Source organism: Melospiza melodia, chromosome 2 (genome assembly GCF_035770615.1).
Source record: "Melospiza melodia melodia isolate bMelMel2 chromosome 2, bMelMel2.pri, whole genome shotgun sequence".
Classification (NCBI taxonomy): domain Eukaryota; kingdom Metazoa; phylum Chordata; class Aves; order Passeriformes; family Passerellidae; genus Melospiza; species Melospiza melodia.
In genome coordinates, this window is record NC_086195.1 from 92,092,749 (window position 1) to 92,164,837 (window position 72,089).

The 72,089-nt window shown below is 41.6% G+C and overlaps 1 protein-coding gene across 1 annotated transcript; it reads right to left on the minus strand.

Moving 5' to 3' along the window:
- Positions 1–25,856: 25,856 nt before the first annotated feature.
- TNFSF11 (TNF superfamily member 11) lies at positions 25,857–48,600 on the minus strand. Its single transcript, XM_063150495.1, has 5 exons — positions 48,382–48,600; positions 40,045–40,212; positions 33,542–33,587; positions 33,361–33,459; positions 25,857–28,192 (listed from the first exon to the last, which is right to left on the minus strand). Exons 1-5 carry the CDS (start codon positions 48,598–48,600, stop codon positions 27,771–27,773), a joined length of 954 nt encoding a protein of 317 aa, XP_063006565.1. The 3' UTR covers positions 25,857–27,770.
- Positions 48,601–72,089: the final 23,489 nt, after the last annotated feature.

The window sequence follows — 72,089 nt, forward strand, 5'->3', positions numbered from 1 at the left end:
GGGAAGGAAGATGCCAAAACAGCAGCTGCCCTCTGGTGTGTGTGCTTGAAGCAGCTGTACGAGCAGGGGGATTCAGGGATTCTGCAATACTCTCATTTTCTCTTCCTAAAAACAGGCTGTTGGGAACACAACTACGGAAATTCCCACATATGAGCTTTTGTTGGTATGTATGGAGATTACAGTGTATCCACAGACGGATTTATACACATTAGGAAGGCTTGTAGCAGCTCCTGCAGCTGTAATTATTTCCCATCTGTGGCTGTGAGACCCCAGAGAGGAGCAGGCCGCTGGGGCAGGCCGCCCTGCTGAAGTGGCAGCTCTGCTTCGACGCTGTGCTGTGCACAAAGCTGGCCCGTGGTTCATGTGAGGCAGACGCCTTATGCAGAGGATTTATCAGGAACCTTGCTTCCTAAGCTCTGTTGATTTATTTTGCATGAGAAGTGTGGGTGTTGGGAGGAATTCTTTGGTCCTTCCTTGCCACTGCCTGCAGAAACAGAGGGCTGCTGTGCATCCATCTTAATTACAGTGTTTGCCTTGCAGAGGTTTGCCTTTCCAAAGCTGTCTTCCCATGACAAAGGTGACAGTCTTCACTGTTCTTCTGATCAGGAGTCAAGTCACTCCATTACAAAGCCCAGAGGCCAGATATGTTACTAACGCAGTTTCCCAAGTCCCTACAGGTTCACTGAAACAGTGCAGATCCAATCCTGAAAAACAGCTCGTTGTTGCATGCCTCAATTAAATTAACTAGGAAAATCTTAATGATAACATACAAAAAAGCATTTTCTATCTTTGCTTTCTTTTTGTCGCTTAAATGTCCAGCATTTTCTTCCTGTGAGTTCAGTGGGCTTCAAATGGCCCTAGAACTGGGCTGTTGAAGCCATAGTCAGACCGTTTCCTTATATCTGCCTATTTTAGATATTGCTGCTTCTTTTCTCCCCTTAGAACAATCCTTAAAACCAGGTAGACATTGCTTCCCTGTTTCAGGTGGCACACTATTTGTAGTTAACAATTTACATGTGCAAGTAGGTAGGTCTAGTCCAGATCCTCAGAAAAATACAGGTGATTGGAGCAAATTATGTTCCTACACACCTTCAAAAAACTATCATCCCTGAAAAACAGTATTTGTGAAGGAATTTGACATCACAGATATGTCGCTCTGAAGTCCCTTAAGTCAATGACGTTCAGTAAAACAAAGGCATTAACTTCAGTGGGAATGAGTAGAGACAGAAAATGTCTGTTTGAAAACTGAACCCCAAATGTACAGTTAGTGTTCGCTTGCCCAGAGAATGTTATTTTCTAACTTTGCCTGAAAAATATGCTGAGATGGAAAATAATAACTGAATTTCTCTTCATTGAATCAATAATTTTCATTTGAGTATTTCTTTTCCCTAGCATCAATCCCAAACACTACTTAAAAGCAATCTACTCCTTGCTCTGGTTTCAGAAAAAGCTGGTTTACTACTGTTTATATAGCACTGAAATGAAGTTTATATCCCAATGCTATTAGTGTTTCTTTTATATCACACATATACATAGTACAAACTTCCTGGTGAACTACTATTTCTAAAAATTTCATTACTGAAATTTCAGTCTCAAGCATTACTTCTCCTCACAATCTCCAAGTCCATTCCACTTGGGTAGCATTAATCTGCTACGCAGATGGAGACAAGACATTCTGATTATTTGCTAAGATAGCTAGTTCTTCCTCAATTTCTGCTGACAAGGTCGGTTTTGAGCTATTCTGACCCAAAAAAGCTGACCAGAGTGTATTAGGAACTCAAAGACACAGCCCTCAGGATTAGCTACTGCATCTATGCAAAATGTTAAGTCTTTTTATTTTTGTTCTTGTAGGCCTGGGAATGTGGTAGATGGTAAAACTGCAGCTCCTATATTTTATACTTGATATAAAAAAGCAGTGAGGTCTTACATTGTATAGGATCAGCTTTCTCCTGCCGGTTGAATGTTCAAAACTCACAGAGCCCAGTGAGTTCTTTGCCTGGGGAAAACGTGCCTTTTACCAAATTTTAAGATAGTCTCTATAATTAGTGGTTGCATTTTGTTGTGCACAAATGACCTTACCCACCCAAGTGGGAACACCAAACTCTTATTTGCGAGCTCAAATTGGCTGAATGTGTGTCCTCAAACAAGTCTACTCTGAGTCTGCTGCCTACATAATATTAAGTATGGCAGGCTCTGAAACTACAGTCAACAAATGAATGTGAAACTCTGCAGAACTATTTTTGGTGTAACATAGGTGAGGCTAGGAAAAGGCCAGAATGAAATCTTAGACTTTTCTAAATAGGGTCCAGTTCAGATCCCCAAACATGAGCAAATTCTCCCAAGAGACTGGAGCACTCAGAAGAATTTGCAGTGTCAATGAACTGCACTAAATAAGAATATTAATATTTGATCTCACAATCTCGTCACTGTTGCAGTATATCAGGATCTAGAACTCCATTGCTGGAGGGCCTTGAGGCTCTGCAGGAAGAAGGTCTATAAATCCCTGTGAAGCAGCTACACTACACCAGACAGAACAGAATACTGATAAATTTGTTCACAATTCCAAAAATATACTTGCATCACACTTACTCTGAACTGGCACTTATTGCCTCGATTTTCGTACTGCTCCTGTTTCTGTGTTTGTAAGCTGCCTACCAGAACAGCCCAGACACTCTGAGCCTCATCATTCCTTAACAGTTGGCTAGTCCTGTTCCAAAACTTCTGTCTCCTTTTCAATTATCCAAATAACACTAAAGGAATGAAGAGTGGCAAAGGCACTAATTAGTGCAGACAGTGATCCAAATCTTCAGGAAAGGCTATGAGAAGCCATCATGGCAAGTATTGTGGGATCCACCATGCCTTGATTCCTTCTATGCTTCCTGCAATATTCCAGAGGGAAGCAAAGTGCAGTAGGAACAATTAGTCTTATTCGCCTACTTAAATGTGGAGGGGTTCTACACCCTTGAGAGTAAATACCCCAATTCCATTCTTGTATTCACCCTATAGTGCTATCTTCTCTACATAAGTAGAATTTGTATTAACATCAATTATTGTTATTACTATAACTAATAACACATTTCTGAAATTGAAGCTATTTTTACACGACACAGAAAGCTTAAAACAGGTGGAATTATTTTCTTTAAAAAGTCACAAAATACAAACTGAATTACTTTTAAGTTTTTTTTGAGCTAAAAAACAGAATCAAGTTTCACCCTAGGGCAAATTTCTATAGATGAGTTATAAATCTCTAAATAATGAGGTTTTTAATGAAAACAAGGCTAACTCAGTGTGAACTGTAACACAGCAAATTGTGTCACTATAACTGTAACTTAATGGAAAACTACAGAATATTGAAAATTTTTTTCTGATTATTGCTTAATTTATCAAAACCATACCATTTACAGCACACTCTAAATGAAGCAAAAGCTTATTCAAGGATGTGGCAGAGATAATTAGAAAAGCACCAAGGAGACACGTAATGAGTAGGTAGAGGAATAAGTCACGTGAGAGAAGAAAGTATTAATATTATTGTGATGTAAATCTGTGATACCAATGATTATATCAGCTGTACCTGTGGGAGATGGTGGGAAGAACTGAGGACAGCGGGCTAAATGGAGGAAGGGATACAGAACCTGAGTGGAGAAGGCATTGTGGCTGGTGAGTCAGAAACATCATCTCTAATGTTTTCTTCCTGAGGCATGGCATAACTGCTGTGTGTGTAGCATTTCTGACTGGAAGCCTGAGCTGCAATTAAGCAAATGAACAGCTAAACCCGAAGGCTCCTGAAATAAGGAAAAGGTTGACAAATTAGCTCTGAAGTAAATAGCACTCATCATTTGTGCACCATTTTAGATTTTCAAGGCATTGTACAAACACTGACTAATGAAGGGCCTTTTTTTGTTGTTGTTGTTCTCCCTGGAGTTCACACGAATTAAGGAATCTTCAAATCAACAGGCTAAAAATGCAGTGCATTAACCAAGGACAACAGAAGAGGAAGCCAAGCAATAGCTGGTTACTAGGTAGACTCATGGAAGATAAAATCCTAAACCAGCCATGAATGGTGCAGAGCAGACCTGGTGCATTAACACCATGCATTCATAGCTGGTGCTCCTGAGCAGAGTTCTCCCTCCCAGCCAGGCACAGCGTGTCTGAAACATCACAGAGTTCACCAAGAGGGTCACAGACCAGGGAATTGCATCCAACAGCAGCTCACACCCACTGCAGGGAGAGCCCATAACCACCACACTGACAGCATTGCTCTTTCCTCTCTGAAAACTCGACCATCATCCAGAAAGGAATGGGAGATTCATAAAATGGAAAAAGGTTTAAAGCCTAATATCCACAGAGTTCACTTGCTGAAGGAATAACCATGTTCCTGAGCATTAATTTTATGTTACATACTCTTACAATAAAAATACATTAACTATTTTGGGAATGAGGGAAGAAGCACTTGCAGTGAATGCCCTTATTATAAGGCAATTTTGCAAAGGATCCCTCTGGTCTCACAATTCTTTTGGTTTCAGTTCAAAACGATTCAGTTTTCATCTTTCTCCTGTTTTGCTCCAAACATGAAACTTCTCGTAGTACCCTGGATTGTGGGAGAAGAATGTACAACTCCTTTCTCTGTGAAGACACCAGACACATTATTTTACCACCAACCAACAGAAGGTGAATGCCACTTTCCCTTTCCTCTGAACAAAAGCTTATTTGATGGCTCACCATCCTGTGAGCTCAATAAACAAAGATGTAGCAGTGGTTTCTCTGCTTTAAACACAAACCAGTCTCCCCAGTGTGAGTTAAGTGTGCTAGTAACAAATATACCAAACCTGACTGCTTGTCAGGGAGTTTAAGCCTAGAAAGTCTTTGTGGATCCCACAGGAACTTCAGACTAATCCCACACTCAGCTCAAAATGTAGCAGCTCTGAAAATGGACACAGGCACGACTGCCAAAGCCAGGAAAAAGTGCAAGCCCTGGAGTCTTCACTTCTGAGGAGGGTTTAGGCACATTGCCCATACCTCAGTCTGACCTGTGTGGCACCTGAAGTGCCCGAGTGTCTCTCTGGATCCAGGCACAGGTGTTAGAGATAACATGAGCAACAGATCAACAGAAGCCCTACATGTCCTGGACTGTCAGACACCGAGTCCTTAGCAACAAATAGCTTCTGAGCAGTGAAGGCTGGGTCACAAAAAGAGATGCTGAGAGTGTACAAGTCATTTTGTGACTGTGCAGTGGCTGCTCATGCAAAAGATACATTTTCAAGTGCCTGCAGTACCACAGAAGCCTTGCAGCTGGTTCTGAGTCATTCTGAGCACCAGAAAAGGTGATGATCATTATAGGAAATGATCTCCAGTTACTTCAAAATATTATTCTGGAATGGAAATTTCTGTGAGTTATTTGCTCTAGGAGGTATTTTGTGGTTATTAGGCTCATTTCTGTTGTTTCTGCAGAAAAGCACTGCCTATTCCTGCCCACGACTCTGCAATGATAGGCAAAGCTGCATCCCATGAAGACTTTCCAAAGCATCATTTAAAGAAAGCCAATAAACAAAACAACAATAATAGCTCTCTCAGATGCTGAACATAGAGCCTTATGCTGGCACATGCTGGGATTCTGCCTCCTTACATCACTGCAGGGAATATTCACCAAAACTCTCACAAATCAGAGACTTGATCACCAAAGAGAATCAGAACAAATTATTACAACCTGAGCCAGAGAATTCACTCAGCAGCCTCACCACCATTCTGATGACTGCTCTCAGTTCTCCTCTCTGTCTCCAGGCTTCCAGGACAATGGTCTGGTCTGTTCCTTCCTGGATAAATTTATCCTAGCTGTTCAGCTAAGAGGTGATACAAGATCACAAAAGTGCTTATGGAGATGAGGATTGCTTCCAGATCTAGGAGCAGAAACACACACAGGCCAAGCAGCTGGGACAGCCTGCTGGTTGAAAATGCACTGAAGATACAAAACACCAATCTAGTAAATTTTCAGAGAAAATTTTCCTGACACTGACTTCCATTCTATTGCAGTCTGATATCTGAAAGGAAATGGTAGAATTTTCTTGACTTAGGCAATTAAGTCTCACCTGCTGAATAAAGCTTTTAGAAACAGACTGCTGTGAATAGCTTTTCCTGGGCAAGAAGACAGCCTCACAATAAGGGCTTGGTCTCTCATGTGTCTCTGGTTCCTGAGAGATTACAGTTAACCAAGTATTTAAGGTAAAAAAAAGTAGCTTAAATCATAGCCTAAACCTATGAGAAAGGAGAATGACAATAAACAGTGCAGACCATATTAAAGAATTACAGTAAAAGGGAAAAAAATTGCCTCAGGAGGATTAGAGTGTTAAATAGTAGTTAAATAGCAGAGAGAGAGACAAGTGTAATGCCTCTTCTTCTTTCTTCTTCTTTTACTTTATCTTTGTAATCCAGATTTAGCAGCAATTTTTGGATGCCTGATGCCCTGGTGTGTGAAAATTGGATGCATTTTCATGAGAATAATTTCCTCAACAGGGATGGGGTCAGGTGAGGGAGTTTTGTAACTTCTTACTGCCAGACAGTCACTAGGACATTGGTGGAGGTCTCAGCACAGGTCTCACACCTTGCTCTCCCCTTGCCTGGGAGGCAGTGCTTGCAGGAGGGAATGGTTGTGCCATCCAGCTGGAGCTGGGCAGTCCTGTGAGTACCACTGTTTATTTGGAGAGGGTAGATATGACATAAAACAATCCTTTTAATATCTGGTATCAGAGGAGAAAGTCACTCTCAAAAGAAAGAAACAGAGAAGACTTGTCTGAAAATGAAGCACGGATTGGACAGAGGGTACCTCCCCTATGGCGTGGTAACCCAAAAAAAAGATGGATTTCATTGGGAAGCAGTTTATAACCATAGCTGATTTACAAGGTGAGTCACTGAAGCACATACTCTAAAAGAAGGCAGTGCCCAGTAAAAACTGACTACATGTGGCAAACCACACACCAGCCCTGCCTCAAATTCATGTGTGCTGACCACGTTCCTGTGTCCAGCCTATGTACCAAACCTAACCCAGAGTGAGACAACCCTCCTTTCAGGCTTGGCAATGCCTGTGACAAGATGTAAGCTTAGATTCAGCTAATATATCAAACTATTAGCACTGTGTGCCTTTGACACTTGAGTGAAGAAAAGAGACCAGCTGAGAATCTGTGTTTAAATATAATTTAGCCTGTCAAGGAACAGTGCTTCTCGGTGGGGGGTGTTTAAACAGGAATCAAGGCCCTTGTCATGGAACAGCAAGGTCAAAGTCTCACCACCACTGTCCCAGCCCTGCTGCCAGCTCCAGGCTCTGGGGTGATGAGAGGAAGCTCCAAGAGGACACGGCAGCAGCTGGGAGAGCTGAGGAAGCCATGCTGCAGGGGTGGGAGCAGGCAGATGCCAGCTCCTGGGGCTTCCATTTCCTGAGGAAAATATCCCTTCTTGTTTTTCCTCTGCTGCTGCCCACCACCAGTGAGCCAGTCTGCCCGTGCACGTATCTAGCTCCAAAATCAGCCACCTCCACACACCTTCCCCATACTGAGCTCCCAGGTCTGCCTTGGGAAGCTGCCTCTGGGTGGGGAAATTCACCCCCTTGCAGGCACCGGGGTGGGAGCAGTGCCAGAGCCACCTTGACACATCCTGCTGTGTACACAGCCAGCTCATAGCTGCCTAGCTACACCAACCCTTGAAACAATCATTCCAAGAAAAACACCTCCTTAAATAGCGGTGAACTGGGTGATTTTAAAATGCCTCCACGCTGCTGCACGGATCTGCTATCTGTGCTGAAGTTTTCAGCACTGACATTCATTTCCCATCAGCCCTGAATTCTGCATTACTTTGGAAATTTGCCCGTTTGTACCTTCCAAGATCTATCTGACACAATCAAATGCTCACTGTTCTCAGTTCTGCAGAGCCCGGATAGATGAACAGTAAGCTGCATCTACCTCTTGTAGCATCATCAAAATTGCTAGCTAAATTATGAGTTCCAATGTCTTATTATTGCAGTGAAGATACAAGGAGCAAAAAATAAAAGAAAAAAGGGGAAAAAAGGGTTTGGGTTTTATTTCCAGTACCCATATGATTCTTGAAACAGTCATTGAAACAAAAAATACCCATCCCTACTACCCCCAAAAAAGGTACCTATTTTTCCTGAATGGCAAATGATCTTCTCAACACAAGAACAAATTAGCTAATACATAATTTCTATTATAACTCTAAGTGGAAGTAAATTCTCAAAACCAATGGTCATTACTATGAGCACAAATTTTGCCACCCATGATTGTAACTGAGCATCCAGATGTAACCCAAATGTCAACTCTTTTGTCATTATCTATGTATTTAATTGAAAGTACAAATTAAAAAGCATCAACAGCTCTTTGTGAAAGCCAGGCACCCCGTCAATGGTTGTAAGCATTGTGGGACAGACCAGGAACATCTGGTTAGAAAAACCTGGTTAAAACAAACAGGCAAAACAAAACAGATGCCCAAAACCAAACACATGCAAAACAAGGACTCTTGGAACTAAAGCCTGAATAATCAGACTTGTATCTTCTGTTTGCGGATGTGGCTTCTAGTACCCAGAGTTTGGTGTTTTGGGGTTCATTGAGCTGCCAGAGTGAGCTCACAGTTCACTGTGGATGAGAGCTAAAACCCTGAGACTTGAATATCTCTTCTTTTTTAAAGGCTTTTTAGCTGGGTAGTTGCATCCAATGCCTTTCTTGATGGATAGGACCCTTCCTGAGGAATCACACTTCCTCACGCTGATGAGGGAATCAGAAGCAAGCTTTACTCAGGCAATCTCCTTGTCTCACAAGCCCTCCAGTCAAAATAGAGGTGTAGTTTAAGATAACCTGCCTCTGCTTCCTGCCTGTCATCTTCTACTTCCCACACAGACTGACAGACTCCTGACCTTGGAAAGCAAGGCACATCCAATGAGGCAATAACAAGAGCACAAGCCATCCCTCTGTTCACACACTGCTTCAGAGGAGGCTGGTTTTAAGCAGCCAAGTGTCTTTAGTTCTGCACATCTGAGCCCAGCACACTTTTTAAAAATCCACATACACGTAGCATTGAGCAAGTGTGGAGTCAGGAGCAAGTGCAAGCAGGAAATAGCATGGAGTGCAGAAGAGGACACAGATGATGAAGAAATATATTTTGGACCGGGAGCTTGCTTCCCATTGAAGTTCCATGGAGGTCTGAGAGACCAGAAAATGTTTGTGCAGCTGTAGCTATGACCCACTTCTACCTGTCAAGCCTCGAGATTTATGTCTGAGCAGTATTTGTTCAGCTGACTCCTGGACTGGTGCTCTGCAGTGCGGAGAGCAGCATCAAGGCAGATTTTCTCTGTCTGTATCTCCACTGAGCAGCTATATCCACTGCAGGAGGTACCAGGTCTAAGGGAGGATCTGGCAAGGGATGGAGTTTTTTTTTCCTATTGGGCCATCACTGGTTGGTACCCTCTGGTTTCATACAGCAGCCACAAGTAACATGGATTGGATTGGATTGGATTGGATTGGATTGGATTGGATTGGATTGGATTGGATTGGATTGGATTGGATTGAGCTGAATTGGGGAAGTGTGGTGACAAAAGCCATCACAGTCATCAGTCAGGTATTCTGACACCTGAAGTTTGTTACCTTGAAAATGGCTGGATGTCAACCCTAGGTGAAGTGACTCCCATGCTGAGATTGCAAAGAGCTTTGATTTAATAAAATAAGGCATTATCATAGGTATAAGTAATACTAGTTTTGTTATTACAGCTTGTTTGGCACACCTTCTAGTTTGAAAGGCCTGGAGAAACCTGACAGCTGATATAGGGATTAATGTTGTCATTTGCTATGATTACCAGCAAACCTTTCATTAAATTCATTGCTGCAAGGTAAACTGTATTTCCGCATTTGCTCTTGTTCTATTGCTGCAGCAAGCTGTTAAGGTAGGACTTGGGATTTAGCAGTTTCAACAAAAAGGTGGGCAACTGATTCACTGCAATTTGGCTGTCATGCTATTTGGCATTAGTTGGGTTTTTTCAGTGAATACAGATAATGATTACTGCCCAGGCAGAGATGTACAGGCTAACTTTCAGGGACCTTCAAGGCACCACTCTGGTTCTGATCCAACTCTTGTCAATAATTCTTTCTCCTTTGAAATGACTGAAGCACATTCTTCATTCACCAGGCATTAAATGAAACGTATGAGTTCAAAACATCTACGGTGAAAATGCTAGATGGAAATAAAAGGGCAACTGCTTTGTAGTTATAGTTCTACACAGCATCAATATGCCCGTTCCCATTAAAATATTGCACATTAAAGGTTATAGGAAAGGCCATGCTGCAGCAAGAGTTTGATTTGTGCTGCTTTTCTCTGTAGAGTACATAAGTCCTGTCTTAATTTTGTCAGATGATATGCCAGCCTAGAAGAAGGTATGCAATTAAGAATGGAAAAAGCACAAATAAACAGTGCCATCTTTTGGGCACCGCTTAAACTCCACATATGTTAAATTCCAGATACAAGTAAGGTATGAATGTTATACAGGAATGTGTGTACATATGTATCCATGTGACAGGTGAATTCAGGGTATCAGCTTTACTGTCTCTTGAGATGTAGTGATAGGGACTCAAAGCCTGGAATTCTCCATCCAGGTTCCTGCAGCTGATCACTTCTCTGCTGTGGCATCCCAGGCTCCAGCAGCATGAGGGGCAGAACAATACCTGTTTCTGAGACTGCCTGTGCCATCTCCATGCTGGATGCAAAGCCTTTCAAGACAGATGGATGGCTGAATATTTCTTGTGTGTTTTTGTGTTTTGAAACACACAAGAAGTGAAAGTAAGTTAGAAATACAGGGGTTTCATTTCTGTAAGGGAGAAAAGCTTCATATTTTACCAACATGACATCCAAATGGATTACATGCAATATCAGACTGCAAATTTCTGAGACAGGTTTTCTAATGGAATCTGCATAAATAACCTTCCCCTGATGGATACTCCAATATTACCAGTTAGATTGTGCCTGGGCCAGTCTGACCCTCGCTGCTGGGCCAAAGGCAGCAACTGCAGTGTATCACCCCAGAGATACCTTGGCTTGCTGGTGGTTGCAGCTGGGCACTGAACAAGTCCAGGCTTGTTAGGACCCCGTTTACCTCAGGAGGAATAGCTTCAAGCGATGATGAAGAGAAAAAGGAGAGGATTCTGCTGGAGGGTTTAATGTCCAGAGGTTTATTCCATGGTTACAGAGGTCTGAACGTGAGGAACTGCTCCAACAGAACCATGACCGCATGGTCTGATTCACCTTTTTAAGCTCAGGGACAGGGGGAGGGGAAGGGACAGGTGAGCCACCAACCAGGTGAGAGGGGCAGGGTCTCAGGGGAAGATGACACCCAGAAAGGCCAATGACCTCTGGGCATAAGGGCATCCTTTGAACTTGACCAACCACAGGACAACCTTCCTGGAATGTTAAGTCTGAGTGACAGGACTCACTCAGCATGGGGGCAAGGGGAAAGGGAGAGAGGTATAGGCACACTTGGGGAAATGACCTGGAAGGCCAAAATGGGACATTACAGCACACCACAACAGATACAGACTTTCCCACTGTTATCCACACTTCCACCACTGCTGGGATTAATTATTTCAACACGTAGCTGTGAGGAGAAGGAGGGCCTAAAATGAGCTCCAGCCCCATCAGAACAAGCCTTCCAAACCACACAGACTACCACCTCTGTCTCTCAGGCACTGCCTTAACATTTTCTGAATGCCTCAACAAATTTCATAGAATTTAGGTGTAATTATATGCCCATTTGGCTGAGTTGGGTGCTCAAAACTCCTCTGAGAATCTGATCCAACCTTGAAAGAAGACTGGTTGTTTGATAACTTCTTTCTAAAAAGATACCTGTAGAAAGAGTTATACAAGGTTGGGGGCTAATTACAGGGTGACAGAAAAGTGCTGCCCTTACCAGTGATATTTGTGCATTACAGTCATCACAATTACGACTGTATCATGGCTGGTTGAAAGCAAGCAATCAACTCCCTGGATCCTAACAAGGGATTAGGCAGTCCTTGAAACATGCAGGGGCACTCTGGCCAAGAAGGGACTGTATAAGGAGATGGGACACCAGTCAATCTGCTTCCAGGTAAATAAATAATAATTTTTTGTACCTGAATTGGGCAGTGTGATCATTGATCATGGATGGCTGTGTTTAGTCATGATTAGCATAACCTCTCAAGGCTTATTATCCAGTAATTCTGCATGACTTCAGTACATTATGAGATCAGAAGGTCAAGCCCTGGCAGCTCCTTCCCTGACCTCCTGGGAGACATGGCACTAAATCCTTGAGTGTTGTGCAGTTTCTGCAGTCCTGCCCCGGGATCCACCAGGGTAAGCAAGGACAATAAGGCAGAATATTCAGAGATAGAAGAAGCACTGACACTTGAAGCCTTTGCTGTTGCAGTCAGGAGCTGAAGAGTACAGACAGGCACACAAAGCCTGGGCTCAGGCTGGAGAGTGAAACAAAACAATGTCCTTTCTTTTGCACAGATTTTTAGTGATGTTTAGACTCTTAAAGCTTCAAAAATTAGTGGGGTACATTGTCTTTGAGGTTCAGCTGTACAACCCCAAGGTTTCTCTGACAGACACATTCCTGTGCATCTCCTGTCTCTGTGCTCTCTCCTTTCCTTTTCCTGCACAGCTGTGTGGTGGGAAGGCAGTTTACTCTGTTACATTCCCAGATAAAGGTAACATTCCTTAACGTATCTCTACAGAAGACCTACAGAGAAAGTGATATTTTGGGGAAAGGAGAATTAGACTATAAAGCACCATGAATTGGACAGGGATCCAAAACAAACCCATTCTATTTGGAGATCTCCAGATTCCCACTGCAATTCTTTACCTTAGCCATGTTCTGGGTGATGATTCTCTTTTCATTTCTCCAGCTAACATTGTTCTGCTCTACATTTTTCTTCTTAGGATCATCAGATGCTGAATTTTTTTAATATTTTTTTCCCAAGGATACAGAAAGTTTGAGGTCTGATGTGCTCTCTTTATTTCTGCAAATCAGTATGTTCCATTCTCTTACTCAGAGGAGCTTGGCAGCAGTGGCAACAGCCCAGTTGTGCATGGCACACATCATCACATTGCAGAGAGATCAGCACACAGATCTGCCTACTCTGCTTACCAAGCATATCATTTACTGCTTTGCAAACAGTAAAAGGCCTGATTAAATTCAGGGTTTGTGTGTTTGCCAACCTGACTTGAGTTCGTAGTCAATGGAATCAAAATTTCATTAGAACGGGTGTACGCTCAAGAGCAAATCATTATCTTTCTCATCTGCAGACTCTTCAGTGGCTTGCATGTATTGTTTCTGTGTGCAAAGTCTTTTATTGGAATTGCTTCTCAATAATAAATGTTGTATCCAGTTGCTTTCTGGTGACAAGAATGCATTGTTTGGCACTGTTTGGCATGGATGCAACATTTGCAAGTTGTTATTTTCTACATTACCGTAATGTTGAAGGCCCAGGGTCAGCCAAGGGGATGCTATCTTAGGCATCTGCTACAGATTCGAAGTTACAATAGAAATGTCAAGAATCAAAGCAGAGGTGATGCCTTCTTTAAACAACTGGATAAACTCTCTTGTCTCAAGCTCTGGCTCTCAAGGTGGGGTTTACTCACTCCAGCATCTGCTGTGGGGCTCAGGCAAGCCAGGAGATTTCTAGGATGCGTTGAGAGCAGTTTTACCAGGCAGAACATCTAGGGAGGTGTTCAGACAGGGCAGCTGCTGGACAATGAATGACTAATCAAGGATTAGTCATTCATTAGGATTAGAGACCACCCTTGGCTGTTGGGACCATGAGTTGGTAGAGCCTATGACCCTTGGGGAAGTGCGGAAGACAAAAAGTGCAAAAATTTATTATGAATGGTAGGAGAGTGGGCAGCAACTTTTTTTTCAGGGCAGCAGTAGGCAGGATCTTGTGGGAGGTTGTTCAGAGATCCCAGGAGAGCTGGCTGTGAAAAACCACTTTGGAGCACAATAATAATCCAGCCCAATGGGCAGAGCAGAGCACATGGCATTGACACAGCAGGAGGGGCCAGCCTGGTTGAACAGGAAAATGCCTAGCTCAAATGTCAAAAGGGGATACGGGAAAGGAGGGAGCAAACAGGCTGTCAGGAAAGAAGATAAAGACATTGTGAGAACATGACAGAGGGAAGTATGGTTGAAACCAGTGTGAAAGACAAAAACAAGCAAAAGAGCTTGAATAGTCATGACTCTCTGGACTTACACATCCTCAAGAGATTCACCCCACACAGAATTCTTACTTCCCAGTTTATTATGTCAGTCTTGCACCAGCAACACAGAGATGAGTGGAATTATTTCAGTGGGAAAATAACATTGTCCTCACAAGAAAAAAAAGGGCAATTTTGCATGAGAAAATTTTCAATTTTGTTCAAAATATTTTGATTTTCTGTGAAGCACATTGAGCAGACAGCAGCGCAGCTGCTGACTTGGAAAGCTCTTTCAGCTGTATTTCATGGTGGCAAAAAATCAAATCAACCAAAGCCTGCCAAGGGGAAGGCTAAAGGCCACTTCATCTCCTTCGGTTTCCAGTCAGCTCCTCTTCCTCATTTATGTGCCCAGCAAGCAAAGCTAAGTTCTTCATCCTTCTGCCTTGCTGGATCCTGCTCAGCGCATCTCCAACCACAGGGCAGGAGGTAAGGGTAGGCAGCCCAGCTACAGCTGCTAGAGCTATGGGGACATGTCCTTGCTTCCCCTACCCCCAGGCAACATGGAAACTGCCAGCTGATTTCACCTGACACCCACTAATAAGAGCCTTCAGATGAGCAGCCAGAAACCTTCCCCATGAGGTTGCTTTGATTCTTGATATCTCTTTTGTAATTTCCACCTCTACTTCGTATGTTTTGTTGATTTTTGTTGTTGGGGTTTTTTTTAATCCGAAGGCTTTCCTTCTGAGGAACCATCTGTTTCCAGGCCAGGATGACCACAAGTTGCTTCTGCTGAGTCCTGCAGGCCATATTGGTACAGAGCAGAGTTCCAGGGATGTGTGTGAGGCCAAGCCCGCAGGTGGGCTCCAGGCCATCCTGCAGAGAGCTCTGCCCAGGACAGAGCAGGGCTGCAGCAGCAAACAGCAGAGCCACAGGCAGACAGCACACAAAGCACAGGAGCCTGCGCTCAAACTTTCACCCTGCCCCCCTTTATTGAGTAGCACAGCCATACCCTTTGGCACAGACCAGGACCTTGCCTCACACCACATGTCTAGTGACCAGGGGGAACTCACAGCCTCTTCTGAGCCCTCCTTACTCCTTTTGACACTGGAAGAGGTGATGTTTCCCTCTGGGCTCTCATCTTCTGGGAGCACAGCAGTAGCCTGTTTCCACCTACTCTTGACAACTTGTGCAGCTGCTCCTGGAAGGCATCTGTGGGGTGACCCCAGAAACCTGGGGTTTGCCACTGATACTGAAAGCCATACCCACCAAGAACAAACAGGTCTGCCTGGGCCACTGTGGTGGTGTAAAGATTTAAAGTGCGATTTCAAAATGTCTCAGAAACCTAATCCTCACATGACTAGCACTTCAAAGGCTAAGGACCATTGTGCCCTACTAGTGGCAGTCCATCTTATCTAGGCAGTTAATGGTAGTGTTTCTCCGACATCATAATGCTTAAATATTTATTAGGGATGTGTTTTATCAGCCAGCACAAGAATTTTCTTGGAGCCATTCATGCTGCTGATGTTCCAGGGAAACAAAATTAACAGTTAGTTTTGAAGAGAGAATTTTTATTTGTGAATGTATATCTAAAAACAACTGAGAACATAAGAATACACACACACACATATATATATATGTATGTATGTATGTATGTATGTATGTATGTATGTATGTATTTCATCATAACCCTACTGCCTAATTTGCATTGGCAAATTTTGAGAATTTCAGCTCCTAGGTGAAAGTAGCATTTTGGAGAAATAACCCACAGATAACGAAGTAGAGTGGAGTGTGAATGTCTGCCCCTTTACTAGGAGAAAATAAATGAATAAGAGCTTGACACAATTGAACTGATTTCCAGGACTAGAAGGCAGGCGATGAATTCTAGCATGTGCTGAGGTTATACCAGATAACAGCATCATTTACCAGATAACCCATTTCCTGCTTCAGATTTTTTTATGATGTGTTTCAAATGAAGAGGAAATTCTCGGTAGTGCAGCTGCCTTGCTGTGTTATACCACTCCAGGCTGCCAGTGGCTGATTTCTGGTGCAGTTTAAGCGCTGTGGATGCTGGCTCAGAGCGCGATAAGCAGCACAGATCCTGGTTAATGCAGATACTTCCTTTGGCTCTGCAACTGAGGCTAAATCAGAAACTGCAAATATCTCAGTATCTACCCCTTGCTTGCTAAAAAGCAATGAGATGTGTCACTAAAAGGTACCTAAATCTGGTCCCTTTATGGTACTTCTCATTTGGGGATCTTTGGTGGTTTGGGGCGAAGAGAAGGCTGATAGGAAATAGAAGTCTGGTTTGATCTTAGAGTATTTAGATTTTAGACACAAAACAAGAAAGGAAGAGAGGTCTTTCCAGGGTCAGTCACTGGAGAAGTGGGGCTAACATCTCCTTAAACACAAGACATGGAAGGACCCTGACAGGATTCAAGTTCTTAGTCATCTTAATCAGTGTACTAACGCTGGGGAAGAAGAGAGGAAGATGAATAAGCCTCACCTCCCTTAGAGGGAGGTGTGCTGTTCTGTATGTGCTGCAGAGAGAGAAAGCTTTCCAGTGTGTACAAATAAGGGTCAAAAAAACTCCATTTGTCTCATTGACTGACCCACTGGGATAAGTTATTTCAGCTCCATGCAAAACATTGTTAGCTTTGATCAGAGTTATTAGATTAACCAAGGAGCTCACCAGACTAGAGGTTACACAGGCACCAGAAAGCTGTCTCTGGGCATTGGTGGAGGTAGGTAGGATTCATAGCAGATGCAAACCAAAAAAGAAGTCATTGTGGCAAAGATTTTCAGTGCCAAATGGATGTAGGGCTTCTGAAGGGTGGTAAACAGGTTGCTGTGGGACCCCCGGGCAAGCTAACAAAGAGGGAGAGGAACAGGGTACAGCGGTGAGGAGGGCCTTGAGCTGAGCAGAGGTGGGTGGCAGAGATGCCACAAGGAGCAGGATGTGAGCAAGCAGTCAACACAAGGAGAGAAAATTAAGGCAGCAAAAGTCCCTGGCGTGCATTCTCAAGCCTGCTGGCTGCAGGGTTTCCCCTGAGCAGAGGAGAGATGTGTTGTCATGCAAGCCAGCAAGTATTAGACTCAAGTGGAGTCTTCCCCCACCAGACTGGGGCTGGACAAAGGTCCTACTTGGGGAAAATGTGGCTCTGTTTTATCTCTTCTCAACAGCCATCCCAGCATTGCTCATTCTTCCCTACAGTCCTTATAGTATGTACACTTCTCATTCCGCACAGCAAGCAGGAAAATTCAGATGATTGGGTTTTTCTAGGACAGTGAAAGAATTTCAGGGCTCAGCTCTCCAGAAAATTAGTAGCTAAACCCTTGAATTCAGCGTCAAAAATCTCAGCCAGATCAGTCACTGCAGTTATTATTCTGTATTCAGATACTTTTGGCCAAGTGCATTATTTATGGTCCTAAATACTGTCCGTTACTGTTTGCTATGACGCTGAGTTAGGACTCACTGGGAATGTTAAGAAGAACCTGCAGATATCAAACCTTTCTTGTGCAGAAATTGATGCTTGCAAGAATCGGCACAGATACGTCAAATTGTCAGAAAGGTTAGTTTTGGTCAATTGATTCCACAGACGTGGGGAGCATCTGAGATGGCTTCTCCCATTACTGAGTCTAAAGAACCCACTGAGTATTCTAGTTTTCATGTATAATTTCCGAGAGCTATCTACTTTGTATGGTATTTGTGAGGATTCTTAATGTCAAAATGTTTCATTGGTGAATTTAGAAAGCTCTAAATTTCTCCTCTGACCCCCGCAAACCCAGGTGTCTTGCAAACTTGCCAGAGCAAACCTCCCCCTTATGTGATTTATAGGAATGGAACCAGAAAACTCTGTGTTGAATGCTCCTGCTCAGAAAACTTTAAATTACTCAGCTAAAACCACAATCAATGTGTGCACAACCAATTATTTTGAAAAGGAAATACATTTCCATTTTCATGAAGCAGAGGAAGATAAAGTGATGTTTTATGAACTTCCTCTTATGTGTCAAGCTGGCTTGGTTGATTTTTGGATAGCACTTCATTGCATTGGGTCTTTTCCAGGAAATGATAATTTACGAGCTTTTGAAACTCAAACTCCCCCTCTTTACTAGTCAGAAAGTATGACCTAGTTTAAGTTACAGCTTGAAGATGTGACCTAGTTTCACAGGTAGCCTGCACACACTGAACTCAGCATTGTAAAATCTGGGAATCTTTTCTTCACAAAAAGAGAGTTGGATTGTCACCTTGGATCATTGCTCCTTTTAATCTGCACCCTGAAAACTCAACAGTATTGCTTAGTTTAGAAAGCTCAGGACAAAAAGAAAAAATTACAGGTACCTGATATCCTAGATTTAGCCCCAGTAATTAAAAAAAGCTGAGGGTTCTTCTGTAGATGCCTGCAAAGAATGATCATCTGAAGGCCAGTTAATGACCACTCTTTCACCACTGAAGGCACAGCTGGGTAGCCCTGTGGTTGGGAAGCTTGAGCACAAAGAGTGGCTGGCACTGCTGACATGGGAACAACCTGGGAGAAACATGGTGTGGTGTGGGGTAGGCCCAGATGCCAATTTTTTCCTTCTCACACAAACAATATGCAATGAGGGAGGAAAATGTTTCCTTGCTTTTCTGGTCTCTCTTCTTCATGGCTGAATATTTAAGCACCTCTGAACATTGAGCAAACACCGTGTTTTATACAGAGCCTGGACTAATTTGTGGGTTGATGTTAGCACAGCATTTGGCCTATTACCACTGGGGCAGAGAGCACCAGCATGCTTTCTCTTTACATCTCTACCTGGATTAGGAGGGGGCAGTTCTAACCATGTCCAAAATAGCAAAATATGCACCCTTGAAAGCAAAGACAGATAGTGAGGGTGGGTCTTCTACATGGAAATGATCTGGCAGCTTTTCTGGAAGCAGTTTTCCTCTTAAATGCTGTGATTCTAGCAGAGCACATCACAACTCTAGTAAAGGCATCCAAACCTTCATGAGCTTGTCCTAACTGGTGATGACCATTTGCAGAGACCTCCGTGCCGTTTCCCACTACTGTTCCAGATTTTTCACTACATTAAATAAGGTTCTGCCTTAGACACTCTACATACCTGAGAGCAGTGCTCATTTTCACATCCAAACAGATGAAGAGGGACAATACTAGAGAGAAAAGTTTGTATTGTATAACGAAGGGAGCATGCTGTAATTCAAATGGAGGTTCCTCTATGTTGAAAGCTACACATGATCACATCCATCTCATCAGTAGCTTTGGAGCGATGAGCCAGACTTCCAATAAACATCTTGCTTCCATAGCAGAAGAAACACCAAAACATGTAGCACTGGAATTTAGGAGTAATGCAGAATTTGAGCCTTCAGAGGCACATACTGAGTTAATTTTCCTGTTAAGAAAAATTAATGCCCTACAAACACGAGGTACTTCCTTATGGGGGAGCCATAGGTATGGTTATGTGTCATCTCCTTTGCTCATAAGTAGGAATAAGTTAGGTGAAAATGGTATTTCAAGGGTTAGTTGCATCACCTAAATCTAGGTCATGTCATAAAATTCAAAGAAAAGTTCAGAGTTTACCAGTACATTTTTAGCAAATACCACATTTCCGAGTACTCAGGAGTTGATAATATGAGAAATACCAGTATTTCGGTTAGCCTGGTCTTTTCTCACTTTAATATTAGCACTGTGGTGAACTTTTGGATAAAAGTTATATAATGTGAGATGAACACGTAGGAAGGGCTTTGGTCTAGCCCAAACTTGACTGCCTGTCTCCATGGCTGAAGCAGCATGATGTTCCCTGTCACCTTCAGTCCTGTTTTACTCTCTGTGAGAAGCTGACCAGGGTGTGCTGGTCTTGATGTTCAACCCAAAATACTGACTCCCAACAAAAGCCAACGATGAAAGATAGTTCATCGGTAACCATTGGGCAGCATCAACTATAATTACTTTGAGAGGAGGAGCTGGTATTAAACCCATGGTACATTCTTGGTGTTGGTCCTTTTTTCAGTGGCTCTTATAGTCTGTTATTTTTTCCTCCCTCTAATGGCCAAGAGGGAGAGGAGATCCTGCCCTGGCAGTGGGAACTTGCTCCAGCAGACTCTTTGGTAACCGGCCCATTCCCATTGTTGATTCAGACTGTCTCGTGTTGGGAACAAACCCACATTCGTATACTTTTTCTGTAAGAACTTAAATTACTTTTCATTGAATGTGTCTCCAGCCCATAATGGTCATAAAGGCCATCTGCACTCCCAGGCATTTGGCTCACAGGAGGAGCAGTGGGTGCCGGCTGGAGCCTCCTTTCAGTTTTGTAAGCATCATCACTACCTGGCAAAAACAACACAAGCAGAACAAAAAAAGCCTCCTTACCAGGAGAATTACCAGCAGAATTTCTGCCTGGGTCTTATTTTACATAATGCAAGCACCTTAGATATGGAAGTGTGAACATCTCTGGCAAGTCAGGTGTGGCGTATTACTTCTCCCTCACCAGATTATAGCCTCAAAACTTGGCATGGGGCAACTAGAAGCCCTTGTGCCCATTGCTGGCCGGTATGCTGACAAAAGATGGGTCATTCTGGACATTTTATGAGCAAAGACATTTCCACCACCTATTCATTTGTTGTAGATGCTGTCAGAGACATATGATATCATCCTTTTCACACAGGCACAAAAATGCCCAAATCTTTATTCATGACAGACCTCACAATAGCTACAAAAACTAGGTATGTCACCAATGAGCAAATATTATTCTCAGCGCTGTATTGTCCTCAGTTACACATACACTGTAGATGCTATATTTGAAATAGATATAATAGAAGAATATTATTTGCACTGTTGGTTTGTATTAAAGCAGTTTTCACTGCACAGGTGACAAATATTAAATATATGTATGTAGCCTATATTAAAATAGTGACCAGCCAAAAAAGGCTTAAAAAGAAACTCGCTCATATAAAACTATTTATGATAATGTTATTGATGTCAGCATGAAAACATCCACTGATTTAAAATTGGGAAGCTCAGCCCTTTCTTACCAGGGCAATATTAACCAGGATTAATAAAACTGAATGAATTGTAACAAGCAATTTATGTATTTTGGAGGAATTTTTCACATTCAGCAAGTCTCACAGAACAGCTGGGCCAATAGAGTTCTCAATTATCTTTTTTATGTGAGCTGCTTTGTTTCACAATCTCACACATCAGCACAATTCTGCAAGTGTGCAGATGGCATATACCAGAGGACAAGAGAAAAATTGAGGAAATTTGTTTAGATATTTTCAAATAAATCATGAGACATTTCTAATTGGATCATATTTTGGGAAAAAAATGTTTTTTAAATGTAATTTTAAGCCAAATTGAAAAAAAAAATAGCCAGATAACAAAGCAAGAATAGAATAAAGTGCTACAGGAAGCTGGACAGAATGCTGGACTGCAGTCCAATACATTTGTGAGTGAAAAATAGTAATCATAATACTACTTTTTATATATACAATAAGAATAATGAGGTTTAAATAAAATTCTCTCTTTTTACATAGTGGTATGATAGATTTGAGAGAAAAGTGCAGATTCACATAAATAATTCAATTACACGATTACAGGGGACAGGTGACAACAGGCAGTAAATTCAACAGTTGCTCTCAGGAAATAGTAATCAAATTAAAAATGATTTGTGCTATCAGAATATTCTTTAATTTATTATTCTCTACTGACAGACATAGATTTAAAAAGATAAAAAAAATTAAAAAAGAAAAGGCAGAGGCTCAGTCCTGGACCTCTGCTGCCCACATGGGTTTATTTTAGCTCTCATGCCAGCCCTATTTGACCTGCTTGAAGGAGCCCTCTCCATCGAGCCCTGGGCTGTGCAGCACATATGCTCAGTTTCATGTGATAAAAACACAACTTAGTGGGTTGCAGCTTGGTAGGATCTTCTGCTTAGGAGGGAAGCTGGCTGAAGCTGCAAGGCTGTGTGCCACTCAGTGCCTCGTAACTCCAGCCCTCTTCCAGTTAGCAGGACAGAAATAACCTAACTATCCATTTCCAGAACTGCAGATGTTTTCCCAGAGCAAGATCTGGAGCCATGATGAGTGATAAAACATTAAACCAGATGGACCTTGTTTTGTTTTAGATGTGTCACTGCATGTGATACTGCACTGCAGAAAAAACCCCACATTTAGTGACACTGACATTGCAAAAAGCTACAGGTCAAGCAGGGAGCTGGTCAAACTTGTATGTAACATAGAAAACTTTATATCTGGGAGATATTTACACAGAAAAGAGTAGTCAATGTGCAAATGATTGCTAACTAAAGCAGTGTCATGTGCTACTAGTTCCCAGAGGGCAGAATAAGCATGTACAGGTTACAACATTTGCTGGACATCAGTTCCTGGGGACACCAGCAGGGTGGAGAGCCCACACTGGGGTCAGAGCAGACACAACAGTAAACTGTGGACAAGCAAGGAAGGTCTGCTCCACTCTGCATTGATAGGCAGCATCTGTGGTGAACTGATTTTAACTGTGATGTCCATGGAAGGTTGTGATTGCAGCATCTGGTGTTCTTTTGTGACACAGTAAAGAAAAAAATTCCAAACACTATACCCATCCCAATTAACAGTGAAAAGCAGGTTAAAATCCTTCAAGCTGGTGGGATATGAAGTAAAAAAATTATGCACAAGAGAGTATCTGAAGTTCCCAAAAAGTTATCTGCCATGTGATCATGTTTTGCTGCCTCCAAAATCTATCACCTTTGGCGGAGGGGACAGGGGGAGGAGATCCTGCTTGTGAATCTTCCCCCTAAGGAGCTGGGGTCCCCAAAGCCACCCAACCAGGTATCCTTACTCACTCCTGATAATACAGACAGGCAGGGAGTTTGGAACCTCCAGGATCAGGAAGCAGCCACATCATGATCCCATCCAGAAGGCTGGGAAAATGAACCTATCACTTTGTGACTTGCAGCAGGTAGGGAGCTGAAAGCAATTGGAGTTCCTGCTTGTCTTCTGTCACAGCCAAGCATAAATTGATTGGCATTTGGTGATGTGCAGTCTGGGGAAAAGCAGCGTGGCACAAGGGAGCAGGCAGTAAAACAGCACATGACTCAAGCCCTGAACAAATGGAAGGAAAATATGCCCTCTCTAAACTTCACAAAATGGATTGTGAACAGACAGCACTAAATCAAAGATAGCCAAGCTCTCACCTCCACCCCTGCACAAATATTTCCTTGGAAACACAGCTAGAAACCCCAGCACATCCATACTTAAGGCTAAAAAAAAAAGCAGGAAAAAAACATTTGGAGTTGCCAAGAAGTTTTTGAAATCTGATTCAAACAACCTCAAGCTGACACAGGTTTCTCAGCTTTCCAAGACTGAGCTTTGCTTTGGAGCTAGTCACACATGAAGATATTAGGCAATGGTATGGGATCTACAGGGTCAGACTCCAGTGAGCTAAAAAATAATAAACAGTTGGCAAAGTGTGCAGGTTGTGATCCCAAATACAGCAACCAGGAAATACTGGACAAGACACCAATATTGAGAGGGAGAAAGAACAAGAAATTGCCTGTGTATATGTGTAAGAGCATTTTCTGGTTTAGGTGTGATTTTTCTCCAATCACCACAGCAAAATGCTGCACACAGCCATCTATATTAAGTTCTGCTGCAGACTAATTTTTTACCAGCAGAATAAAAACATGTGGTTATTGTCTGGAGGCCTCTAAAACTGGTACATCAAACCAAAGGGCAGCACAGACTGCTTTGTGTGTCCAACCTGTTGGTTCCTTATTCCCAAATTGCTTGTCTTCATTCCTATCCAGCTCAGTCCTTGCACCAATGGTTCAAAAATCTTTTTGAAAAACAAAGTTCTTGCTGTTTTCCATGAAAAGGCACAGCAAAGCTACCTGAAAGTGGGCCAAAAAAGGAGGAATATACCTAGATCTGAACCGAGGCAGTTGCTGCCACAAGGAAAAGGAGCTGTAAGTCAGTAAGAGTGGGGTGAGCAGAACACACTGGCAGCTGGAAGGAGCCAGAGAAAAGGAAGTGGGATAGACAGAAAAAGAAACAGCCACTGGCTGGAGCAAGCTTGGGAAGGAGGGGGGAGGAGTACCCAGGTGCCAAAATATGCAATCATAACCCCATGTATAAAAATTAACTTAGCAAGAACATGGTAAGAATATACAGATGTTTACATGCACACAAATACCCTGAATTGCAAATAAACTATTTCCAAGTAAGATTTTTTTAACTTCAGTTTTCAGCAAATAATAACCCTCTATCCACAGACCAAAATTATCTTTTGAAGATTATAAAATAAGAGTCACAGGTACTTTTATTGGCCTAGAGCATACTCATTTTCTTCTCAAGGTAAGTCCCTCCATTAATTGATTAGTCTGCTCTTCTCATTAATTGTGCTCTGATGAAGCAGACACCAAGGAACAGACACTTAGGGAGAAGATTTGGCTTTAGGAAGGTCAGTGCTAGTGCAGGCAGGTTTCATCATCTTGGAATACGTGCCCAGGTTGCCTCAAATGGCACCACTGAAGCTTTTCAATCTGTGGCTTCTCTGATATAGAAAGCTAAGTCAAACTGTACCTAGAGCTCTACCTGGAGCTTCCTGCTTCCTTTTGAATGCACAAAACCTAAGAAGGGACCAAGGCACAACAGGCAGAATAATGAGATCTCTCACTTGATTTCTATTTTGCGGAGAGCAGAGTAAGGGCTTGGCTTCTAATTGTTACTCTCACAGCAGCCTACAAAGCCCCATGAGGACATTATCACAACCCTCCCACCTAGTCTATCACACTACTGGAAAACTTGCAGCCAGAAGATGCTAAGGAAGAAAAAAAACCCAAAAATCTCCACAACCCTCAAACCATTTAGGCTTCAAAGTTGTTGCACAGGGGAAATTTAAAGCCTCATATTGTATTGTGAAATTGAGATGCTTACAGCCCTCCTCTTGAGAACATGCATGCTAAGCTGAGCCTCAGGAGACATTGTCTCAGCTCTGGTGGCTTAGGATGCACAGACAACCAACAAGTCTATGCTCAGGGGCTCAACACATGCTACAGGTCCTGTGACCTTCTCCAGAACACACACACAGCCCACAGCCACTGTTATTCAGGTGACATTTAGTGCTGGTGGCTCCCCTCCTTCATATCACACCATCTGTGGGCATTTGCTAAAATCAGCTGCTAAGCCTAACTTTACTTTCAAACCACTTGAACCCCCATCTCTTCCTCCTCAGAGGGTGACTTAAACTCCCCAGGACACAGAACAGACATTTTTCTCCCAGCCTGCCACTGGACATCTTTATAGTAGGAAAAAATGATTGTGACCTGTAGCCCCTGAAAATAAAAAAATAAGAGCCACAGATTCCTCAGTCATTTGTGGGTTTAAACTGACAACTGAAACATCATGGGAAGCCTTCAGTTTCAGCTGAATTTCCAAGCCCTGAAAATATAACCTGACTTGAAAGTGGTGTATGTAGATCTGAAGCCAAATCAAAACTCCATACAATTCATTGTAATTGTCTCAAAATAGTTGATTTATGCCTCAGTTTTCTTGAGAGAGTTATACCATTCCCAGACTGTACATTCTGAAATTTGAATAAAATTATCAAAGCTGCACAAGAAATATGGGTACACACAAAAATAAAGAAATCACAAAGTTATTTTTTTCTTAGAAATATATTTTGTAAGAAAACAATATTAACATTAAAAGGAAATGTTTATTGTACAGTATAAAATAATTGCTTGAATTCAACTCAGTTCCTTTAACAAAAAAAAAAAAAAAAAAGCCTGAGGATTTTTATGAAGCCCCAATTCCTACAGATTTCATTCCTACTGCAATAAATAGTGGGCTTTCCCCACATCATCTATAGAGAGCACACACACTTCAAAACCCTCCCTCACCCCCGTACCCAACAAGTTGCTGTCCCCTGTCCAGATGTGCCCTAAAGATGACCTCAGTACTTGCAGCCCTCCCCCCTGGCCCCTGCACCCCCTCAGGTTCCATCCACCCACCTCTCTTGGCCAAGCACTGTACAAGCGACAGCTCAGGCTGCAGGAGCCTCCCCAGGCAATCTCTTGGCTAAAATCAACAGTGGCCAGCCACTGACTAATGTATAAATGGCTGAGGTGTTCTCAGCTGTCTGTCCTCATAAAACCTGCAAGAATATCTCTTAACTCTGCCATTCATCTGCCAAAGCTGGCAGAAGGGTGCAGAGTTTTAAAAGCTACAGTGGGAGACAAGAACAGGCAATGCAATGACTTAAGCTTCACTTTTTCAGGAAACGAAGCTAAAAAATTTACTGCTCAATTGCAGAACTTGACACTGGCAGATTTTGTTGTACGAAAATATGCCTGCTCAATAACTATAAATATCCCTAAAACATTTCTAGGGCTTACTACATATTAATTTTTTTTAAATTTCATTTTTACATAATGCCAGCTTAATTACCCTCCAGGTTTGAAAGGCACCCAGTGACCAGCATTCTGGTATAATTACTCATGGCATTGGTGTGATTTCATCTCCCTTAATACTGACAAGTTTAAAAGAAATGTATTAAGTTAAGAAGAACAAAGATATATATATTACATTTGCTAATTGCAAACAATCTCTTATAGCTGCATTTTTTCCCATTGGGATTAAAAAGTGCACGAGTTTAACATGTCTGTACATAAAAACAGTTTAAAACATTAAATATACAAACAGCAAGAGATTTTAAATATTTTGTATCAAATACTATAGGACAATATAATTTACATTTTTTTTTACACAAAACATTACACCTGAAATATAACTTTAGATATTACAGAATATAAAAATACATACTTTTTGTTTAAAAAATGTATTTGCAGGTTCTGGCACAAAGTAACACTTTAAAGGCACGTCATATTTTGGCAATCTATATTTGCAATTAACTGTGCAACAATAACAACATGACCTGTAATTAACTTTTTAGAACTGCAAGACCAGATGATCTCCCTTCTTCCTGGAATGGCCCTATTAATCAGGTAACAGTTAAGTTGGACTGTTTAAGTGTTCTTCAAGCCATTTCTGAGCTCTCCAACCCTAATCCAGCAAAGCATAATCAGCCCTAACTCAGCATCTGAAAAGCCACATCAAATGCAATGGGATTAATCACACTTTCATCATCTTTGCTGTCTCAGGGTCAGAACACTCAACCCAAGCAAAAAGGAGCCCTAAAAACAAGTTGGGAGCCAAGTTCTGTCCTGTCTACGTTTGCACCAAAGCTAGTAAGGGTAACCAGGGCAGAACTTGGCAACAGAAGCTCAATAATTTTAATTGTTTTGATTTCAACTACAGCAATGCAAAAGGCACAATGACTAGTGAGGCCAGTGGAGACAAATGAAGTAAAATTGCTTTAAGACTGCATCAGGAGAACTGTGTAATTTTGCCCTTCCATGTATTTGCAGGACTCCCACTGGAATTTATATGGGACAAAAAAATGTCTTTATATGGCTTTATACAGATGTAATTGGGCTGCAGAAGATTTTCAGTTCTTCAAGTTGTTTTTGGACAACTAAAAACTCAAATTTTCAGCACACTAAAAAAAGATTCAATCTAAATCTCTAACTTTAAATGCTCCAAAGTAAGTTGCTTCTTGCGAAGAATCCAGTAGCAACGGGTTTGATACCTGGATACTTATCATCTCTCCGGATTTTAGTTTAAAAAATCCCCCTACATTTACAGAATAAAAATGAAATTCTGAATTCCCTGACCAGTATTTGGTGCTTCCTCCCTTCATCAACACATCCAAGCGCCTTATTTTAAGGCTTGTCTTTACCACATAAACCATCAACTGAAGCCCTCTTTTAGTCAAGTTTCCTGAAGTTTCATGATGTCTAAAACAAATATTGGCATAAAGATAGTAAAATCCATCTTGATTAACAATCAGTTTTCCATCGTTGAATGTCATATTTGATAAGTTTGCCTGGCCTTTGTCATGATGCCAGGATGTGAGGTTCACTTTGCGAGTTCCTGGAGATAAAAGAAAAAAAAAAAAAAAGGATTATTTACAAATTTTGACAAACCCCAACATTTAGAAAGCAACTTCTATGTTTTTAGAATCAATATCAACTGGAGTTCTCTAGGCTAAATATGAAACAATTATGATAAAAATTCCTAAAAAAAAATCTTTTACACCATACATTCCCAAATCTTTCTTGGTACTTATAACTGTGCCCTCCCAGCAGAACACTTGATGGACTATGGTACAAAACAGCCTCCTGGCCTATGGTCTGATTATGCAAAGCAACCATGAGACAAGCTGTGCTCAGGCACTGCATTCCACCTAAAACTTTAGTCAAGTTACAAATAGTTGAGAGGAATGTGAAAAACTTGTTACTGTTCTTTAACAGGCAGGTGTTGAAAAGGAATAACTAAAATTTGGAAAAAAATGCTGAACTGGCAATTCCCAAAAGAGAAAGCTTATGAAGCCTTCCATATTTTATGTTCTTATGACTGTAGTGGTAGAAAGGTAAACATATTTTTCATTTGATAACATCAAAAAAACAGGGAAAGGTCAGTACAGTAGTGCATCTTTAGTACTACACACTGAGTTGCCTAGACTTCACACAGCACTTCAAGTATTTAAGACAAACTTCCTGATAGGCACAAGCCACTAACATTCTGTTATTCAGAGTAACAGCCAGGGCATAACACAACAGATGGGAGGTGGCCAACTTGTCCCCCTAACCCCTAGTAATTTTCAGTACACACAACTGACCCCCCTTGCTCCCTCCCGCAGCAGTGGGTTCATGTAGGTACCAGAGAATGTCACACCTCAGCCTCCCAGTGCATCGAAATGCCTGCTTGAAATATTCAGTACCTTATTCTCCCAATATGGAACCACAAAACAGTCCATCCTGAGCAAACTTTCCATGGCACACAGCAGGGCACAGTGCCCTCTCCTTTGAGCACGTACAGAACCATGCCCCAGGACCCCACCGGGTCTGTGCAGAAAGGGAGGGGAAGCAGGAACAGAGGGATTTGAGAAAGATGAATCTCTCCTAACTGCCAAGGGCAAGCAGCTTTTCCATGTGAGAGGAATACTTCAACAGCAGCCCAGAACAAAATCCTTCTGGCATTCTTCCACAAAGACAGAAGCAAAAGCACTGTCAAAGGCAGATCACAAATAGCTGCTCCCCTATGGGTCTAGTGCAGCCAGGTAGAAATTAGGAAAGCAAGAACAGACAGAGAAGCCAACTTCTCTGCAGTGCCTCAAAAAAACCATCTGAAATCCATCAATTAACTGGAAAAGACAGCAAAATCTTAAGTCTCTGAGCGTGCAATTATTCACCCGCAAAATCTACTGAGTTAGGGGTACCAGAGTGCACCTCTGAAGCACCAGGAACAGCTGAGGAAATTACAGAACTTCATCTGCACAGCATTAATTCTGGGAGAAATACTGCCCCATGGAGGGAGGGCTATCTTCAAGATGAGAAGGACAGGCAAAAAACCATTACCTGGATCAGAGGATAGGCACATTAGATACAGGACAGGAAGGCACACCTATGACAGAACAGAAAGGCATGCCCTGATTGCCTGGTGGCACACTGGGTAGTTGCTAGGCAGGTTTTATTTACGTGACAAGTCAACTTTTTAGTTGCCAGTCAAGCTGCAATTTTGAAGAAATCCTCAGTGGGAAGATGTTCTGCTGAAGAAGGGGAAAGAGAGCAAATAGGTGCCACAGTTGCTCGTAACTGAGAGAGGGGCTCTGGGTGAATTTTGGTTACACAATTTGGGCGCTCAGGGGAACAGGCCAAGAGATGATGGGAGATGACCCTCTCTGTTTTGAGCAAAGGATTTGTACAGATAACTTCTGGAAGTCCCTTCCAAGCTATATTATAATGCTGTGATCATGTGTGCTGAAGCAGACAGGCAGTTTGCCACAATTCAGAGCTCCAGAAGAGGTGTGCCACAGCCAGCAGCACAGCACAAAGATGCTCTGGTAGGGCTTATGCCATGCAACCTGCAATGGAAGGAGCAAGCAGGTTCGCAGCACTTCTGGTGGTAACACACCTAGATTTGGAGACAGCAAAAGAAGCAGTACATTGAAACAAAGTGCAGGAAACTGGAGCATGTAAGTGCTGGATCTGCTGTCCATGAATGTTATGTATCAGAAACTCTGACACATAACCCAAGCCATGGGACAGTCAAAAGTGGTGCAATACAGTATCTTCTAGGAAATAATTTTGGAACCATGAAAAAAACAGCACAAGCTAAGTCCTGTTGACAGAGAAGGAAGTGGCTGGGGGATAATGAACAAAATGGGCCTCCAGACAGGGCAAAAAGCTTTATATAAGAATTCAAGACAATGCACACTTCTTCTCAAAACTGAAGATAAATAAAAACAATGTCTTGCTTTTTTGTGAGCTTGAACTAAGACTAATACAAATGAGTAAATAAAATAAATTAGCAAGAAGGAAGCTGATGTGAGTGGAACAGAGGAGAAAGGAGCCCTGTTTTGATAATCTGTTTGCATCCTAGTAGTTTTCAGGTATAAATAAAGCCTGAAAAAAGGACCAAAGTACTGTTTGCTCTGAAAAGTCCTTTGGAGGCAAAGGGCAGCTAAGTCAAACCTGCAGCTGTAAATAGCTCAGAATACTACAGCATTTCCTTAGACAGCTAAAGGTATCAATTCACACCCCAAATGATATATTTAAAATTTATATTTATTTCTGTTTGCAATTTTCCCCTTTAAACAGTGACTAATTTCTGTAATCAATTTATAAACCAAAATCCACTGTTTTCATTTAAAACCTAGGTAACATTTATAGTGAACTCTGGTAAAAACCAACCAGCAAGCATCCAGCTCTAACCTAAGGCAGCAAACTTAAAAAATACACACAGCAAGCCAAACCACTACTGCTTCTGTGCCAAAGGGTGGGTGGGGTCACCATGACCTGAGAAGGGTAATTTCTCCCCCTCCCTTGCACTATCCCGCAAGCTGCAAAAGTCCACTTGAGGCCTGACATTATTGTGAACCAAGTCAAAGCAAAATGTACTCTCACTGACACTGCTCAGTGGCCCCTTCATGAAAGGTGTTCAGTATAAAACTGCTTAAAATCCTGTTTGACAGTGATGAAGACTTTTTTTTTCCCCCTGGCACCATTTATTCTGGATGAGTTTGATGACAGTAGAGAACCTTAAAATACTAAGAACAGATCTGTCCGCTCAGGGATGGCAGAACACAATTCAGACGGATTTCAGACATGCAGGGTAAAGAAGCAAAGGAAGAAAACACAAATTCCCACAGTCAGAGAAAACAAGATGGGAGAGGAAAAACTCCCGGTGACCCTTCAGGCAAATTTTTCTTTCCCAAAAGAGAAAGCCTGTCTTTATGCCTGTCACTAATCTCTGTGCTGCCCAGCCATGTGAGTACTGCCTCATGCCAGTGAGCATGATATTGAAGTGCCTCACCACCAGCAGGCTCAGAGCTCCTGCTATCCCTAGGGATGCAGCCCCGCACTGCTGCAATGCCCACAGGGGCTGCAGAAGCTGTGCTCATGGATTAACTCCTGGCAATGCTCTTCTGGAAGAGGCAAAAGCCAGATCAGAGGGGAGGGAGTACATGCACAGCTCATCACACTGACAAGGAGTTGATCTGCAGAAAAAAAGAACAATGTCCCCCTGGCCATCACCCATAGATGTGCTGTGCCACACCCTTGAAGGCTAATGCAGCAAAGCACAACTGTAAAAATTATCAGCTGCTGTAAATTACAGATGTAAAATTACAGTCTAAGCAACATCCAGGTAAGCAGCAAATAAATTCCCCACAGAAAAAGGTGGATTTCACAGACTGTAACACTGACACACACTCCACTTCTGCAGATGATTGATCTGTTTCTATGACTAGCAAATTAATTGAAACCTTCCAAAGAAAAAATGCTAAGGCAAGTTTACTGATACTGAATCCTCTACTATTGACCTACTGAAAAGTAGGTCAAAGCCAAAATCTGACTAAAATAGAAGATTGTCAGGAGGCATTTGAGCTAACAAGAAAGCCTGTGGAAGTTCTGACTGCCATCTGACAAGCTGTTTAAGCTCTCTGCTATAAAGCTCTGGATTGTGGCAATGCCAATGCACTTGAAAGAATCCTATCCCTCCAGGCAAGAAGCTGTACAGAAGTGCTTTGTCTTTAAATAGAGCAAGAGCAAGGTATTACTATGCAGGCTGCTAAAATCTCAGATTTCGAGTCTCAACACACCATTCCCCTTTGGTTTCGTTATATAAAACAGAAAATCAATGTGCATAGCTCAATTAACAATGAGTTCAGCCCTGCAGAACATATAAATCTTCAGAGAAAGAAGACAGTGGTGATCAATGCACCCCTTCTTAAGATCCCCTACCTAACAGCTTCAGAAAAAACTCTGGTTTACTTTTACCACACCAACTGTTGAGAATACAGCATTGAGAATACAGCAAAAAATCTCAACTGACAGTGCCCCAAGGCAAAAACTAAAACTGTTCTAACACTATCTTAAAATGTTAGGAATAAATCTTTTCCTCTGGAAAGTGTTCCAAGGCAGACTCATGTCTTGTTCTCTGGTATTGTACTAGCAAGGATATTCACAAAGCCATCTGAATACTTGTGTGCAGAAAATAAGAGCTCTGGCAAGATAAAAGAATGCCATCCTCTTACCACAGGGGCAGATAAAAGCCACAAGAACAATTTTTTTCCCCCTGCTCAGTAGTTTGGGCAATGTTTGTGCTGGTACATGCTTGTATGCATGCATGCATCGTCATGGCTGGTGTCCAGTGGGAGTGAAAAACTCCTAATGGGCCTACAGGCCAAAGGAAAATGGGAAACTTTAGAGGAGAGCATTCAATGTGGATCTTCCCTCCTCACCTGAAGACAGCACAAAGGGGCAGGATTTTCCCCTCAGAGGTCGGTCAAGAAAATGGGCAATTTGAAATGGAGGCCATTTCAAATCAGCACAAGGCTGATACAAAGGGGAGCCATCCTCCTTTAACCACTACTCCTGCTGCCTCTGAAATTCTTTAATGCATCCAATTTATTCTGACTACCAAAAGCCATTTCTGAAGTCCCAGTCTGTTGCTGTTTTCCTGAAATATCTTCATATACTTCACTTTTGATACATTTATATTAGTACTGGAAGTATTCACTTAAAAAATGAACTTACCAGATGGAATATTCTTATCGTCAATAATGAGATGGGCAAATGGCTGCTTCTCAGGTTTGTTCCTCTTGTACAGTTCAAGTCCTAATGCCTCCATTGCAGCTAGAGATAAAAGAATTGCATTATCCCAAAAAGACAAGTTTATTGGAACTAAAATATTGCTTATTCATAAACCAGTATCTACCTTTTTCTGGTCTTGGTGGCGTTCTTCCCATAGCACGCTGGACCTCCTAAAATGAGAAGGAGACATTGCTTTGATGCTTTCTTGGTTTCATAACATTGTCTAGTTTGCACACTTACAATAGTCTGTGCATGTATCTGAGGACACCATTCCACCTGCAGCACATTCAGATGTCTGGGATATAAATTATCAGATTTGCATGATTCATGTAACAGGCACACACAATCAAATTACACCTAGTAATTTGGTAATTCTAATAAAGGTTCATAGAAATGCTAGTATGTATGATCACTCCATGATTTACTGTGGTGGTGACAGCACATTTAAAACCTTTTCTACCTATTGTACTTGGAATATTTCTCTAAGTATAATGGAACAATGATTGATAAGAAGGCATCACATCAAACAATGGAATTTATGAACTGATTTAATGACTTGGAGTCTAAAGGCAAGGAAAGAGGCATTTCTATACAGGAACTAGTGTGTAATCACTCTAAGGATAGCTAAACTCTGAATTTCATTTGTGATGAGGTGAATGCAAACCTCCACGCCTCACTACTGGCCACCAACAAGGAAGGCTACAAGGCTTTACAATCAAGGCTCACTTCTAACCAGGTATGCAGGAACTGAAGGATTAGGTATTACCCATACTGGACCAAAGGGCTGGGTGCCAGACTTCAAAAGGGTGTAATTCTTAGCTGCAGATACATTTTAACATGAATAAGAACTATGCAGCCCGGACCCAAAACCAGCACAAAATGCAAACATCAGGCACCACAAAAAGCTTTGCTTTTAATCATTCACACCTCCTCTTGAGAAAAAGATAAAACCAGCAGATTTCAAAATTTAAGCAGCCTGATGTTGTTACAAGCCTAGACTAAGTTTAGCATTAAGCTCACCCCTCAGTTCTGTCTCCCTTTTCCCCATGACTCTGTCTGTTTTCTAAAAAAACAGGGGTAATATGTTGGTTATTCTGAATACCTCATATCATGGAGCTGTCAAGAAGGTGTTTAGTAAAAGGAAACATTTTGCTGAAGAGAGCCCTCTTTGAACCTAGGAGTGGTCCTCTATTTCATCTTTATGCCTCACACACTGCTGTTTGCCTGATTCAATCCATGTATATGAAATACATCTCAGCTTTGGCCAGATCAGCAAAGTCCCACTGTGGTCTCAATCACTGGGGTGTTTCAGAATTTGAAATCCTGCTCTGAAAACACCTGAAGTCCTGCTTTTATGTAGTTTTGCAACCACAGTGAAATATGTAGTGCCTTGGCTGGTGCATTTATTACTCTCACTTTCCACTTTCAGTAGGTGTTCAAATGTTAAACCAAAATGAAAAGCCACAGTAGTGTGGAAGTTGTAGTATGACTATCAAAGCATAATGCTTCAGCTGAGATATGCTGATTTCATAGATAAGAATCATGAAGATGCTTTTTGCTGTAAAGACAAGAAGAAAAGCAGAAGAATCACAACTTCAAAAGCAGCAAAACTCGCATCCACTTCCTGCATTACATTCACTTTGCTTCTCGGATCTTCCTACTTCAATGTCAGTTCTAGGAGCACGAAAATGAAGTTCAATTCTAGGAGCTGCATGTCAGCATCAGCCACTAGCCACATTTGAGTAAGAAATAGGAAGATAACAAGAGAATACAAGTACTAGGTACTGTGAAAAATGATAAAAGCCTCCATCCTGAAGAGAACAGGATGTAAAGCAAAAAGAGCCTGGGAGACAGACCACATTCTCAGAGATTATTGCAGCACACCTATCTCAGCCCTTTTTCCCTTGAAGGAGAGACATGTCTGTCTTCATGCTTTCTTAGTCGAAACTTCTCAGATTGAAGTTTGTTTCAATATTGTTTCCTTTGAGAGGATGTGATAGTGTCCTTGCCTGGAAAGCCTACTGAGCAGATCCAAAAAGAACCATGTACATTCTAATCTCCTAAGATCAAGACTTGGTACTAAGAAAAAAAAGAAAAATCCCATGATTGACAATTGCTCGGCCCTTGAAAGGCCTGAATTGGTGGACTGCTATTCTCGTTTTAGCTTACATTTTTCTTAGGAGCCTTCAGTTCTGCTTCTGCACATTTCCAAAGATGCTCTAGCTTAAGCAGCTGAATACCTCATCTTCTGAAACCCAGCAGCCTGACTCAGCTCATCTTCCACACAGAATGGCTCTGGTCCTCATGAAATCAGTCTGAGCTGCTCTCCTTCTAACTGGTGGTGGTGCTGTTCATCTGCAGCTTCACCACTCAGTAAGCAGGACAGCTACCCAGGAGGACCTGGGTCCACAACTCTCCTTGTCTGGAATTCAAGATTAGCTCAACTGGTTAGATCATGGCACTAACAACACCAAGGCTGGGGGGTTTGAGCCAATTGTTCATTGACTCTTCTGTGAGCCTATCACTGGATCAGAAGTGGAAGACTGTGGCCAAAAAAACAAAATCCTCCAGCAGCTGTCCAAACTCCAGACTAGTGTCAAGTTCGTTACTTGATTCTGACTAGCCTCATCAAAGTTTGATAGTCTTTCTGTCATGTTGCCCCAGCTTCCAAAATGAAGAAAAAACATATTAATTAGTCCCAAGAAAACAGATATGGAATTGTAGGTTTCCTCCTAAAGAACAAGCAGTTAAACACATCTTGATTTTTTTTCTTATTTGATGTTCCTACAGTTCCAAGGTGCTGATACATAACCTACCTTAAAAAAGCATTTAACTGTATTTGCTTCTGACCCTGAAGGAGATTTTTCAGTGGATGTTTGAAGGTAGCCTCTTAATGGGATTATAAAATCCTCTGGTATTCTTATTGCAAGGAATTAAGAACTGTGATTTCTCAAATCACCGAAGTATCCACTGTGTTTTTTAGCTCCTGAATGTTCTTAGGTGTCTCATACTTACTCACAATGTAGAGGCTCATTAAGGAGGCAGAAACAACTCAACAGAACCCGTGACTAAGACACTGCTATAATGGCATGAAAACTGCTGACAAAACATTACCAGCAACTTCTCTCAAGACTGCCATCCACAGAAGCGTGTGTGATACCAAGCTGTTCAGTTATTTTTAGCAGAACTGTACACAAAAATCACCCCACTCTTAATCTTATGACAAGCTGCACTTGTACACCTTTGTCATTTGTTCACTGCCCACCAAGTCAACACTGCTGGCCTGTTTCCCACATTCCAACCTCCTCCACATACTCACTGTTTAAACAACAGACAAGGAGTTAGTCACAAAAATTAAAAACATGTCTTCCCTTCATACAAAAAAAAAAAAAAAAAAAAAAAAAAGGCCACTAAGAAGGTCCAAAACTTTCTCATTTTACAGTTAAAAATCATGTTTTAAGTGCCTGGAAAGTTGGGAACTGCTTGCTACCTCATCCACAGCAGGCTGCAAAAATACCTGCTGCTCTTGAACTTATGTCCAATGCTGAGGATGCAGAGACAAGGCTACACCTGAAGACATGACATTTGTGAAAAGTTTTTAGTCTCCTTTAGCTTTTAACTAAATATCTCAGAATCTACTATGAGCAGCTCTAAGTAGCCTTTAGAGAACAATGAGAAAACTTCTGGACACTCACTTATTGCTTCAGATGTGGTCTTAAAGCTTCTTTAACCACTTGACTCTTTTATTACCAAGTGCCTTAAGTAAAGCTGATACCAGGAAGAAGTATCTGATTCTCTTGCCGGAAATTCAGCAATCTGAAGAATGCTAATCAGGAAGGAAGTAAAATAAAAAGTACATGAACCTATATTCAGACTGCAGCTTAGAGACCAGCAATAAAACCTCTCTCCAAATGAGTAGTCTACTGCTTGCAAGAAAAAAAAAAAAAGGCACGTAAGACTGCAGGATGGAAACCTACAAAATTGTAGGTGAAATTTTAACAACTTACAGCAATCACTTTTGATACCTTTACTTGGTCCGTAACTATGTGCTCTTTAAATGTCTGCTAAGTATATAGATCTCTTTATAAATGCTGCCCTGGAGGTCTAGCAAAGCACTCTGTTGCCATGTGGGAGAACAGCTTATGCCTGAACTCCACAAGCAGCTAGAACCTGGGAGCCCTGCCAAGCAAAGTTACTTATGGATTGACCCAAGATATGTTTGTAGTCCTTTCTACTTCAGGCTCATAACAGACTTCATAAGGACTGTGGTTAGAGCATCTGGACTGCCAAAACTTTTTTAGGGTTACATGGAAAAAAATTAAGCAAACAGACTGGCTAGGAAAGTATATTATTTGTCTGCTTGCAAGTTTATATGCAATATTGAAAATATTCTCTCTACTTAGTAAGCTGATCCTTAAGCAGAATTTTTATCACAGCATATGTTAAGGAATCAATCATTAGATTCTGATTAAAAGAAAAAAACTATTGCTTTTTCAGGAGACAAGTATTTCTAGTCTGGACCTTGCAGCCCTACTACACTCGTTTTCATAAGAGCACTTCCACTTTCAACATCAATCTCTGTTTTACATTTAAGCACTCTGTCTACATACAGGTGTGCAAAGAAAACCGATGAGAACTGGCACAGGAAGCCAGAAGCTGTAACCAGACCATAAACCTGAGCAAAAGAAATTTGTCTATTTTCATTTCCTGAACAGCTTGGATTGCAAAACACAATATATTGAAAAACTGAAAAACTTTGAAATGCTCCATTTTAGTCAATTAGCATGCTGCCTGTTCAAATAAGGATACTGGTTCTTAAAGCACACAAGTTAATTTTTTTTATGCTCCTTAAGGAAAGTGAAGAAAGCACAGACAACAGGAAACCTCCTTTAAGTCACATTAGCTGGATCCACACACAAAGGAGTGCGTGCAACTGCAATTAAGTTATAGCTGCATCTCTGCTCTTCATTGTTGCAGGGTGTCTGAAAGGCAGAATTTACAGATGATGATAAAGTATAATTCTGCCTTGACACTGTTACTTTCACTTCTCTGATGTACCGACAAGATGTAAAAAGCCTCAGGTCACCACCTTCCTATTTATTTCTTTCTCTGTCATTGATACAAGATGACAAAGCATCCAGACCACTGGTGCAGCTGCTTAATAAACTCCATTGCATTCAAAGGACATTCAGAGTCTACTTACTTTGGCAAGGGAAATTTTATTGTTCTCAAACTAATAGTGATCAGCCAAAAAAGTTATCCCTACTCACTACTTATCCTGGCCATGGACATTGCAGCATTTAACCTCCATCCAGACTGGCAGAACACAAAGCCTCAGCTAAAGCCAGTGTCTTTGTTGAGTAACCAGCAGCAAATAACCAGAACACAGGGCTCCCCACTGACTTACTGTAACAAGTTCCTTCCTCTGTCACAAGTGAAGGAGCAGCCCAGCACACAGCACATATGTAGATGCTTCGTGAAAGGCTTTAAAAAATGCAGGAGGGAAGACCTAATCCTACAGAAATAACCCTTTGTTTCCCCCTAAAGCTCTTGAAGGAGGTGGCTAGCAAAAGAGACAAGACTCCTATGTGTCTCTGTGTTTTGTTCACAAAAAGATCTGTCACTTAGAGTTCTCTGTTAAAACCATACATCACAGCACAATTCAAATGCTGTAGCTTTAAGTCAACTACAGTTCATGCTAAAGCATATGTGAGTTCAGCTCAAATCTTATGTAGCACCCTTAATGAAAAACTGCCAGTCCTATGAAGATGTGAGGCAGTAAAGTTGTAATGGGTCTGATAAGCCAGAAAAACCAAATACCATAGCAGACATCCATCTGTTACACAGCCCATAATTAGCACTAAACACTATAATGAACACAAAAAGAGATCAAAGGCAGTAACTGCAATAAAAGGGGATTGTGGCATATTTCCAGCTTGTCTAGGCTTCTTCATTAGGGCTGACTTCTTTTGTCATTTGTGTTGGGAACAACCTGTCATTCTCGATTCCTGGACAAAGGCCACCCAGTTATCATGCTATGGCCAAGTAGGTCCTCTGCCAATGTGAGAATGGCCTGCACAGAACACAGAACTGGCAAATTGAGCAAAACCAAAGCAGGAACTGAGCCTCACTGTGGACTCCAGAAAAAGAAACAAGAGCAAATGAGAGCAAATGCTATCTCCTTTTCCTTCAGGCAGTATTTTGCTTGCTGATGATTTTGACTTAAGAGAATCTTGTTTGGAAGATTCCCTTGAAAACAATGTGGAACTGACACCTGTTATGAGCATCTGGAAAACCTATACAAATATTAGAATAAATTACTACTCTTCAGGCCCATCCAAATGTCAGAATGGGTAATCACCTAACTTCAATCAGTTTTCTTAGTACAACTTCAAGTCTTCCTTTCTTAAAAGAAAAATAAAGTAAATAAAATGTGCTTGAATACAGAATTGGTTAGCCACTACCAGATTCATCAGCAAATACAATACAATCCTGGATAAAACACCAGGTGTTACTCAAACACCAGGAAATAATTTATAGAACTTACCTCTGAATACAAATTTCAGAAAAAATGTTTTAATTTCAACAGGACCACGAAATAAAGAACACACTGTCTGTGCCACTTACCCTCTGCACAGCCCTTTGGAGAGCCTGTTTCACACTTCTACAGGATTCTGGCATTAACTTCGCTTCTTGACTTTCAAAGGAGGCATCATGCAAATCTGTACTTTCCTGGTGTCCAAAAAGTGTTCTGACACAGTGTGCATGTTCTTTTGAAATTCTAGTAGGATCCATCTGAACAAAAACACAAGCACAACCACAGTTCTAAGTGTTAGAGACACTTTTCAACCACCTACAAGTTTGGCCCCAGGCTAAGTTTTATTATTTAAATTCTCATTATAAGCAGTGTAAAGAGAAAAAGTTCCCAACATCCAACAAACATGTGAGATAGGAGAATGAATATCTCCTGGTGCTGCCTATTTCATTACCTTAGACTAGGTATGTGACTTTCAAAAGTTAAAGATAAGTCCCATTCTTATGGTAAAGTCAGTAATTTTGAATTCTGCATTTCAACCACTCAGGGCAATATCACAGTTATTTTAGCAGGAAACATACACAGTTATCCTACCTCAAAAGCTATTCTTTGTAAGATGACACATGAATGTAAAGTAGAGAAACATGGGAACAGTATGCATGTGTGTGTATAGCACATTATTTTCAAGAGAAGACACAGAAGTTATCTCTGGAACAATTTTATCACTGAAATTGTATCACTGAAGCTGTCAGTCAGCTATCACTGGATGTGTTTTATGGATGTGCTCATTGTGGATAGAGTTCATTTTCTTTACAGTGGCTGGTATGGGGCTGTGTATTGCATTTGTGACCAAAACAGGGTTGGTAACACACAGATGTGTTCATTACAGCTGAGCAGGGCTGACACTGAGTCAGGGCCTTTTCTGCCTCTCACCTCACCAGAAAGAGGTGGTGCACAAGGAGCTGGGACAGGACACAGCCTGGACACTTGACTAAAACTGGCCAAAGGGACACCTCAGACCATACGGCCATCATGCTCAGTATATAAAGGTGGGGGGGAAAGGAAAGGGGAGACATTTGCAATGATGGCATTTGTCTTCCCAAGTCACTTTTTGTGTGGTGGAGCCCTGCTGTCCTAGGGATGGCTAAACACCTGCCTTCATATTCTCCTTCTATGCATGCGCAGCTTTTTCTTTACCTTTTAAATTTTTTTTTATCTCAACCCATGAGTTTTCACTTTTACTCTTCCAATTCTCTCCAGAATGCCATCAGGGAGTGAGCAGCTGTCTGAGACTTATTTGCCAGCTGGGATTAAGCCATGACAGTGGCAAAAGATATTGCTGTGTGAAATAGTCCCAAAGACAGCAAGACAGCAAAAGTTAAAGACCTAAAGATGACAGAACTGCATCACAAGACACTTCTGCAACACTGGACAAAGAATGGTAAGTTTAGAGTATCTGTAATACATTTTTATCAATCAGTCTTTGTGACTGAATTAAGAATATTTTTAAATCCTCCGTTCTATCAATTAGATAAATTGGAAGATAATCCAAGGATTAGGATTGTACCTTGACATCATTTTATTGCACAAAAACTATTTAAACCATTTCAACTTTTTTTCCTACACACTCCAAATCCATTACACTGAAGAGATTAACAACTATCTTTCGGAGATGGCCTAGGACTCCCAGAAACTGTTCTCAACTTGCATTTATTCTGCTTTTACTTTAGGCTTAAAGAAGGGGTTTTGCATCCAAACTCTTAGTCTAGGCTCCCTAATTGTATCAGCTGGCCTATTTAAGAACATTGACTTCTGTCTTTCTTTAGCTAGAAAGAACACTTCTACCTGAGAATTACAAAAGGTTATTTGTAACTGCAATGCAGAAATACCAAGACATTATGGATGATGCCTAGTGTTCAGTTTTCTTTAACACAGAGCTGAACAAAACACCATATCAGGAGGAAGTTTTTCTCAATACAAAACAGCTAGAGTGAATCAAGCATATCATTTGCTCACAGGAACATAAACTCAACTCCCTAACCCCCCCCCCCAAAAAAGAAATTATTTAACTTAAAAGTGTAAGGTTAGGATAACAGAGCTGAATTAAAGTCTACACCACCGGGCAGCCACCCTATGGTAGCACACAGCAGAGAGACACTTGTTGCACAGACAGTGGTACCAAATGCTGCCTCCTCCATCACCACCCTTCTGCTCAAGTCTCCAGATGGAAAGATCTTTGCCCAATTAATCCAGACCAGTGTCAGATGCTGTAGCCTGGTTTAGCTGTCTCAGTCATCCCTGCATATGAATGAAACAGGTCATAGAAGGTCCACCTGAAGATCATAAGATGCCACAGCTTTGACCAGAGGGGTAGTGATGAGTTACAGAATGCCTTGGAGGCAGTAACTTCTTCCTGTGATGGCCTGACAGCTGAATCCCCATACAAAATCTGTGTACAGCCATTGCAGCTCTATGAATTATGTGCTAAAAACCTACACTAATGCCTTCTGAAGTCACCTAGTACAGTGCAGCCTCATTAACTGCATAAGGAGATCTAAATCAGCACCTCTCTGCTCTCACCCCCTTCACCACAGATTTTAATTCCTGGATTTCAGTCTCCTCTTCTAAATCAGTAACAAGGGAGGAAATTTTGCTGGCCTAATTTCCTTTAAGATTAGTTCCTCAAAACCAAGTTACTCCAGATACACCAGATAAGCATCAGAGTCAGTACAGGGATGGGTATAAGAATGAAATATCAGGAAGGCAGCACTAGCTTTAACTGACAGTAAAACTTAACTCTTCAAGCATCTCTCACACTATGTTCCACTTGCATTCAGAACCCAGAAAATCAACTAAAATAAACTAAACATAATAAAAAATAAATAAAATAAAAAGAAATAATAAAAAAGAGAACCACAAAATGTTTACCAACAGCGCTAAAAGGCAGTTAATGCAGAATGACCTGGGTTGGAAGGTACCTTGGCTAGTCCAGCCCCTTGCTTGAAGCAGGGCCAACCTGTAACTCAGGCCAGGTGGGTTAAGGCCTTTTCTAGACAAGCTTTAGGGAATGTCCATCAAGAAAGAATTTCAGCTTCTTTGGACAAACTGTCCTAAAACTTCACCACTTCTAGTGTGCAAAAAAACCTTGGGTTTTATATCCTTGGTGCAATTTATGGCTGTGCCTCTTGTTTCTGCTGCACGTTTCTGAAGAGCCTGTCTTCAGGTATCTAAAAACAGTGATTAGCTTCCCTCGCCTTAATCTGCTCTTTTTCAAACAATCCAGCTCTCCATTCTTTTATACATGATGGCTCCTACCTGTCCACAGTGGTTTTCGGCTGGACACCTTCCAGTTTGTTGATACATTTCTGGTATTGAGGGACCCAAATTAGGACCCTTTATTTCAAATGTAACCTCTCATGCTGGGATCATTAGAGACCTGACTGAACTGATGTCTCTTAACAGGATCTGGGTATCTGAATCTTCTCCCCTCTACACAAACGACAGAATAGAACATAGAAAGTTACAGCAAATAACTGCCAATAAATACTAACTTGTATCAACAATTCTACTAGACAGAGACTGCTATCCCAGTTTTGGGTTTATTAAAACACATCTTCTGAATTACAGGCAAGAAAACTAGGTTTTACAGCACAAAAATAATGAAATTTGTAAAGGCCTGAGTGTCCAGCATGACAAATCATGCCAGCATAGACTAATTGCTATCAGCAAACATTCAAATGTGTCACACAATACTGTATCACAACAGTAACAGCAGATTGCACAGAATCCCTTGCTCAGTTTACAGTTTTTCTGCTCAAGGCATAAGACAGAAATCCAGCATCTCTGCACCTACAGGTGAAAGACTGAAGGCTTAATGGGAACACTGCAGCTGACAGTTTCAGCAACCTGGAGCTGCACAGCCCACCCTGACAAAAACTGCAAGTCTCCAGAGTTACTGCTTGATCAGGGGAAACTCTGATCTTGGGACTACTGCCCTCACCTTTTTCAAAGAATTCCTTCAAGAATAGTCTTCACCACATTTAACTACGAAAATCAGCTCACTTGCCTGAAAAGGACTTCTCAGAAATCCTGCACCATAAGTCTTTACAAAGAACAGGCACTGAACTACCATGGCTGTAAACAAGCACTACCAAGCATTGAGATCAAAACTGGGGAAGTAGTGATGCACAGAAAAATTTCCAAGAGAGTTTTGAGAAGAACTTCTAAAGAATGAGAAAATTATGATGAATTATACCAGAAGCACCTTGCTAACTTGCAGGGCAGAGCACCTTCAGCAAAAAGTCCTAAAGATTTAATATCTGGAAGAAATATCAAGATGCAAACACAAATAAAGGAGAAAGCTTTATAAAGTGTGAAGGAATTAAACTAAAGAGAGGAGTGTCTAGCTTATTTTTAATATCTGCTTTGCCTGACCTTGAAATCAGGTCAGACTGTTCAGTGCCCCTGGTTTTCAGCACCTCTCATCATTCTAGTTGCATTTCTGGACTCTATTCAGCCACTTCAGGGCAGCCAAAATGAACTCCAGCATCATGGTTTAGATTATCTTACAGAATTAAGAACCAATTTTCTGGTGTAAAAAGGACTCAGTTTGATTTTTAGAGATACAATACATTCCACCGAGCTTTACTATTAAATTTTGCATCAATTATGCACTGTTACAATATTGCATTAAATACTTCCTCCTTACAATTAATGTTTAAAATCTATACTTGCACTTTTTTCAAACTTAAACCACTTTCCAGACTATCAAATATCACTTTGCACTCCATGACCTTTCTTAAGCACCAAGAAGGGGTTCTTTCAGGCTTCTGAAAGATGTTAACAATCCCCAGCAAGCTGTTTTTTCTGTTAGCCACAATGCTCACAAAACTTCAACTGAAGTCTGAAAGGTAATAGTTTGAAAACATACCACAAGAATTCCACATAAGCATGAAATGACAAAAAAAAAACTGGTCTTCCAGGTCACCATTTATCCAACTGTGACCTCTTTAATCTTAGAATACTTGAAATTTGGACAGACTTTTTTTAATGGGAAAAGTGCACACTCTTGGAGGTCTAGCTTAAACTGTGAGCATTAGGCACACAGCCACCACATTTCATTTTGAGCAGCTTCAATTTGCTTCACTGCTCTCCAGCTCAGTCAGTGTTAGCCCAGATGCCTACTCTTTTGAAATCTAAGTGCACTAAGGAAATGGGCCAGAAAGAAAAGCTTAAAAGCTAAGCTTTTGGAGACTAAACCTCAGCATTTATCAGTCAAAGTTAAAGAAAATACTTCTGTCACCCTGTGCTGTGCATGAGTCTCTATCGAGAGATGACCTCCAGCTGCTTTGGGTATCTCAACTAAATTTTCACAGCATTTTTATAGATAATGAGAAAATACTCCTCAAAGTATAGGCAAAATAAATGCTTAAGACCAATACATTTTTTTATTGTTTAATTTCTGGGATTCAGTACACTGCACAGGATAGACCAAAAAGCATGGATTAAACATGCTAATGCTTTTACATTTCAGTACACTATTATGAGAATACTGGTCTTGTTGCTTTTTTTCTTTCCTTTTCGCCATACCAGCTCATTGTCTCACTTGCATGGCACTGCATTATTTCTTGGCCACAAACATGTGTTTACCCGTGAAAACCTAGTGTCAGTCTTAGTTCTGTGTCTTGTGAAATTTCAAATGCTCAAGCCACAAAATAAACAAAATTAAGGAAAAACCAAAACCTCAACTATTGTCTCAGCTTATACGATGTCATGATCCAGCCCAAATGATTTTATGCAAATACAGACAAAATGTGAGTGGTAAAACTGAGTCAGAGTTTACTCAGACTCCTAGATAAGGTTTAAAGAGCTTCTACAAGATATAAAATTTCTTAACATCAGCCTATACAGTCAAATCTTTCTAATTCACATTTGCTCTAATTTACCAAGCAAACAATTCAAATCTTTTTATCCACAGCTACTACTCCTAATGCCTCATTATTTCAACAAAATTAATTAAAAATAATTAAGTTCTGTTATTAAAGTACAAATGAAGATAGCTGAAATTTACTTTGAAAAGGCCAAATTGAAGCAGCTTAATAAAATCAAACATCACAGAAATCTTTCCAAAAGAAAGAGGTCTGATCATGTCCCACTTAAATAAAATACATCTCAAAGAGTGTGAAATAAGAATTAACTGCTGCAGGACCTACTATGTTTTTCCACCTATATTATTCCACAATTAGAAATGGGGAAAAAATATGAATTATCATATCTTCCTATAGTGAATTATGTACTTAAATTCAAGAGTATACTTATTATTCTATTTTCCATTGATGACATTTTCTTCATTAAAAATTTTTAGGCAATGACTTCAGTCAAGCCTACATTGAGTTATATCACCTCTTTAGATGTTTTGGAAATTCAAATTTATGAAAGACTCCATTCAATAGCACTACTCCAAATCTACAGGAACAAGAAGCTAGCAAGAGAATTAACCTGTCAAATGCAGAGTTACACCTGAACCATGCCATTTTTTTAAATCAATGAAGCAGAAGAAAAATAGCAATTATGATTCTTTTTTACCCTTTGTTAGGCACACACGAAACCCTGACATGTACCTGTCAGGAAGAGCCTTTCATAAGGGGGTACACTTTGATTAGTTGTTTTGATTGCAATGGCTCTCGATCCCCATAATGAACACATTGCTGCGCATCTCTGAGCTGTGTTTTGACAAGAATGTCTTTTCAGGTTCATGAACATCTGGAGTGAAAAACATTCCCCTGTCACAAGTTGAAGCAGGCATTAATTTATTTCACTGTCAAGCAAACAAGTAGCTTTAAGTTACTTTACAATGAGTCCCAGAAATTAGATGTCACTCTTCTGAAATATACAAGTTATGATTAACTAAGTGCTGTACTGCCGTTACATTTTTATTTTTCGAAAAATGGAAAACACAAAGTCATTGTCAGTAAGAAAATATGAATTAGTCCGCATAATAAATTATCAGCAGCGTTACTGTATATTTGACAGTCACTCATCTGATTAAGTGGGTATACACTTGTGCAACACCTGCTTTCAGAGTGCACTTAGTTAAGAAATCCAGCCTGCTACCTCAAGATCAAGTGCCCCTACCTAGAAAGTAAACCGAAAGAAACAGGTTTCCAGTCTGTGCCGACTTCAAATGAAAAGTACACACAACAGAAGCACCACTTCCATGACGGCAGTGAGAGCCACCTCGACAGAACTAGCTAGCATCCGACAATAAAGCCAAGCAGAAATCTAACACCTAGCCCTGAGAACCAACTCGCTGGCAGCTCCCCACTTCCTCCGAGAGGGCTCGGCTTTGCAGGGCAGGAGATGCAGCAGCGAGGGAATCCAGGCAGCCGAGCCATTTCCAAGAAGCCGAGTGCTCCGCTCCCCGAAAGCCCAACCGCTCAGCACCTTATCAGCCCCCACAGCGACACTCCCAGCGCTGCCCCCGCACGCACCGCTGCCTCTGCCGAGACATCCCGGCACTCTTGGGGCCTGGCAGGTGAGGTGCGGCTCTCCCAGGCATCCCCAGGATCCCAGGAAAAGCTCCTGAGCCGCGGCAGGCACCTCTGGCCGATGTCCGTGGGCACACAGACCCAGCTCCCCTGCAGCGCCCCTGCGCAGCCTGAGTGACAAACCATCACCAGTGGTGTTGTATGACGATCTTTTTTGTACCTAAAGCCATTTCTCCTGCTGGTGAAATATTTACGGCAGCCAAACACCTCAACCACGCCACAAAATCACTGATTATGCAGAGCTGGAAGGGACCTTCAAGAATCATAGTGTCCAACTCCTGACCTCACAGAGCACCATATCCAAAAATCCCAGCATGTGCCTCAGAGTATTGTCCAAACATTTCTAGAACTCTGTCAGGCTTGGTGCTGTAACCACTTCCCTGGAGAGCCTCTTCCAGTGCATCACCTTCAGGGGCAAGAAACTTTGTCTATAAAAACTTTGTCTAGCCAATGCCAAAATTCTCTCCAGTGGATAACTAAGAGCTGATCATTAAAAACCAAAGCCCTGCAAGACTTCAGGTGAAGGATCATGACTAAATTGCTTTTTGAGTCAGGGAACCCCTCATATCCAACCTGGCGGCGAAGTCCGGTACCCCAAAATGCACCCGATGCCCGGGGCACTACCTGGAACCCTCGTACTGAGCAGCCCCAGTGATCCGGGCACAGCACACGCTGGGCAGGGCACTGGGAGCCCATTGGCCCGACCCATCTCAGAACTGCATCAACTTTAGAGACAGAGAAGCTGTCTTCTAAAACTTTTTGTTTGTTTCTCTTTAATTTATCCCCTCGATCGCACCGGCACGAGGGCCTTGCCCTGTTCTGCAGGGTGCGAGGCGGCAGCGCTTGCCTCAGCGGGAAGCGCCCGCGCCCGCTCCCGCTTACCTGCGCTCGGAAGTAGAGGAAGAGGGCGACGCTGCAGACCACCTGCCCGAGCCCCAGCAGGACGAGGGCGGCGAGCAGGGAGCGGGACGCGGCCGGCGGGTGCGGGTGCGCGGGCGGCGGGGGCGGCGGCGGCGCCGGGGCGCTCTCGTGGGCGGCGCCGCTGCCCAGCTCCTCGGAGCCGCGCAAGTACTTGGTGTAGTCTCGGCTGGCGCGACGCATCGCAGCTCCGCTCCGCTCCGACGGCTCCACACGCGGCTGCGCCGAGCTCCCCAGCGCTGGCAAACAACCTGGCCGCCCCGGCCGGGCACCTCTTATAAACGGGGCGGCCAATCAGCCCCGGGCGGCGCGCCCCTGCCGCCCTCCTCCTCCTCCTCCTCCCTCCCGCTGCCGCCACACGCACCACCGCCGCCCCCTCCTCGCCTCGCCTCCCCGAGCACGGACCGGCCCCCGCCGGCCCGCCCCTGCCCCTGCCCCCCGTGCCCCGGCCCCGCCGCCGGGCTGGTCGATCGGGGATGGCGGTCGGCGCTGCCCCGCCCCGCGCAGCGCTGCGCCCCGGGGTGAGCCCTGCCTCCGCCGCCTGCTGCTGCCCCCCGCACCCTTGTCCCGCTCAGGTCTGCGCTCCACCCTGGCGGCCCCGTCAGCCGAGGGTTCCCTGAGCCCCTGGGTGCATCTGCAGGGTCCCTGTCCCCTGAATTCCCGGTGTGTGCAGTCAGCGTGCACCTCGGGTGCGCATCCCCAGCCCCTTCGGTGGGTCCAAGCCCTCGGGGACCGAAAGGCTGCTAACCCCTCCCAGTCTCACTCGCTCCTCACTCCAGCCAGGCTAAAAATGAGCACAAGTGCTGTTGGCTTGCACTGTCCAAAGAAGCAATGCAGTTCACAATCGTGTTAAAGGAAGGGGTTAAAGACATGGCAAAGGTCTGCTGGCACCTGGCTGCCAGTGAAACCAGCTCAAAACCTCCTCATCTCCCACTACAGACACATTCCTGATCCCTTGGTTAGGATCACCTTCTGATGTTCTCTATGTCTCAGCTTACATTCAATACCAAAACCTCTTCTTCATAAAGCCATGCTACAGTTTGTAGCCATTTTCTTTCTCCTTGTCCTCTCGGAGTCCTGTTCAGGCCAGATATAAAAGTGAGTTGAAGTCCAGCTCAGGCTTTGAGGAGCATGGGAGAATGACACAGATCCATCTTACAAGTCATCTTGTCTATAGGAAAAAGTCTATATTTCAACTCAAACACGTGACACAATATCCTGTTTAGGTCTCTCTAATCTAAGAAACTGAGAAAATTTTACCTTCCTGAGAGATTGACAGAACCTGACGTAATTATGAGGTCCAACAAAATAAAGGAAATTGGAACTCACCAAACCACCATGCAACAAATCGCTATCAGAGGGAACTTATGTTTAGCACTGAACCCAAATAGTGCAATGGCAATTCCTTCACCTACAAGACACCACCTGAGAAATGATGATGAGGGGACCTGCATCTCAACATCACCCACCATATAGCCATTGGGAGGAATACCTTGAATATCTACCACTATTTCTTCTTACTTTTACTTTTTTTAATGCTTACTTTTATTCTTGGAAACATTGGGAGCATTGTGGTCTGTAGTCAATTGGAGGAAGTGTTCCTGTAACTGTTTACTAACTTTTCTAAAAAAAAAAAAAAAGACAAAATAGCCACCACCACCTGTAAAATAACCATGAATATAATCTCACATTAGAGTGAGCTGCACCCTCCTAAATCAATTTTACATTGGTCTACAAAAACAATTCTTTCAGAAAGAACTTTTTAAAATTGAGGTTTTTAAGTGTCTACATAGTTTTTAAGATCCAGTCACCAATTAGTTATTAAACAATTTATAAGGAAGTTAGGATAGTATCAGTGATGCCAGCACATGATTTTTTATGCTTTCCTATGAGAAGTAACTCAAGAAAGACCTCAGATTTTTTCACTCTAGACTGCAAATTTCTTCCTAATAAAGATGGAAAAAATTCATGTCAGTTCTTGCCACCTTAAGGTGCTCTTCTAGATTCTTGCAGAAGGAAACAAAAGGAGACTTTCAGTGAAGAGCTGTGAAGATCTGATGACATCATCTTTAAATACTTTGTCACATACAAAAACAACTTTCTCTAGATAAACATGCTTCCTCCAGGATTGCTGCATCATTAACTATCTTCTCTACTGGCTTCATTAACTATCTTCTCTACCGTCTTTAGTATTGCTATCCGTTGTATGCTGCGCCAGGGCACCATTACTGCTGACCCTAATCCTAAATGTCTTGTCTCTTGTCACTGAATAATCAAGCCCATCTCTTTCATGTTCATCCACAACCATTTCACCCTCACAAAATCTCAGATGGAACTGCAAGTACCCAGGTACTTTCATCCAGGACATCAGGCTCGTAAGGAGTCACCCTGCGTCAACCTTCCCACCAAACCATCACAGGTTCCTATGTCTTGGTATGCTAGGGGTACATAAATGACATTTTTACTGAAACTTAGATTCCCTCATTGATTTCTACCACAAATCCAGCAACCAGAATTGCCCATTAAACTCTTTGGAAAACTTACATCAGCACCAACTTTCTAGACACCAAGGTCAACATAAAAATAGCAACCATCAAAATACCATATGCAGAAAATCCACAGACCAACACACCTCCTTCCACAAACCATCAGCTATCCAAAACACACTAGAAAAACTGATATAGCCCACAGACATCACCTCATTTGCTCTGAGGAAAGCACTCCTGACACGCCCTCACAAAGTTACAGATGATGCTCATTCAACACGGACACTCCACTAGGATTGCATATTTGAAGAAGCCACCTAAACCTTTTCCAAACTTACTACAATACAGAGAGGAAATCCCCTACTGGGTACCATATACCACAATACGCAAGAAATGTATACTGGAAAATGTTAACGAGTTGTAGCTTATATTGGAAGAAAATCATACCTTGAAATTATTTTTCCTAGGAACACCCATCCTTCCCTTCAAACCACACTCATTATCATTAGCTCCATCACTGAAAGCAAGTTTTGGCAGACTGGTATATGCTGGCTAGAGCCAGATAGCTCAGGAAAATCATACCCAAATATTGCCATGGCCCTCATGATAAACACCTGCTCCAGCAGAACCACCAAAATATACAGATCCTACACATGAGCATTCTGAAATGCCATGGGCAGCACCAAATGCATTCACTGCTCTTAGGGAGCTCTATGGGTGAAACCAAGCATCCAGCACAGGATGCCTCATTAGGACAGAACAACGACACCCAGTTTCCAGTTGGAAAATAATATTCCCAAAACAGCTATTCCATCTCTAACCTTGAATCCTGGCACTGCAAGACTAAAGATGGGCCAGAGAACCAAAATGTGCAACTCTATCAGATACCAGATTTCATATCAGATGAATTTGACAAAGATTTCTGGGTTTCCTTATTTCTCAAGTCTTGCCGATCTTCAATTACTGTTTGCTCTGATCATTCCACTTCTGTCACCACTTACACTCATAATAGGGTCAGGATTGCCCTCTGGTCCCAAAATAGAAAACACTTTTCTTTCAAATGTCTGACTGATTAAGATAATCAAATAGAATTCAAAGTAATGAGCTACAATTACTTTCATATTTTCTCTATACTTTGGGCTCAAAAAGTAGTTCATCTGCATGAAAAAGAATGTGCTTTATCTAGTATCTCATTTACACAATTGTCTCTGTGGGCCTAATAAAAGTACTTTCTTCTTAAAATATATGTCATTCTTTATGTTGTGAGGACTAATGACATACACAAAAGTTCCCTTAAACAAAGTCCTGGCTCTGTAATATGAACTCTTGGCCCCTGAACGGAACACAGCTCTTTCCTATTGTCTACAAAATACTTGTGTTGCAAGAGAGATGATCACAAATCTAGTACCTGTTGTGATAAGACTGCATAGCTGCTAGGACTTTTTTTCATCATTTTGCTTTGAAGCAAAACAGGAAACTGTGTTTACATAAAAAGGCTGTGTTGAAAGTAGTTCTCATTGCAAGGCTGATTCTCATTGCAAAGTTGAAAGTCTTAAAAAATCTGAAAATGTCAAATAGCAACAAGCCTGCAGGTCAAAATAAAACATTAGGGGGAAAAAATGTAGGCTTTTTAATTTTAGTTTATTCTCTTTCAAAACACAGGGAATCCCAAAGCATTCTTGTCCTGACCTACACTTCAAATAATACAGTGTTTTTTACCTCAAGAGAGATTATGCAGCTGAAATATTCTATTTTGGTAAAGCAGTTAAACAAGTATTATATTCTTACACCAGAAGATTTTTTTCCTGTGGACATATGTTTGTAACTAAAGTTCCCAGTATTACTATTGGTTAGAATATTGTCAGTGAAATTACTTCATCAGCCAAAGGTTGTTTTTGACCTGACACAAATGTTTAATTGAGTTGTATGAATTTTGAGCATGTTTTGGACAGCAAGGGTTCCAAGGAGCAGCACAGACTCTTTAGGGGATGTAAAGAGAATCCTGTACGGGAACTCTGATCTACTCAGTAGGAATAGGGATGTTTTGATGAAAGAAGCAAAAATAGTCAGAAGTTTCATGTATGTTGGGAAGGAGTGAAATTCTACGACTTCCAAAATTGTCAAGAAATGAACTTCACCTTATTTTTTTCACTTCTTGACATGCTGTACAGTGGTTAATATAAGTAAATATGTAAGTGTAAAGAGGAGGATGGCAAAATATGACCAATAACACAGAATGCCTTAGTAAAAGCTTAAGCTTTTATTTAAAACACTATCCTGGAAAAGTCTGGGAAACAGCAATTGATACACTGGGAAATAATTTCTATATTTTAAAAGAGTGGAAAAATGCATTAAAATGTCATTTAAGTTTTCCAGCAAATTGTCATCCTGCTTCTTTATACTCTAGTGGGTATGACAAAGGTCAAAACAATGAAACTGATTTTGAAATATCAAGAGAAATAATTAGTATATTAGTCTTTTATGTTTATGTAAAACCACTTAAGGTAATAGACATAACTTTGTCCCTGTTCAGGAAAAATTAATCGAAAGGAAATTGTAGGAACATTCTTACATTATTTTAGGGCAGAAGTCAGTAACAGAGTGTAGGGGAAAATACTGGGAGAAGAGTTCATATTTTTCTAGGTTTGGTAAAACCTAGAGAAACCCCACACTACCTGTTGTTAGTTAAAGTCCTCAGAGTCTGTCAAAAGGCTCAGAGAAATTGGTGAATATATTTTCCAGAACTTCAATATGTTTTGGATCAGGTTTCTCCAGTAAGAACGCTGGAGGTCACCTTATATGGATTTGCACAATTTCTTTTTGTATTGTACAAGTTTCATGCATTAGGATTGCAGCACCTCAAGGCCTCTTTTGCAGAAGAGAGACTTTCTGGATGTTTTTTTAAGCCAGATATGCTGAAACATTTTTTAATATAAAAGGTTTCTGTAGTGTCACTTGACTGTCATGGCACATTTCTTTGTGTTATCTGAATTTAAAGTATCCTAGTCCATGTCCAAGTTACAGGTGACATACAGAGCTGTGAAACTCCTGAGATGGAGTCAAAAGACAGATGAGAGTCCATCCCAGTGATTATGATCCATACCAGGAGCACAGGCAGTGAGGCGCTTTGGTGAGGAGAGTTTGATATTGGACAAGATCACTCTGGTCAAACTACAAATTAAAAGTGTTTCAATTTTATTTTCCAAATAAATCAAAACATTAAGCAATACAATAAGCTGAATATATTAAAGTATTTCAGAAAAGTATTTTTCATTAAATTATGCTGTCAGAATTAGAGGAACACTTTCTACCTTATTTCACTGAGCAGCCTTTCCTCCCCCATGATTTTATGTTGAAATACACACAACCCTAAATTTTTTATTAGGACCATCTGCCCAAATTTAAATATTTCAATTTACATCTCAGCTAGGAACTGTATAACTTTATAACTATATAACTTTACCTTCTTACGGCTGTCTTCGCAGCTGCTACCAAACATCTACTGCCTTCAGCACTACCTGGAAGTGTGGAATTGCTCTGATGCCAAGGAAGAACCAGTTGCTGAAGGTGCGTGCAATTGAAAACAAACCATTTGCTGACAGCAGCTGTGCCACAGGACGGCTTTCTCACACAAGAGGACAAGAGCAGTTCTGAGTCAGACGGAGATCCATCGACTCACGCTGGCCTGTGTGGGTGGCAGCTGCTGTAGATTTGGAGTGGCCATGTCCAGCTGTGGAGAGCAGTGTGGCTAGCCCGAGCCCTGCTCTTTGGAAACCAGACTGCAGTTGCCTGGAGCCTGTCCTTCACAGGGATGGTTTTGTTAATCAAGTGGAGTCTGGAGCTCCAGCCACCATGCTGGAATTTCTGGATCTGAGACTATTGAACTGGCTGGTTCAGGCAAAAAATACTCCCCACAGTGACAGGGAGCACAGCAGTTTCATGCTCATTCAATATCCAGACTCTTTCTGGCCAAGAGACCAATGGCCGCAAAATCAATAGTGAGTAAACACAGCTAAGACGAGAGAATAATGATTGCAGAAGTGGGAGTGGCCAACAGTTTATGCCCAGGAAAGAAATAAAAGAGCAGGGCAAGCATGTAATTAGACTTCCCAGTACACTCCAGCAGCTTGTGGCTCAGAGCTGCCCTAAGTCAGTGGTGGTATTTTCTGTGTTTAAGTTTGCGCCTGAAGCTGCCTGAGGATTCTGATGGTGTGTGGACATGTGATGGAGCCTTGGTGGGAGCTGAGTCTTGGATGGGGCAGGGACGAGAAGATGTGGCACAAAAAGAAAAGGCATAACACAGCAGTGATCACAATGAGGAATATGAGTCAGAAGCTGTCTGACATGCCCAGCAGGGCTTGTGGCTCACAAGAGGGGACAGAGAGTACCAGATGATGTAGCAAAGATCCCTTAGAGAGGATATTGAACAAAGGAGACCTGGAAACATGAAGTACTGGATGATGACCCATGAGAAAAGACCAAGATGAAACACTTGGAGGTCAGCACAAAAAAAACCCTCTTTCTTAAAATTTAACTGAATTATAGAAAGGCGAAACACTTGGAGGTCAGCACAAAAAATCCCTCTTTCTTAAAATTTAACTAAATTATAGAAAGGCTTGGGTTGAAAAGGCCCTTTAAGATCATCTAGTACTAAGCACAAAGTGATATTGGAAAGGAAGTTGATTGAGATAAATTAAGTGTCCACTTGATGTAGACAAAAGGGATATGCCATTCCAGGCCACATGGGAAGACGAAAGAGGATCTCCTTTTGGTAAAGGAAGGGCAATGCCTTTAGCCTTCCCATTAAAGTTTTGACAGTGCTCTCATCAAATCCCATCAAATTTCACAAAGTGCTTTATTCCCACTCATCTCATTGGGGGTGGTCATGCCTGTAGGTGCTCTCTGGTCTTGGCACAGAACAGCCATTGAGGAGGAGATGCTGGGCGCTCCCACAGTCACTCCACAGGATGTGGGAGACTTGTCTTTACATTTCTTTTTTTCCAGTGGGATTCAAGCCCACAAATATTCCAGGATCCCTAGGAGGAAATCCTAACCACATATCTGTGTGCTGGCTGAAGGATTTGCTCTCCCAATTTGCACAGTTTTAGGGATTTCGAAGAGGAAGGAAATGGGAAAAAGAATAACATTGGGGAGGGAGGTGGTGTATAGGTGTGTTCCCACAGAAAGCAATGTTTGCCTTAGAGATAATATCTGTCTATCTGGAACATCTGTCTTTATCTCACACTTCCTCTTTTCTCCATGTATTTCAGTGGTTAAAGCATGGGCAAGAGCATCTGGTTTCAATTCTGTCTCCATGAGGGCACAGAAGCATATCCCACATCCCCAAAAAGAGGTACAATCATCTGTTCTTCTGACGTGGGAGCAAATGCATTTGCATAAGCCCACCTGCCAGAACTGTTCCACATTGCTTGGAATGATTTGAAGGAAAACAAATAGGGATTTTCCAACTTAGTAGGATGTTCAATGCAGAAAGGAGATGGCATGAACTGGAGAAAGATCGCATGTAAATTATGATGTTATGTTGAACATATATCCTGAAAGAGGGATGCAGGTCTGAGGAGTTTGGCACTCAGCACTGGGCCTTATGAGCTTCATTCCAAGTACCTGCTGTGGAGAAACTGACTGCAGATCCAGCTCAGGACAGTGTCCCAATGCTTTGTTAAGGACAACATGAAGTCTGGTGTCACAGTGCCCAAGATTCCAGCCCCAGTGCACTGCAGATGATCAAAGCCTGCCCAGTAACAGAAGTAACCTGCTGAAACACGCATTCACTAACTTTTTCCTCCTTTATCACCTTGTTTGATCCTGCAGCCAGTACCATTTAACAGTTCAAATAAAGAATGTGGTAAAAGCTGCCCAGGAGTATTATAAAGCAGAGGCAGATTTCACAGTCTGAGGCCACCTAACATAGCATAGCCACTGTAGCATAGTCAATAGCAAAGAAATGCACTTGTACTTGCTGTCTTTTTTTTGTATTGATCAGTTATCAGTAGGGCTGTAGTGCTAAAACTTGTATAAACCCTTCAATAAATGCATCAGAACTGCACAGAAACAGCAATGGTTTCAGGAAGTATTCAAGTAGAAAGCAGAATCTCCCTCAGTATCGCTTGGAGCCTGAAGAAATAGGATTGTTTCTACATGAATAACTACTTGCAGACAATAACGCCATATTCTGCATCATCATACAAAAGCACAATAAAAGAATGAACTGAAACAGGGAACAATGCTGTTTATTCTTGCACATTTTTGAAGATCTCAGTCCTAATTACATATCATAAAATACATTGATGCCTCATATAAAAGCAAAGTGGGAAAATAATACTTTGCTTGTTGAGAACTTCCTGCTAATTATAGTTTGAAATGTTTGCGTTTGCTTTATCTCCTCAAAGGCAATTACCAGCAAGCTGGTGAATTTAGGTGAGACTCCAGTGCTCTTGTTCCAAATCTATTTACACGCAGGGATAGGGTTAAAGCCCTGGTGAAAGCTCCCAATCTGTCCCAATCTGGCACCCACACTGAAAAAAAATTTCAAACAGGAAGCAGAAAAAAGAAGCACTATCAGAATATCAGAGGAGTGAAAAGCTTTCAGTCAAGGCTAAAGAAGTATAATTACTTGTCTCAAATACATTAGGTATATGAAAGTGGAAAAGGATCTTATTTAAAGTAAAGGTCTACAGACAAACAAATCAATATAAATTGTCAATGATTATTTAAGCAGGAAATTAGAGGAAGGCTTTCACAGAATCATAGAACACTTCAGGTTTAAAAAGACCACTAAGGTCATTGAGTCCAGCCATTAACCTAATACTGCCAATTCCACCTGTAAGCCATATCCCTAAGCACTTACAGGAATGATGACTGAAGCACTCTCCTGGGCGGCCCACTCCAACACTTGACAATCCTTTTGCTGAAGAAATTTTTCTTAATGGCTAATCTAAACCTCTCCTCTTAATCTGAGGCCATTTCCTCTTGTCCTATTGCTAGTTGCTTGAGAGAAGAGCCTGTCCCCCACCTCACTACACTCTCCTTTCAGGGAGCTGTAGGGAGTCATGAGGTCCCCCTGAGGCCCCTCTTCTCCAGGCTAAACCCCAGCTCCCTCAGCTGCTCCTCATAAAACACTGCTCCAGATCCTTCACCAGCTTCATAGCTCCTTTTTTACCCATTTAAGGAGTAATGTTAATGGAATAACCTATCAGTTAGAGTAAATGGAGCAAGGAGTTTCTCCAGAAACTTCACTAGATAGACTTTATCTGTGGAAGGAATAAAGAGTTTTATAGGTTTTGCAATAGCAGGTATTTGTCTTGAAGAGTCTTTTCCAGTCCTCCTCCTGTATGACTTCTGCTTCTGCATATCAAGAACTTTTAAATATAAAGTAGAAGATGATCCTATGCTTGTACAAAGTCCACGTACCTTGAAGCACAGAGGAATTTAGTGGTTTTTACATTAGATTTATAAAATAAGGATTTCTTTCTCATGCCGTTTTAAAATTATATTAGTGAATATTTTATGGGATCAAGGCTTAATATCTAGGTATTGTTATTAACATGAACAGAGAGGTTTAGAGAATGAAACTGCAATACAAGATTCAGTTTTAAGTGCCGCTTTCTCCTTTTGGAGACCAGTACCTATTGTGCCTGTAATTAGCAGAAAACTGAATCCCACAAAGAAAAGGAAAAGTTTCAAACTCTTGCAATAAAACAGATGCCACTGGTAGAAAGACCTCCATGATAACAATTTTGCAAATTGGGAAGTGAATCTGGAAAGGAGCACATATTCTGCTCCATATTAATGCTCTAGCACTGCAGCCAACATGTGCTGCAAGTCCTTGAACTGTTTATGCAGGTGATGGTTTTACCTTCCTTTTTTTTGGAGCAATGCCTCTCTCTGGCAATAAGTCAACAGATTTTACTTATTTTTGCTCTCCAGACATCTTGTAATTGAAAAAAAAAAAAAAAAAAAAAAAAAAAGACAACAGCCAAAAAAAAAAACCAAACAAAAAACCAACCAACCAAACAAACAAACAAAAAACAAAACCCCACAACACTTGCCCCAAGGTTCATTTCTACCTACAAGACTCATGATTAATTAAATGGCATCTTTTCTATCCCATCACCATACTTATGGACAGCACAGTTCAAGAAGTTCATGAACTGGTTCCCCACAGTTATCTTGAACATGAACTCACTGTTTAGTCAATGGCTTAGAAAAACAAGGCTGGACAGCTGGTCTCTGTGCTACTTACCACAGTCTCAGGGCAGGGACAGAGGAAATTTAGAGAATATTTCCAAATACAGACTGCCAGATTATTCAAATCTACAGTGCATCCTCATAGATGTTAAGTATTATTTGCTCTGGAATTTAATGTGCACTGTAATATGCTCCCTGTTTTATGGAGTGTGAAGGCTGACATTTGAAATTAGTGCTGTTTCATAGCCTGGTATCTGGTTGCTACATCTGGCTGTGTCATGTAGTCTGGGGAAGTGCTCTACCACAAGGACTTGAGCCGCAGAGGATGGTGAGACAGATGAAGCTAGATAATCTTTTTTATGTCCATGAGGGTCAGTGTTTCAACACCAAGAAGAACTAAGACAAATAAACAGAAACAGGACTCACTGTAATTAATGGCTCCAGAACACAATAAATCCAAACAGTTTCTTATTTTCTATCCGTGGCTTGCTTCAGACTAATAGGAAAATTTAAAGGGTAAAAAAAAATCTTTCCTCTTAACTGTTGAATTGGAGCTTTCTTACAGAACCACTTTCAAACCAAATGTGCACACAGACAGAGCACTGCCCCCACCTAAGGTCTCTGTCTGTATGTATGCATGTCTGTGCCAGTATGTCATTTGAGAGGGTTCTTCCTTTCCCAGTGTTTCCTAATCCTAAGAAAACACCATGTCCTCACGTTTTAACTGTGCAAGAGCATTTCAAAAATGTTGCCACGTGGACTTAGATATCAAATACAATTTTTTCCTTCTCATTTTTTCATGTATTCTCTGGTGATCCAAACCAATTTTCACTTTGAAGTCCTTAAATATTAGGCTTGAAGCAGAGATGGCTGCAAAGATTATTTTAAGCATAGATTACCAGATTCACACACACTTCACTGTTGCTCTGTAATATGACAAGCTTTGCCTTATGAAAAGTAAAGATTCATCCAATGGGTTGATAAACATGATTTATTAGTACTATCCCCAGCCCCAAACACATGCACACACACACACACACACACACACATGAAAACTGCGGTCTGGACTCAGCAATCACTTTCATCTTCACACTGAAGTCAATGAAATATTTCCATTCACAGTCAGAGACTGCCTCCTTCTCTTTTACACCCCACCTCCAGGACCCCAAGGCATCATCTCTCCTCTTTGGCTTTGGCACTGGAGAAAGGAAGGAGGAAAAGCAGGAAAGGGGTAGGAGGGACAAAGTGAAATTCCTGAGAAAGGCTGTGTTTCTTGTGCAAGCTTCATGTTGTAATGCCTGTTCTAATCAAGCCTGCAATCCTGCACATTGTCTACTAAACATGTACTGCATGATTTGAAGAAAAACATCTGGTTAAACATCATTCCTTGAGGCTGGTTCTTTGATAGTGCCTTCTTTAAAACTGATTTTGAAGCAGTTTATCTCCTTTTATTATGGAAGTTCAGGCAGTATCTCTTTATGAGATGTGTTAAATCCCCACACACACAAATTTTGGGGTTTTTAAAATTTATTTTGAATAGCTGCACTCATGTGGATTGTCAGTGTGCCAGCCCTTGTTGCAAATAGCATGCTGTCCTTCTGTGCCCTGGGCCTCCTGGTTGGTCTGGGAAATGCAGTGTGCTAGGAGTTTCTGGCCTCCTTTGGGGTTAGGTATGATGGTCTCCGTTGTGCGTAAGCAAGTGGTTTCAATCCTTAATTGCAATGGGGAAGTGGTCAGACAACATACAGTCCTGGCAGGATAATGGCAAAATGTCTTGGAAGAAGACCAGAAAATAGCAAATACGTTACATATGAAGTGAATATGTGTTTCTAACATAACCTGGAAAATGTGTAGCATATAGGAAAGCAAAATGCAAATATGTTTTTGAAGGTTTTTCTTTGAAACTGGTGCATTATCTCATGCTATTCCCTTATTCCTCTTTACAGAAATTAAAGAAGTGGTCTAAACATTTTCTTCTTACATCACAATTACACAAATCCAAACACTTATTATGAAGAAATGGATGTGGGTTTTGATTATAATTATGAATTGAAAGTGAGCTGTCAGTCATCAGGAGTGAAGCACCAAATTACAGGATTTTGCCTTGTTTTATCTCAGAGAGAGATTGCTTCATCATAGATGAACACTAATACCTCGCACTAGACAGCTCACCTCTTCCAAAGAGACAGGAAATTTTTCACAATATCATTTTGGTAACTTACTGCATCCTTCTGAGATATGTTTTACTTTGCTCACTTTACAGGGGATTAAACAGAGACATAGAAAACTTAGCAGCTCTAAGTCTCTCTATAATTCAACATGACAGCTGGGAATTACTTCCACGAATTGTATTTCCAGTGCCTTCTTACAATCACTTTAGAGATTCTCTCAAATAATATTCTAGCCAGGATGAAAATCCAGCTTATGCTCCCAATCTTGTCTGTGAAGCTGATTATCTGAATGAACACCAATTATCACGTACATCCTTGAAGAAAAAAAAAAAAAAAAGAAAAGCAAAAAAACCCCACCAACCCAACCAAAATCAAAACAAAACCAAAAACCAAACCCAAACAACAAATAAGGGACAACCTCTCATGTGAGAGATTGAAAGTGAGCTATTTGGCCTTCCAGCTCTCACTGCTACTTTCAGACAAGGCTGAGCATCACTTCCATTCGGACACTTTTGTGCTTTACCTGTTTTTTTTTTTTTAACAGGTGTGGATGCATTCTCCTACCTGCCAACCTTACTTTGTATCCATGGTCTGTTTACACTACAGACATGAAGGTGGCAGGATATTATATGTATAAGGTAGCAACAGCACTGAAGATATTGGTGCCCGTTTCTCAGCTTCACCCTCTGAAGTGATATACAGAAGCTTTGTCCTCTTCCCTCTCCTCTTGCAGCTGCTTTTTTGCTCTTTACAGGGTGAAGCTCATACACATATGTGAAAAACCATGCATCCATGAACAGCACCTCTGGTCCTAGGTCATAGACTTTCCTCTCTCTCTGTGTAATATCTTCCCTCTTGTTCGTTAGAGGTGGAAGCCTATCTCTGATTTTATGGGAGAAATACAGAAATAAAAGTAACTCCTACTTGGTCCCAGTCCAAAATAAAATATCACTTGGAAAATATTAATTTACCACTCTTTTTGACTGTAGAAATTACTCCTTTATTTTCTTATTATACATGCACAAAAGCAAGCATAAGGGATGTAGCTTAATTCAGCAGGAAATGTTTTAGCCTACAATACCTCAGAGGTAGAGAGAGCAGGTCATGGTCTCATCTTAAATCATTTCTATCTTCAAAATTAGCAGAGTTGGCACCAGATGCTCATGGGACTGTAGAGTTATCTTGCTCTACCAGAAGAGGAGTATGTAAGCATTCAGCTTTTCCAGGGCGTGTTTTGCTCGAAATCCATCTTGATTCTAGGGGATGTGTGTGGATCTTTATAGCTAAAAATATTTATAGCACCCTGTGTTGCTATAAATACTATACAGCACTACCTGTTGCCTGCTCAGCTGTGACAACGTGAGCAGCATACCTTGGTATACCCAGCATTATTCCAGGTACTCCAAAGAAACTAAAACATGAAAATCACCTTTCCTTAGTCAGACTGGTGCTGGGTAAAACATTCTTCCACACGAGACAGCACACTATAAAACCTGGCATGTGTGTAAATGACTACTCCAGGGCTGGTTTGGATCTATTTCCCTGTTTCTATGTGTGCCTAAAGTTTATAGTTCACCTGAAGTTCACTGGCTTGTTTGAAGCTCAGTCACCATCATGTGGAGAGAAAGGAAATATCCATTTAATTAGGCCTGTTGTCTGCTGGTCCAAATGCCTTTACTGATATGGAGGAGGTTGCACTCAGAGGCTCTGTTCAGTCTGACCAGAGAATGGCAAGTGAATGAATTGTAACTGCAATTGTTTTGTCCACATAAAGGAGAAAAAAAAAAAAGAACAGAGGAGAGAAGGGTGTTTATTACTTCAGTTATATTTCTGAATTAAAAATACAATACTTTTAGTACAGTATTTTTAATATTTTAAAATTATTCTTCTAGAAAAAACCTGAAACAACATCTATATATTGTGGGGGAATAAAAGCTGTTCTGCTGCGGACACAGTTTCTGTTGTTTATAACACTTCTCACTTAGGATTGACCAAGTACTGCACATGAAAATATCTTGGGGAAATATCACTGCCATTTTTCAATATATTAGAATGGTTTCAGATGGCTAGAGAAAACTGCTAAGACATTTTCAACCCAAGATGACATTCAGAGCTCTGAAGCATAAGTGAAAAGTGCAAATTGGCTTGTGCAGTTTCCATTTGCTCCTTTCATTTGCTTGCAGTACACCATTTTCAGTATTAGATCTCAATACCTGGGGAGTTAGTTATCACAAAACAAGCATATCTCTCCATTCTGGTAAGAGTTTCCCAAAGGTTGAGAGTTGTTCACTCTAAAAATGTGTTAAAATTTAAGTTTCATGTAGAAGTTGAATTATATGGTCTGTATGGGAATCGCTATTGGTTGAATTTGGGGGGGGATAAGAGGTCAATTAAATCTGAAATTAACCTGAAAGTAGTTCTGCAAGTACAGTCACTATACTAAAAAAAAAAAAAAAAAAAAAAAGCCAAAGCAAAAACTAGCAAACAAGATGTAATGGGCAATTAATTTTCTCTGATATATTAATAACTAGTGGCATTTGTTAAAGAAATTAACTAGATCTGTTTTTTACTAGCATAGAATATTTCCCTGGCAATATGAAGAATATCCATCTGCCAAAATGAGGAAATACTACTTTCCCAAGTAGTAACCAAATTCAAAATGCTGAAAAGAAACCCAGAAGGAACCAAGTAAAGACAGCAGCACCGCTGCTTTATTTTTGTAGTTCTTTGTAACTCAGTTTCCTGTTCTGCAATAAATTGCTTAACCTCTTACAAGATTGAGCTTATTTTCATCATTAACCTTGCCCAGTAAAAGCGAAAGCGAATTGGCAGAGGCAGGTTAGTCAGTTCCCACCGTGGCACGTAATCCACTTGCGGGGTGCATTTGCATAGTATCGATGAGCCTGCAGCCCAGCACGTACAGCTGCAGCACTCAGCTCAGAGACAGCTGACAGCAGGGAGGAATTGCATGGAGAGAAGCTCCCATTCTCCAAGCACAAGCCAGGAGGCAAGGAAGGGGTGGTGGGAAGACAGCTGATAACCTAAAAGGCCCAAACATACCTTTCTTTCTAGATGTCACCCTGAGCTTGCTGATTCAAAAAGCTGCAAGTAATCAGTTTTGTCTACAGCAGCACAAAGATACAAATATTTGAAGTCTAGGCTGCAATTTTCTGGCTCTTAGTGTGAAGTTTATGCCAAGTCTGGTATGTGCAGTAGGGGTCTGTGCATCATTTACACCTTTCTGTTTCTTGAATGTGAAGTCATATTTTGGCCATCTCAGGTAACAGCCTAAGTTGTACCTCTTGAGCTCATAAACCGTGCTACCCCAAAATAAGGCAGCTACACCAAGAAATCTGAATGTGAGCCAGACCCACCAACATCAGCTTTGTAATCCTGTTTTAGATATGTTGCAATGATTATCAAAGAATTCAAGAGAACAGAAGTGAGAGAGGTCAAGAGAGAAAAGGTAAACAGGATCATTGAGATTCTTGCACAAAACAGCATCCTTGTGACTTTACACCAAATTTAGAAGTGTGTTTGGGCTTGTTTCCTCATCCAGGTAGATGCCAAAGGTGCCAAAGGTGCCTCTGTCTAGTCTCACTCAATGCTCTAACATTCAGATCTAATTTAACTTTTTATCAGTCAGTAGATCTTGCATTGTCCAAGTTGAAATTGTTGATGCTGGATATGACAAGAGTAAGTTTAAAAAAAAAAAGTCAAAACCATTTATTTTGGATATGGTTAGTGAGATATCAGCTGGCAGACAGCAAGTCATTTTGCACTACAGATGTTTCAGTAGCTGGCTTGAAAAGGTTTTTCCCTGCAATTATGTTACACGACCCACAAACACAGTTTTTTCCTTAGCTCAAATGGCAGAAGCCCATGTACTAGATTTAAATGTTCCAGTCCTTCAAATGCACATTGCACAATGCTGCTGAGCACTGGGACTTCTATCCTTTTGTTTTCTGTCTTTAAAGATCTAGGAGGGAGACACACAGATCTGTTAAAAGGACAAAAAAGAAAGCAAAGGAAGTCAGGAAACATGATGGGCATATATACACTATAGTATGTTTTGTGTATATCAGAATCATACACAGAGATTTCATCTCTAGTGTATTTTAGTTTTGGGTTTTTTTCTGGCAAGCCTTATTTGGAGATATTTTGGGCAAGGCATCAAAAGACAGAGTGTTGTACAGAACTGGCCAAACTCTCTCTCTAGAGTCCCAAGCAATTCCAGACCAGCTCCCACAATTAAACTGTGTTGTGTGACCCCAGGGAAGTGGGCAGAAATGTACCTCCACCATTTTTTCAGTCCTCTAGGCCTCAGCTGTGCACACAGACTATTTCAGCCTGAGAGGGGAGACCTCTGAATATCTCCTACCTATGGCTCCTAGAGGTCCTTTCCCTTTCCTTTTCCTTGTCTCCTCTCGCCTCCTCTTGCCACCAGACTGTCATTCTTTTAATGTTTTTGTACTATTTTGTACTTAAAACTAAATAGAAAGATAGGCTATTTTCCTAAAGTGAAATTTTTGTCTCAGTATATATTGTCCCCAAATGTTTTAAGATCTCAGGAAAAGGGATTAATGGCAAAAAAAGAATATGTATCCCTGTGGCTAGAGGGATAGGGATAAAAGATGGAGCAGGGAAAGGAAGACAAGGTTGAGAATGAGAAACAGTGATGACATTTGTTTTCTCAGATGACAAGCTGTTGTCCTTTGAGAATACTTCACATATTTATCTTTTAAGGGAGGAAAAAGAATTCCCACTAGATAGACTGAAAATTTGAGAAAGGTCTAAGAAACAGGATCTTCTCAGAAGATCTTTGTCTGTAGGTGGGTAAAGTCATCATAGCTCTGTTTTTCTTGGTTTTCTTTACATGAGAAAAACTGAGCAAGAATGCCTTACTATGCATAATTGTAAGGATATTCATTTCTTGGAGTTCTTTTTACACTGCATCTCTGTCAATTGAAAGGTCAATTTAGTTATTTTTCCCTCCCTCACATCCTATACTGAGGGGAAAAAACCAACACCAAAACATGTAGACAGGTCTTTCAGATTTCAATGAAAATAACAGCTGTTACCCATAAAAGCAGCTTCCACCCAGAGTGAGGATGACATTGCCACAGTGACTGAGATTTTCCTCCCAACAGGCAGAGCTTTATCTCAGGCAGAGCCCAGCACTGCTTTGGTTAGCAGAAGCAACTGTCCTGATTTCACTGTCAAACATCCTCTGCTTTGGGACTGAAAGGAAACCTTTGGTCTGACTGCATCTCCCAGTTGATGATGGAGCATATTGACTGCAAAAATTGCTAGCTTCAGCATTTGTTTGTTTGGCGTGGTGCAAACAGAAACTTTGGTTTCATATTGTTTTGGTCAGATGTAGGTTTTACATTCCCTTCTTATTGCCTGATCAGTGCACTGGGAAGACCACCAATCTTTTGGGTGGGCTCTACAACAGTCTCTTATTTCCCAATTTATTTAAATTCAGGGTATGAAATCATTGCAACAAAACCACAAAAGCCATGGAGTTTACAGACAAACTAAAGCCTCTTCTCCAGTGACTTAGATGCAATTATAGTACAATACTAAGCAAGCAAATATTGTTTAGCAAGGAGTTAGTTTCTCCCCTAAACCAGTGAATAGCTAGGAGGGCAGCCACTTCACATGTGTGCTTCATGGCAGGCCAAGCATGGATGCAGTACAGCAGTGATTGAAATTCAGTAGATAAGCTGGAAACAATCATGAACTTCCATTCTGACATTCTGTGTGTCCCATGGGCCAGATGTGAAGACCATAAAACGCTGTAGGGCAGAGAAGCAGACAACGTGCTCGTCAGTAGTGTGGGACTGTGAGATAGGTGAGACTCAGGTGAGTGTGCGTGGAGCCTGGGGTACTTCTGACAGCTCTAGCACCCCTTACACTAAGCCACCCATGCTGGAAAATATATTTGATAAGAACATTTCAGCTAGAGGTTGGAAAGGACACATGCTGTGTTTCCCAATGACACATAGTAAAGGAGTCTGTAGGTTGAGAGTAATGAATTGTGTCAGAGCCACAAGAGATACAGAGTTTTAATAACTAACTGGGGTAGACCTCTCCATAAAAGAAATCTAGCTCTAGTTGGAGGTGCATGACATACTTGAAACTGCATTCAGGATTGTTAGAACCAAAGTGTTGCTACATTAGGTGTGGTGGGTGGCAATAGAAAACCCAAGTAAGGACATGAGTAACATGAGTAGGGCGTGAGTATGTCCTTACTCATGTCATGACTAAGGACATTTGTCTGTGTAAAAAGGCAGCAGCACCATTATTTTTTTCTCCAGCTGCTGGCTTTCAGACAGCCCTCAGCAGTGTCCCAGCCTGGCAGTGCACATTTGGGTCCTGGGGTGCACAGTGCTGTTACTTCTGTTTGCAGGCAGGGCATCTCCCAGCAGAACTAACATTTCAGTTCCTGAACAGCTTTCACTAATTGAGCTCTGCACATTAAGTGTGCGGTATTAAGGGATAATGTTGTGGCTTTTTACATTGTCTGCAAGTATGCAGAGCTGCTGTGCATTACCAGGGCTTCTCAAGAGACCTGTTAACTGTTTTTTAATATTTCAACCTCTGACATGGGTGTTAATGTGGTGTTATAATTGGAAAAGTCTCTCTCCCTTACTCAGCAGTTTCACTCCATGTGTGTGTTCCAAGACTTACTTGCTGACTTTATTGACACACATAATAAGTTTATTGCTTCTCCTCTTGCTCTATACTGTTATTGCCAAGTCCCAGGCATGCAATCTTCAGTCTTGATGGAAATACATAAGCTAGAAAAGCATAAAGTCTGACTTCTTTTATCCAGGCCTGGGGTTCCAAAGTTATTAGGTAACAAAATAAGAGAAGAAGGCGTGAATGCATCGTTTCAATACCAAAAAGAGTTGATCCAGCCCAGAAGTCTGGTCAATGCAGTTTGACAGACTATTGTTTCTTGTTTTTTTTTCCATCAGTATAACATTGGGTAATCCTTTAGTTATTTAAAACTAGATTTTTCTGGTATTTTATATTTTCCAGGTTTGTCCACAAAAGCCTGGAGCAGAGTTCACAGAAACAGAATCTAAGAATATCTTGACTTAGAAGGCACCCCTAAGGATCGTCAAGTCCAGCTCTCTGCTGGTAGTTAGGACTACTTAAAACTAATCCATACAACTCAGAGCATCATCCAGACACACTTTGACAAGCTCAGTGTTGTGACCACTTCCCTGGAGAGCCTGTTCCAGGGACTGACCCCCTCCTCAGTGAAGAGTTATTCCTTGCCCCACAATTTGATTTCTGCTGAATCATGGCCAAAAGTAGCAAACTGGGAATTTGGTGATGTTGTTCTGAACATTTAGGTTTAGGAGGAGCAGTGTTTTCTTGAATAAAATGACTTTTTAAGAAGGGAAAGAGTAGAAGAGTGGTTGTGAATAGTTAGGATCAATGACAGAAGTAGAGATTTCCTAGCACTATACAGAGAACAGTAATTTGAAAAGAATTGGTTCAGTAAAAAGAAACTAATTTGATATAAAATGTTAGCACATCCCGAGACAAGTAACTTACAACTGAATCACATTTCCCTGCATTCATGAAGATCTTCTTTATTTTCTTCCTTTTATGCTCCTTTTAGGGTTTCCACGGATTGGCTTCAATAGCAGCTTCGGTCTTTCAGCAGAGGGAAAAAATAGTTTGGGGATTTGGAAGCTGACAGTAAGGCTAAACCTGGGATCTGGGCTGTGTCATGACAGTTCAGCCACCCCAAGGCAAAGAAGGACTGGTACAGAAGGGACAGAGGAGGGGGAAGTCTTGCAAAGACATGTTTGTGGCTTGTGCTGCTGCTTAAGAGAAACAAGCCATAAAATAATGACTTGTAGGGGGTTTCTTGCCAGCAGAAGTTTCCACACAGCCATGTCAGGTCAGATTTTGGTTATACAGCTTCTTGCACCGACTTGTCTGTTCTTGCTCAGTGGTACCAGCACTGGAAATGTGTGGGAATGGTCATTCAGGGGCAGGGGAAGGGGAGCTAAACCACATTATCTTCACTTCACATGAGCTTCAGCTGTTACACAAGCACAGTGTAAGAGCTGTGGCTGTGGGAGAGGGCTAATAGCAAGGCACATACCTGAACCACCATCTCCAAGTACATCATCTGGCCATGGATCTAGTGATGAATGTCATACCTGAATAACCACTCTTAGGGCAAGGTGCAACTTTTAAACAATTAATTTCGTTCCACACTTGCCTACAATGGTAAGAACCACAAATTACTCTCTAGATTTCATCTCCTCTGTGTGGTCATGGATTTTCCAGACAAGCTCAGCACCTTTCTCTGCAGCCCACAACAGAGATTGACATTGTGTCCTCCCCCTAATTGAGCTTCCATTTATCCCAGCAGTGATTTGCTTTGTTGTTTCTAAGCAGTGGGGGGTCCTCAGGTTCACTTTGTCCATGCAAAAAGGAGCCTGCTAATCCCACCCTATGAGCAGAGCAGTACTGCAGCACAAGCCACCGTGGCACGGCCTCTCATGTAAAACACTGCCAGCACCACTGAGCAGCCTGTGGGAGACAGCCTCATTCCCTTCCCGCTGCACAGTTTTGACAAGGATAAAAGGAAATATTCAGATGTCCTGTGGCAATGTGGGTGATCTCAGATGTGAAGGAGTGAAGAGTTAATCAGTCATTGCATTTTCTTAATGAGGAACTGCATTATTGGTGTCATTTGGTATTATTTCTTGGAGGGCTGGGGAACTGTTACATTCATTCAGCTCTGATCCTGCACATAGTGAACATTCTGTGCAACTGCACACCTTGCCATAAGGAATAAATCTGCTGGAAAAATGCTGTGATTGATTAAGAGTGGTCTTGTTAACTAGAGACCTTCCCAAATGACAACATCTGCTTCGACAAACCATGATAAATAAAAGTATCAGCAAAAACAATAATACCAAACTCACAGCAGCAGGTGCTGACTTTGGAACAGTTGTCTTTTCATTTTTAGAGTCTGTTACTACTTTGCCAATGTTCTGTAGGTATGCCAGGTGACTCAATTCCCCCTTTTTTATGATTTCTTTTTGGCAAACTTAAATACCTTGATAATTTTGAATAAATCTGAATTAAACAATAAATGTGCTGCAAGAAAAATGTTTTTAATGGAACTTAAGAAAAAGTTGAAGGTCTGGTAGGAGTTTTAAACCAAATATTTTTGTTTCAGGAGCTATTTTTATTTTGACCATTTTTGTTAGCCAGCAAAAATAGAAAGGACAAACAAATATTTTCATGTTATTCCAGATGCACCATTTGTCTGCTCCAGCATAAAAAAGAATTATTTTAATCACTCAAAGATGCAAGGTTTTGGATCTCGATGCAGCTCTCATGGCATCCGTCTACTCCTGGTTCCAAACCATTGTGCAGCAACGGGGAGAAGCACATTCCTGGCCTCTTTCTGCACCTGTGAAGAGCTGGGATTTACTGCAAAGCCAGGTAGCACAGAAGTTAAATAATTTGGAGAAATCCTTTGCCAGGATGCTGGTTCAACATCTGCCCAAAGTCTGTTCTGGCACAGAGAAGAGGCTGCTACAGTCAGAGGGAGCGTTTGTACCCTGCAAGGATGGGGCTGAGGGCAGCAGACTCTGCCTGCAAGGCCTGGCTACCACATCTGCCTGAAGATTGAAGGTGGTGGCTTGCTGCCAGGAGGAAAAGGCTGGGAAGGGCTGATAACTTTGGGAAAAGTGGCTCGCTGTCCTGACAGCTGCAGCCCATTGCCAGGTGGGGACTGCAGTGAGGGGAGCAACTGAGCAAGGGCATTTTCTTGCTTCCCAGGATTGTGTTTCCAGTTAAGGAAAGTCATCATTTGGTAGCTAGATGTTTCATGTCTCTGGAAGTGTCTTGGAGGCCCAGGAATACCTTACCCTCTGTCCTTCCAGAAGGCAAGGATGCCCACACACACTTGGGCATGTTCCCTCAGGGAAATCCCGTCCCTCTTGGGACTTTGTCATATGGGTTTGCCCCCTCTTTTCCCCTGGCACCAGGCAGAAATCTCTGAGTACCTGCCGCCATTCTATACTGGGTTTGTGGTTTGGGTTGGTTTTTTTTCCCCAAAACCACAGTCCCATTCTTTTCAGGAGACCCTGCTGCGGTCCCTTGATGGCTTCACACTGATGCTGATGAAAGTATCAGATGTGCCAGCTGCCTGACTCAGCTTGTGGCTGTGCCTACAAGAAAGGGACTGGCCTACCCTTCTTGGTCCTGGGCACACCACAGGCAGGGGATGGGGCACGGTGGCACAGTTTTATAGGGCAGCATTGTTTCAGCCAGGCAGGGTTGAACCTGTGTCCTTTCAGCACAGAGACAGGCAGGGGGTTTGCTGGCCCTTCTGTTCCTTTTCCTGCCTCTGAGTATAACCCAAAAAGTGGGAAACTGAAGCTGAGCATTGATCTTTGGGTAGAAGCCTGGGTGTCCAGGAGCCTGGACTGAGTTCTGTTTTCTCAGCAGTTGATTAGCTGCATCTATGAAATGATGCTCTGAACAAGGAGAAGTCATACTCTCTATTTTTAGATATGTAACTTGGCGCGCTCTGAACGGCTCTCAAGCTAAATAATGAAGATGTTTTCAAGTAGAGATGTTGTTCACTCACTGGGAAAATTCATTAAGAAAAAAGCAGTCTCCTTAAAAATGCCATAATACAATACTGCACTGCAATGATGCAGGAAATCCTTGCATTTGCTGTATTACCAAACAAGCAGAAATAGAACCTTAGAGGAGGCTAAGCCATCTATTTGTTATCTTACACACTGTT

What these genes read in the sequence shown, in the direction of transcription:
- TNFSF11 (XM_063150495.1), bottom strand. Translation starts at nt 48,600, where the DNA reads ATGCGTCGCGCCAGCCGAGACTACACCAAGTACTTGCGCGGCTCCGAG. An exon ending in TCCAAAGGGCTGTGCAGAGG is followed by an intron (nt 33,588 to 40,044) that starts GTAAGTGGCACA and finishes TTCTCATTTTAG; the next exon opens with GAGGTCCAGCGTGCTATGGG. An exon ending in GCCACCAAGACCAGAAAAAG is followed by an intron (nt 33,460 to 33,541) that starts GTAGATACTGGT and finishes TTTTATCTCTAG; the next exon opens with CTGCAATGGAGGCATTAGGA.